General features: G+C 41.6%; 2 protein-coding genes across 4 annotated transcripts in view; both read right to left on the bottom strand.

Annotated features, from left to right (window-relative positions):
• Positions 1-10629, bottom strand: part of trappc9 (trafficking protein particle complex subunit 9) — a 370303-nt gene extending 359674 nt beyond the window's left edge. For both annotated transcript variants that reach the window (XM_041249230.1, XM_041249231.1), the window contains exons 1-2: positions 10324-10629; positions 8372-8973 (exon numbers count right to left, since the gene is read on the bottom strand). In XM_041249230.1, coding sequence (XP_041105164.1) covers positions 8372-8955 — 584 coding nt within the window. In that variant the 5' untranslated portion in view covers positions 8956-8973; positions 10324-10629. The remainder of the gene's footprint in view (positions 1-8371; positions 8974-10323) is intronic.
• Positions 10630-34262: 23633 nt separating this feature from the next.
• On the bottom strand, positions 34263-61464 carry LOC121313894 (prostate stem cell antigen-like). Of its 2 annotated transcripts, none has more exons than XM_041246679.1 (3): positions 61095-61464; positions 35110-35223; positions 34263-34807 (listed from the first exon to the last, which is right to left on the bottom strand). In XM_041246679.1, the coding sequence occupies exons 1-3, from the start codon at positions 61144-61146 to the stop codon at positions 34590-34592; spliced, it is 384 nt and encodes a 127-aa protein (XP_041102613.1). In that variant the 5' UTR covers positions 61147-61464; the 3' UTR covers positions 34263-34589. The 2 variants fall into 2 exon arrangements, with proteins under 2 accessions (XP_041102613.1, XP_041102612.1); XM_041246678.1 differs by lacking the exon at positions 61095-61464 and adding an exon at positions 45381-45724 and having other exon boundaries at positions 34267-34807.
• Positions 61465-72089: the final 10625 nt, after the last annotated feature.

The raw sequence follows: 72089 nt of genomic DNA, 5'->3' as shown, positions 1-72089 counted from the left end.
GTTAATAAAAATCAGAGATTTGGCTGCAAGTGGGACTGGGGTTTCAACCATAGGTCAAGTATTGCATGGTGAAGGTCTCAATGGTCACAGGCCAAGGAAAAAGCCACTCTTAGGAAAACGTCACAAGGACAATCGCTTAAAGTTTGCAAAACAGCATTTGAATGATGGATAGGAGTTCTGGTCAAAGGTTTTGTGGAGTGATGAAACCAAAATCGATTTATTTGGTCATGCTGATAGTCGTTACGTTTGGAGAAAATCTGGTGAGGCATACAAAGAAAAGAACACCATACCTACTGTCAAGCATGGAGGTGGCAACATCCTTCTGTGGGGCTGTTTTTCCTCTAATGGCACAGGATATGCAGTTCCAATACATGGTAAAATTGACTCCATTGCATACCAAAAGATACTGGCCAATCATTTGAAACCCTGCGCTACAAAACTTGGTTTAAAGCGCAACTGGACGATCCAACACAAAAGCGATCCAAAGCACACATCAAAATCTACTTCAGAATGGTTAAATAATAAAATCAAGGTTCTGGAATGGCCCAGTCACATTCCCGATCTAACTCTGATTGGGAATCTTTGGTATGAGTTGAAGAAGACTCTGCACAAGAAAAGTCCTCAGAATTTGAATGAACTGGAACAATTTTACATTGAAGAATGATACATTTTTTTTTTTTTTTTTTTTTTTTTTTTTGAAAATCACTAAAGAATCATGCCAAAAGCTCACTGACAAATATCATTATCGTTTAAAAGAGGTTATTATTGCTAGAGATGCCTCAGCTAGCTATTAATTTTGTTTTCCTTGTCAGGGTATGAATACTTTTGAATTACCATTTTTGGATTTTTAATTGCTGAAATAAATAAAATAGACATCTCTCTCTTGTAACTGTTTTTCCTCATCCACAAAAGCACAACTTTTGCTACAAAATATTTTTTGTTTAACAGAAATTTCTAGAAATTACACATTTCCATTGGGGTATGTAAACTTTTGACTACAACTGTATATATTTACACAGTAAAGAACCTTTTGCAGGCACTGGGGTATGTACTGTGAGCATTGTTCTGTACAACTGCAGTTCTACATAAAAGCCCCTAGATGGCCCCATTTCACACAGCTGTGTTAATGAAATCAAGAGCATTGACTGCAGGTGCAAAGGCAAATTTTCAGAGAGGAATAAAACTATTAAAAAGAATAATACTAAAAGTAAAAATGAAATGCCTTTGCCTCAAAATAGGGTGATGAACATATATTTCACTTTCTGGATCTGAAAACACGCATGTGCAGTAAGACTAGGGTTTTTTTTAGATTTTTTTTTTATATAATACAAAAATGAAATAAATTTTTAGTTGATTTTCAGTTGGTGATTTTCAGTTCACTGTTGTACTTCAGCTACTGCATAGTGGTCTATGAAGAATTCTACAATGTATTCAATGTAACAGCGTATGTAGGCAAACATTTCTCCCACAAATGTTCATTACTGCTAAATACTTACGATCTGCAGTTAGCAAAGACATGGAACTCCAGGTTTCTGTCTGCGGCTGGAGCAAGGTGACAACGGTCAGGGGTTTGAAGATTCATCAAGGGAGAATGAAATGCTTGACGGAGAAGGGACAAGGGCCTCGCATTGAGCAGTACTTCTTACGAAGTCAGTCAAGTCAGTTGAATGAAGCAAACCACGGTTTGCAAGATATCAGCAACCCTGTCATAGACGTGAGGAGGACTTGCGTGGATACAACTAGTGATGAACCTAATGATCCTTGCGAACCCCATCAGACGAACCAGCGTAAGAGAGTAAAGAACCTCAACGGGCACAAGCCAGGAGTTAAATGGCCAAGAGCTTGTGAGAAAACTGCGAGGTACAGAGTAAACACGGATCTCTGTTTTACTTTGGAAAGGTTAAATGGAACAGTTGAAAAGAAGCTGGATAAATTTGGGGACATCATCTACGCATATGGAAGTGAGAGGTTTGGAGTTGAAAAAAGGAAGGAAAAAGTACATACTATTCCTGGAAAGTCTAGACGGCAGCAGGAGATTGAACGCTTAGTTAGAGAAAGGAGGCAGTTGAGGAAGCAATGGAAAAAAAAGCAGAACGGTCAGAAGGGACTCAATCTGTTACAAAGGGTCATAAAAGATAAAATTCCAACACTGTGCAGAGCTGAGTGCCTACGGAAACGCTACAAAAAGAAAGAGCGTGCGAGAACTAACTTTTATAAAGATCCAATCAAAGCTGTAAAGAAGATATTCACCAGCGAGAAAAATGGCACACTAAAATCATCTAAGTTTGAGCTGGAGAGATATTTGGAGGAAACATATACAGATTCAAAAAGGCAGGAGCCTATGTCAATTCCTTCAGATATTCCACCTGTCAATCCACCCAAATACCAAATGGAGGACTGTGCACCTAAGTGGAAAGAAGTAGAGCAAGCTGTGAAAAACAAGGGCATCATCTTCTCCAGGGCCTAATGGAGTTCCGTACAGAGAGTACAAAAGTGCTTCTGGAGATCTACGAATCCTGTGGAAATTGATGAAAGTGGCATGGGAAAAACAGGTTGTACCAAGAGCATGGCACCGAGCAGGTGGAGTCTTTATACCAAAAGAAAAGGATTCTACAAGCATCGGTTAGTTTCGTCCTATTTCCCTATTAAATGTATAAGGCAAGATTTTCTTCAGCATTATTGCTCAGAGATTGTCAACCTACCTATTAAAGAACTGCTTCATTGACACTTCAATACAAAAAGCAGACATTCCAGGTTTCCCAGGATGCTTAGAACACATCAGCGTAATCTGGCAACAAATTCAAACAGCTATAAAGGAGAGGAAGGCGCTCCATGTGACATTCCTGGATTTGGCTAATGCATATGGTTCAGTGCCACCTGAACTTCTTTGGGCAGCGTTTGATTTTTTCAGCGTACCGATGACAATAACAAATTTAGTGAAAGCCTACTTTGGAGATTTGCAATTTCAATTTTTCAACTTCAGAATTCAGCACTACATGGCAATGCCTAGAAGTTGGAATAATGGCAGGATGTACCATTTCTCCACTGGCTTTTACCATGGCAATGGAAGTAATTATAAGGGCATCAAAATCGGTAGTGGGGGGAGAGCACTTGGTTTCTGGAATGCAACTACCACCAATTCAAGCATACATGGATGACATGACAACAATGAGTACAACAGTAGCCTACACTAATCGGTTATTAGGCAAATTAACCAACAACATTGAATGGGCATGAATGCAATTCAAGCCCACTAAATCAAGGACCATCTCTATAATTAAAGGTAAAGTAGTAGACAAAAGGTTCTACATTAATGGTGAGGCAATACCAACAGTGTCTGAGAAGCCAGTGAAAAGTCTAGGGAGGTGGTACGACAGGGATCTAAAGGACACAGTTTGTGTAGGAAAAGTTAGACAACAAGCAGTGGAAGGGTGGAAGAGCATAGACAGCAGCGCTTTACCAGGCAAACTGAAACTCTGGCGATTTCAGTTTGGTCTACTGCCAAGACTGCTGTGGCCAATAACTGTGTACGAGGTTTCCTTGACAACAGTTGAGAAGCTGGAAGCTTTAATCAGTTTATACGTCAGGAAATGGTTGGGAATTCCACACTGCCTCAGCAGAGTGGAACTTTATGGTAAAGGAATACTGCAGCTACCAATCTCTGCTTTAACCAAGGAGTTTAAGTGCACCAAAGTCCGACTGGAAATGACATTAGTAGATTCACGTGACAAATACGTAAGGGAGGCAGCACCTGTGTAGAAAACTGGAAGAAAATGGACGGCAAAGAAAGCTGTGGAAGATGCTAAGGCTGCCCTTCGAATCGGAGATATTATGGGGCAAGTTCAGCATGGAAAAGGAGGTTTTGGTCTCAGTTCAGCTCCTCCTACATGGCACAAGGCAACAACTCAAGATCGGCTGGCAAGCCCTATGGACAGTGAACAGAGCAGGATCAGTTTCCTCATCAGATCAGCATATGATGTTCTCCCATCACCACAGAACCTAAACCTCTGGGTGGGTGAGGATCCCTCATGTCCTTTGTGTTCATTACCTGCAACATTAAGGCACATTTTGACAGGATGTAAAGTGGGTCTTGGCCAAGGACGGTTTACTTGGCGGCAATAAGTTGCCACCAGTTCCATCAAAGCATTTACACACAAAAGACAATATTCCTCCCTCCAGGAGAGCAACCACCAAGAAAAGGTGTTAAAATCAAGCCTCGCTCAGAACAACAGGAAGCTGCCAGAAACTGTAAGATGCTGTCAGATGTTGGTCAACGGCTTATTATTCCACCTGAGATTGCCACCACTAACCTTCAACCAGACATTGTCTTGTGGTCTGGATCAGCATGCCTTGTTCATCTGGTAGTGTTAACAGTGCCATGGGAAGATGCTGTGGATGAGGCGTATGAGAGGAAGAAACTTCAGTATACTCAACTAGCTGCCGAAGCGGAAGAGCGAGGATGGAGAGTCCGAGTTTATCCAGTGGAGGTGGGTTGTCGAGGATTTGTGGCACACTCTACAACTCGGTTTCTCAGAGACGTCGGGTTCAGTGGCCAAGAGTTGCGTCGCACAGTGAAGAACTTATCTGAAGTAGTAGAAAGGAGCAGCAACTGGCTGTGGTTGAGACGGAAAGATTCTGGATGGGAATCTCAAGCACAATAGAAAGAAAACAATGCCGATGTGTGTAAGTAAGCTGGGCTGAGCTGAATGGGGGATGGATGGGATGGAGGGGGGTAATGCTTGGACGCCCCGCTTAGCAGAAGCTCTGCTTATGCACATGTATGGTTAACCGGAAATAAGGGTACAGCAGCTTAAGCATGGCCAATGCTAAAAATGTCTTTAAATCTAAATCATGACTTCCAGCCCAACACGAATCACTTGACATGAGGACAGTACAAAACAAAGGCAGGCGAAACAACTTTCACCCAAAGCAACAAAGGAGAAATGCTACTGCAAGTGTGCACACAGTCTGGAGACATAAAGAACACGTTACACCTGGCTCAATGGCTCTTTACTGAAAACTCAGCGCCTGTACGGTTAAACTGCATCCCATAAACACAGGCAGTTTTAAAAACAGCAAACGCAGAGGATTTGTCTCCTTTTTAAATTATTTTTTTTACCTGTAACAGATTCATCAAATTTGTACAGTACAGTCCTCTGGGTTTCAAATATGGTACTAGGTACTGTAGCTTACATTATATTGCATATGACTTCTTACTTTAAAAAGTCACTTATTAAAATCAAGTCATTAATGTATACCAATATTTAAAAGCTCATAGGTAAAGAAGGATAACAAGAGACACATGTCAAGAAGGGAGGTACCAGTAAAAGTAATTAGCGTGGTAAACACCTTTCTATTATTATTATTATTATTATTATTATTATTATTATTATTATTATTATTATTATTATTATTATTATTATCATGTCCCTACAGTACATATGCCTTTTTAAATAATTCAAAATACAAGATTAAGCAAAAGCAGGCACTTACAGTGACTCCATTAGGCAGTTGCATGTTAAGAGATAAATATCACACACATACTGTGTTGGGCAAGTAAGCCGGCAAAGCTCTGGCATACTGCAAATGATTTACTGAATTACTGACAGGTGCTGTGCTGTTTCAAGCTGAAGTCTGTGTTACTGAAGACACTTAACCTTCAAGTTATTCATACCCAAAAGCATTTCCACAGCCAGCATGACCTCCATGACTGGGTGCCAGGTCAGGCCATGTCAGTTCAACCAACGCAACCTTCCACCCACATCATCCAACATGCTCTTGTTTCTTTAATGCAAATAGAAATCAACAAAACACAGTCACCCCTTATCAGCTGAACACAAACGATGACACTGACTTTGCATATTGGAGTCTTTATCCACAAAGCACATAATGTGTGCCACCTGGTACACTGCAAGACTTTGCATTTAACAGCACCAGCACCCGAGTATTTTTTGCATTTTAACAAAAAGATTGGGATGTGAAAACGTACAAAAGCGAAATGTAATTGGTACCAGGAGGTGTCCGTCAAATCAAATTTTGTTTGGATAGTAAAACTATTGCTGTATACATGTGAATCTGTCATTCCAATACAGACTCCTGCAGTGGCTCTCCACCTGCAAAAGCACTGCCACCTGGAGTTCAGTGTGTCAGGTAAGCAGTGTTCAAATATCAATCAAGCTGAGATACTAACAACTGGACTGGGATCCACAGGGACCTGTGGGGTTTGGGAGGAAAATCTGCAGCATACAGTTCACCTCATAAAGCTATAGTGACCCCTACTGGTCATCCCTGGGATGGTCATTGTCTCCAAGGTTCAGTAGCATGGCAGGGCTAGAAATAAAACTTCCATTGCATAGCAGTTTGTCCATTCCTGAGTTTAATAAGACTCACCCGAGCTTGTTATCTATACAAGCTTGGCTAACCAAGCTTGTAGTAAAACCTGGAGTGGGTGAAACTGCTATGTAATTAAGAGTCTTACTTCCACCCCTGCATTGCAACAATCGTTGCTTCGATGGGTGAAGCCACGCAACATGCTTGAACGCGGGTTACAAAGAAGCTGCCCACTGATCTTCAGACGTTAGACAAATGGCATGATTGAACTGTGGCGGCCCTGATGCTTCTGCGACCTTGCTGTTTGAGCATGAAATACATTTCCTTTTAACAAAAAGAAATGTTAATGCTATAGGCTTTCAGTTATGAACCAAGAAACATACAATCACAGAGACATTAGAGGTTTCTTGCATGGCAGAAGGGCAAAAGCGAATGGACCACATTATGGATTTCACTACATTGTATACTGGCTACATCTCACCTTTTCACACCCAATAATAAACTCACAGGACAGTATGAAAGAAAGAAAAAAAGAAGACAAATAAAACAAGAGAAAACCAACACAAACATAAAAGCATAAACAATGAAAGGTGACATAGAAACATGCAGGTGATATTACATCTTCATCAATATTCATCACATACATGTATATTCAAGACATTTTAGTAAAGACAATAATCCTGCTGTTTTCATTTCACATCAACAAAAACCCTCAGTGTATGTAAACATGTAAGTGTGACACTGAACGGACGCCTTCCTGCCCTCCCTGCCCTGCTCACACACTGAACGGACACTTCCCTGCCCTCCCTACACACTGAATGGACGCCTCCCTGCCCTCCCTGCCCTGCTCACACTCTGAAGGGACACCTCCCTGCCCTGCTCACACACTGAACGGACGTCTCCCTGCCCTGCTCACACACTGAACGGACGCCTCCCTGCCCTGCTCACACACTTAACGGACGCCTCCCTGCTCTGCTCACACACTGAACGGACGCCTCCCTGCTCTGCTCACACACTGAACGGACGCCTTCCTGCCCTCCCTGCCCTGCTCACACACTGAACAGACGCCTTCCTGCCCTCCCTGCCCTGCTCACACACTGAACAGATGCCTTCCTGCCCTCCCTGCCCTGCTCACACACTGAACGGACACCTCCCTGCCCTCCTCTCACACTGAACGGACGCCTCCCTGCCCTGCTCACACACTGAACGGACGCCTCCCTGCCCTGCTCACACACTGAACGGACACCTCCCTGCCCTGCTCACACACTGAATGGACGCCTTCCTGCCCTCCCTGCCCTGCTCACACACCGAACGGACACCTTCCTGCCCTCCCTGCCCTGCTCACACACTGAACGGACACCTCCCTGCCCTGCTCTCACACTGAACAAACGCCTCCCTGCCCTACTCACACACTGAACGGACACCTTCCTGCCCTCCCTGCCCTGTTCACACACTGAACGGACGCCTCCCTGCCCTGCTCACACACTGAACAGACGCCTTCCTGCCCTCCCTGCCCTGCTCACACACTGAACAGACGCCTTCCTGCCCTCCCTGCCCTGCTCACACACTGGACAGACGCCTTCCTGCCCTCCCTGCCCTGCTCACACACTGAACGGACTAAATACTGTGTCTGTGGGGGTTGCAATATTTTGGATAGAGGTTTTGTGCAATAAATGAGGACTACAGATCAGTTTAACGTGTGAGCTCACTAACATAACTGTTGTCTTGAACGTGTAACAAAAAATTATCTAAATACAGCTTGAGTGACAGACATTATGCAATTAATTAAAAAATTATAATTGAAATCCAAATACCTGGCGAGTACAAAAAAAAAGCCTCATTATTAGATTTATCAGAAAGAAAACAGTTGTATACACAGAGGGTGTTTACAGCTGTCCACTTTGCTATGCTTTTGTGAATGCTTTTGTGAATGAATAAAACACTTACCACAAAGGTGAAGGGAGGCCCAGAAGCAAAGGGCAGCACCACACCACTCAGTATTTTAATAATAATACCTTTTAGCAACCAGAAAATAACTCACCTGCTATCAGTATCCAGCCCAACAAAATCCTTCTTCTCGAAGGGAATGCACAGCAGAGGGATCTTGTCCCCCGACTTGTCAGTAGCCCTGTCCAGGCGCTTGGACTCCAAAACGATGAAGAGTGATTCTATGAAGTCCTCCACTCTCCTCTCCACGTCCTCGCACTCCTCGTAGCTGGGGTAGAAGGCGACGTCAGTGCGGGCCTGTTCCGTGACCTCCCCTTGCAGCCCATACACCAGCAGCCGAGAATCGTACAGCGTGGTGCCGTACACCTCCTTGTGGTCGTGGAAGCGTTCGGAGGTCTGGGGCCACTCCTTGGCTGAGGTGCACTCAGTCACCGCGATCAGCCCCACCACTTTGCGGTGAGTCTGGAAGTCCCCCCAGTCGTTGTTCTCTGGCGGGTAGTGGTGTCGGTAGCGGATGAAGAGTACCCTCTGGGAATCACGGACGCTGATCTGGCTGACTGAAGCAATCCTCTTGTAGATCCGGAAGAACTGGTCCTCTGGGACGATCCCCACCGGCTGCACCACCACCAGAAGAGTCTGGTGATCATCTGCACACTGCATATAGTCAGGAACACTCATTCTCCACTGAACCACAATCTGGAGGAGTAAACAAAACACTTCACCAGGATACATCAAGGCTTATTAGTACAGCTTTTGAGGGCACAACTGTACTTTAAACTTCTTAAAAAGTTACATAATTGGGACAATGAAACAGAAACTTCTATACAAAGTGAACCTAATCAAAAAGAAGACATTTGTTGAGATAACAATGATACTTCAAACCAATACCAAGATGCTCTTTAACTATACAGATGCAGCAACCCTTTTCAGTTCAGCCCCCATTGCACTCCTATTGCTTTGGTTGACTTGTGGTTTTGTCATGGCTTGCTATCACATCAACCATTTTCTCAGCTTGATTATTTATTGATTGGTCTACCAGTCTCCTCTACTAGTAGATTTGGAGGAAAAATGTGCGTCTCTTGCACTATGCATGTTACCTCCTCTCGAGAATCTGTACTGCACAGAAGAAGTTGCCTCTTCATCCTTTTTAACCAAACAGTATGATCACAGCTGATCAATATTAATGCCCTCCCTTAATTGAGAATTGCAGATTCCCTGGCATGGCCTATTTGTTCTCTCAAGCCTTTGGAGTGTGATTGTAGTTTATGTTTTTATATTTTACTTTTATTGCTCGGTCTTGTTTTGATGGCTTTTTTTTATTGTTGTACTGTGAAACGTTTTGTCAAATGAAATAGCTCCCTATGAAAGGCCCTACATACAAATAATTTGATTGATTGATAATGTGTTTATTTATTTATTTGAAACTCACGATGTAGAAAATAAGCATTAAACACTGATTATGCAGCAGTCTTGTCTCAGTGTGTCTTTGGCTCTTTGATAAATCTTAGCCCCTGAAGGGACCGGAACAGTTGTATTAAAATACATTTGAGAGTGACTCCAGTATCACGAGGAGGAAACTAACAATTCATATCCAACCTGTCAGTACACGTTAAACCCTGATTCGAGCAAAATAAGAACATTACAATGATTTGCATTTGTGGGGCACCTATACTGGTTACATTAAAGTAAACGCTAAAAGCAAATCACGTGTCTTTGTCCGGTAACTACACAAAACTCCAGGTAAACTGAGAAGACACTGAAATAGCTGCCTTGCATGCATTATGTACTCAACACACTGCAATGCACGGAGTCTAGTCGACCCTCTTACCGTATGTGCTGCTTGTAGCGCTTGTATTTGTCATTATATTCGCAAGATACAAACATTTCTGACCACTCTGATTCAAATACAGTGACATGTTTTTTCAAGGGCTAAAGCTACCTGCCTAGTGCAATGTTATTACGTGTTAAAGGAAAGTTGCTGTCGGGGTAATTGTTTCAGTCTGTATGCCCTGCAATTTTAGTGAAGCGAAATATTATAAGACTTACATACAAACCCACTCCGTGTGTATTTCCACGTCAAGATTCTGACAGCTTAATGTTTTCCTTCGGACGCGCCAACTTCCTGCTTCCGATGCGCCAGCAACTCAAAAGCATAGGGGAGCATACGTTACTTTCAGTCCGCTCCTTCAAGCGTTTTATGAAATGATATACTGATTGCCGTTTTCTGTTACAGTGACTCGTGACATAATGCAGGATATTACATTGGTTAGCTTGTTTATTTTTTAAAACAAGACAACAGACACACACTGTTATAATCCACCCCTTGCCTAAATCAGTCTGACGTTGCTTGTATTTTGACGCGTCAGTTCCAACCCTTAACTCGGCGGCTCCATTTGTGTATACAGTGGGGGACGTCTAAATAATGACATGATACCAGCATTACATACTCGGTTAAAAAATGTCTTTTGAACCTATATTTGTACATTACACTTCACAGATCATAGTTTCTATTTGAAAAACAACAAAGATATTTATCAGGTATTTAAGGGTGAGGTGTTAGGTCACATTTTCCCCACATTCCAGACAGTATAATATTCCAAAATGCGTCACAAATCGACTCCAGCGTGCTCTTTCCCTGGGGGCGCGTTCGCGTTGTGACCCCCACAGAACAAGCTGAAGCGACATTTGCCCAAGAACCTGTGAACGGGAGCTCAGCGCAAGAACGGGTCGGGCAGGTCGTATTGTTTTTGGGGAGCAAAACAACACTAGTTATGCGCTGTTCAAATTGAATTAAAGTGACTTCATTTACATAAAACATGTTTCAAATCACAATGTAAGTGGTACTCCGAGGAAAGAAAATTATACCAATTTGTTCAACCAAAACAAGGCTTGTAACCAGGAGGTCCCCGGTTCAAATCCCAGCTCAGCCTCAGGCTCGTTGTGTGATCCATAGCAAGTCACTGAGCCTGCTTGTGCTCCGTCTCTGGGGTGAGACGTTGTTATAAGTAACTCCTCAGCTGATGCATAGTTCACAACACACCCTAGTCTCGCTTTGTGACGTGGTCCACTATGAAAGGCGCTATATAAAAATAAAGATTATTGTTATTTATTATATTATTCATTACTGTTTATATGAGGGGAACATTGCAAAAAAATGTTTTAAAAAAAACTGAGTTAGAGTGACTTTAGAGCAATCATTCAGGTTCCAAACATATTGCAAATTAATGACACCCTAACAAGGAAAACATGTGAAAAAATATCAGAAGGCATTTTTTATGTATTTTCTAACTATTTCAGAACTGCAAAATCAAGACAAAAGAAAGTGTACAAATGTGAACCAATAGCAATTGCAGAATATATATAACTATGTACATGCTATTCACAGATTTATGTGTAAGTATCCAGTGTCTGATACATTTCAGAGCACACGCCTATCACAAAACTATTCGCTAACAGGTGCGCCCCCCCCTTCTCGGTTTTAACAATTTAGACCATAAGATCAGTAGCACATTGTATTTAAAAAAAAGGGAATGGAGTTTGGTTTCAATGGAGCGGGATCATGAGGTTCTGCTGTATAAAGTGGATCAGGCTCGGATTCAACTCACCCGTCATTTTCATCCAACAGTAGTGCTGTAGGTACCGTAGCAAGGCAAATTGACCAATGAAAATCAACTACGTCAACGTCATTCATATGCTGCGTTACAAACTGTTATTTTTTATTATCATCGGAAGTGCATAAAAAAAAGAAAAGAAGACAGGATACTAAAAAACCATACTAGATTTTTTTTAAAACAGCATCAGAGCCAAAGACTGGAACTTTTACCCGCTGAGCAGAATGGAAAAAGGCCAAGATTAACAACAATGAACAGCTGCAGATTAAGCAGTTAAAATCCGTATGTTGTAATGTGTTCCAGTTATTGTGGTTCCAGTCTGTGCAGTTATCAATGAGGTTATGTGCAGCAATGCAAGTAGTTTTTGTTATTGCCTGTTGATACTGTATCCATAAAAAATAATAACTGCATTGATCCTGCATGATGGCAGATTTGGCAAATGTGTGATTCCTAAAGATTTTTTAGCAGTGATTCAGTGTAATAAATCTATAACAAATGTTATAGATGTAAAAAAACAAGTTAGGAAAACACAACAGCCGTTTAAAGTGGTAATATCAAACACAAAAGCACAAGTTAGGAGAAGCAATTGGGGCAGCCTTGTCAAGCATCAAGCAAATAGGCACAATTGAGAAGGTGCCGGGGCAAAACATTCACACAATTAATTAATTGTTGCTTCTAACTTGGCTTCTTTTTTTGATCGCTCCACTTTACATTGAAATGCTCATTCCCTTATCAGCTGTGCTGTAACCAGAATAAAGATGCTGAGACACATGTGCCAAGGAAAGTGCTCGACACAGGCTGAAGTGTTCTTGGTTATTCTTACAAGAACAGTGAGGAGTGAGATCGCGGAGCTAGGTCAACGATCAGCAGACACGAGAGCACTCCCCTGCACCGCACCACGCTTCCCAGGACCCGAGCACGCACACTGCCGTGCAGGGGGACGGACAAAGTCCAGTTTATTTGTTTTTGTTTTTGGGTTTGGAAGGCCCGCCGCGTACCTCCTAATACCATTGCTGGTAAAGGGGCAGTGTAGGGTCGCAAAATGAAGTGCAGAGATGATCAGAGACAATCGATCACACCGATCGTTGCATCAAAGGTCTATTGCAGTGGTCATTAAAATACAGAGCGCTCCGGAGAATAACAGTAACTTCATCAGTAACTAGTGTATTCTGCCGGGGTAAGGCACATACATGGGGTATATAGTTTCTACATAAAATTCCCTGCTCCTATCAGGATTTGGCACTCGGCAGACAATTCATCCATCCCTACTCCCTAAACTCATATACTCAACCAACAGAGGATAGCTGTGGGGCATGATTGCCCTCCATTGTGGTTGTTATGTTCACTTCAACCTGGAATTTATGACCTAGCAAGCAAGCAGGCATTGCCCTTCTTCTACCATCCCCCCACTGCCCCTGGACATCTGACCCAACCTAATGGTGTACTGAAACATTCCACCCTTCCCCCTTCCTTTCACAAATTCCTTACTAAACATTGTAAAATCACACCCAAATGATCTTTGGTTGATACTGCTGTCCTGTTCGGTTCCTTCAATCCCCCCTTATGGTCCATGACCATAGGTCAGATAGACCATAGGACTTGATCTTCGGGTCCCAGCCAGAGGTTGCTAGCACTTGTCAGGGACCTAATGTCTTAAATGCTCAAAGCATTTTGGTAGATGGGTGCAGGTCTCAGGGGTTGATGTTGTAGATGTCTGCGCTCTTGTTGGTGCGCATGTTCCTCCGCATTCTCCAGAACAGGATGAGTACAATAATCAGGCACACAAATGAGCCTAAGGATGCAATCCTACCCAAGATGTTCCACCACCCAAACCAGTCAGGTCCACCTTTACCAAACTCCCAATCTTTACCAGATGTCCGGGACAGATTTATTTTAGCCAAATCAGTAGCCATTTTAGCATGTACCTCAGCTAACACAGCTTCATGTTGAATTTCAGTTAGAGCCTCGGTTATTTTCTTAATTGTTTGATATACAAAAATGCACTAGCTTGCTGGTCCTGATACTTAATCAGCTGAGGGGGTGAGGGATGTATAACATGGCTGCCTAAAGTCACAGTATAATTTACATGTAAGCAATAACTAATATTAGTAGCACAGAGCCGGGTACCCCTTGATAGGTGATGCCGATCGGATGTCACACACCAATGGGTTTGGTTTAGTTGCACAATCTGCTCAAACCCCCGTAATGGGCGTACGACCGCCCTCAATGATAGATTAGTTGAATTCATGCAAGCATTACAAGTACATACAACAATTTTTTTTGACTTGGATACAACATTCAATATTAAACATACTACCATTAGCTACCCATCCTATATTATTAAGGGTATAGACATGGTTTCCCTCTGGCATCCCCAACGCTTGTACCCGACACAATGCCTGGCGTTGCATCGGTGTCCCTGAAAGGATCATAATTTGGTAATGTATGTCTGGAGTCTCGATTTGGGCGGGTGAGTACAGCGTCCCATATGTCAGCCGCCCATTCAATTCCGAGGCTTCCTTTTTTATTCTGTAAAGATGATCTGTTTGAGATGGGGAGCCTATTATTTAATAGATTTGTTATATCACGATTAACATGTGCCATCATGAGGGTCCCCATTCTATAACATCACTCTTCATGTTGTGTAACATTCACATCTGTCATTACGGCTGTAATTAAGTCCTTAAAAGCTTTCACCACTAATTTAATAGCAACAGCATTATAATGTACCCCTGTAGCTGTATTGATAAAGCTTTGAGCATTATACCAGTTTGTCCCATCATTCTGCTGTTTCTGAAACTCAGCATTCACATTATTCATGAGCTGCCCCAAACCAACCTGTTGCTTCAGATAGAATATCTCGCTTGCGCTATCAGTGGACTGGTAAGTACTCTGTTTTACGTATCGGGTGAGTTCATCTTTCATTTGGTCTGTGAATATCTTAATCAGAGATAAGAAATCAGAACAATGGGTCTGTAACGATTCTAATGAGTAATCACAATGCACTGTGACTCGGTGCCAGACCACCTCCTCAATGAACCCTGATGGTTCCCCCACCTCTATGAACCCATGTGGTGAAGGGGTGAAGGTCTGGGGACAGGGGAGGTGTCATTGCAGGGTGTAAAGACGTCATTACAGTATTGGTCAAGGGGATAAGGTCGTTCTGCCCCTATGTATGGAGGCACGACCTGTTTTTCCTCCTGGTTGCATGCGTTGTCCCCGGGGATTGATCTAAAGAGTCAAGACAAAACACTTTATGGTTATACATTCGACACAAAACATTTCATGGTTATGCCTTCGTTCCAGAGAATCCATATCCTCTCGCTCCTCTGTCCATCGAGGGGAGGCCTGAGACCTCCTTGACCTGTGGGTAGCAAATCCGTTCACATACAAGCTGAGCTACCCGATCGCCAGCTCTTATTTCAAAGGGCTCAGCCCCAGTATTTTGGGGATACCTACATTTCCAGTATAGTTGGCATCCACTATGCCAGCCCCTATGCATATGCCATGCTTAACTGCTAAGCCGGAACGAGGGACAAACCTGGCATAGCACTCAGGTGGTACTTTTATTTGTATATCTGTCAAAACGAGGCTTTGACTTCCTGAAGGCACCAGGTAGTCATACGCGCTGTATAAATCAAGGCCAGCTGCCATCGGCAAAGCCCTAGTGGGCAAGTACCCCACAGGGGTCAATTTGACCACTTGGAGGACATCTGCTTCTGTGGTTAGACACTCCACCTTTTGTGGGGGTGGCTCATGTGTCAATCGTTTTTGGTAGAGCTTTGTCTGGGTTTTGTGTACCCACTGCCTTTGGTTTTGTTTTAGGATACATACACAGTGTATAGTGTGTTTTCACTGTGATTTGGAGATGAAAATCCCTAGCTGGACTGGGTATGCCTAGTGCAGGGGCCTCATTGATCTTTTGTTTCAGGTCGTTGAACCCCTGCTCTGCTTTCTCAGTCCACTCAATAGCTTCATATTTCTCGGGTGTGTCTTTTAGTAGTGAGTACATGGGTCCTGCTGCTATAGCATAGTCCTCTATGTATTCCCTGACGTAATTAATGGTACCCAAAAACTGTCTTAACTCAGTAACAGTTTGAGGCTTGGGTATCAAGGTGAGGGCCAGTTTCCTATCTGGGCTCATAGTCTTGCTGTTATAGCTGAGAATATGTCCCAGGTACGTTACCTCTTGTTGTAAGAGCTGAGCCTTCTTTGGGTTGACCTTGAACCCTTGGACTTTTAGGAGCAGCAAGGTGGCCCTCAGCAGTTCCTTCGCTTCTGTAAGAGAGGTACTACACAACAACAAGTCATCCACATATTGCAAAATAGTGCCATGCGAGTTGTCTTTCAAGGGTCTCAGAGCCTTGGCAAGACACTGGTGGAACACTACTGGGATACTAATATGATACCCCTGTGGCATGCGAGTCCAGGTGTATTGGACCCTGTGGCAGAGCAAAGCTCTGCCCTTTTTAAATTGGCAGGGATGGGGTTAATTTCCCCTACCTGCCTGGGTTTATTATGTTTAGGTGGCTGGGGTTGATTAGTTGATTAAATGATTGACTTAATTAACGATCAATCAGCGCCCAGCCACCTGACATAAAAGGAGGCCTCTGCTTCTCATTTGGGAGGAGGGAGCTGAGGAAGCAGGTTGGTTTTGTTTGGTTGTCTAAATTTTTCTAAATCCAGTGAAGGCATTGCCCAGCCTGGAAATCTTTATTTTTGTAAGTTTTGCTTTTTTTGTTTGGTTATTTGTGTTTAAACATCATTATTTTTGCCCTTGTGCCTTCTTATTTTGTGTTTATTTATAATAAAAGTATATATTTTTTGAACTGCAGTCTGTCTCTGGGCCTCTATCCACTCGCCAGCCTGCCACAGACCCCTTGCACCGTGAAAGCAAACTTCCATTGATCTGCAGGCCTTATCGATAGGCTCCAGAATCTGTTGCTTATATCAAGGACTGAGAACCAGCTGGCCTCAGCTGGTACTTCAGTCAATATCGTGTGGGTGTTAGCTACTATCTCTATCCATCTTGGGCAGGGCTTGGTTCAAGCATTGGTAGTCGATTGTAAGCCTCCACTTGCCCTCTCCCTTAGGGACTGGCCAGATTAAAGCTGTTGGTGGGGAAGTTACACTCGACTACAATCCCTTGCATTAGTAAATCAGTAATAATGCCCTTTACTGCTGTCACTGCTTCAGGCTTGACAGGGTACTGCCGTTGTGGAAGATGGGCATCTCCTTCAATTGTGATAAACACGCCCACTGCCTTACCGCAGTCTTTGCTGTGCAGAGCCCACACTTCTGGGTACTGCTCAGTCAAGTCCTGGAGTGTGAGAGGGAAAGATGAGACATGCATTACATCTAACCCTAAAATGTTTTGCTCATGCGTTTTAACATGATACATGTCGACTAACGCGGATTTTGAGCCAATTACAAATTCCACGGGTTCAGTTCTAAATGCTATTTACGTACCTCCATTGACTACTACAAACTCTTTTGTTACCGTGATTGGCAGATTCCAGCCCCAGTATCAATTAACATTTTACATGGGTGGCCTCTTACCTCCCCCCTTTGCTCCTACCGAGACCATCGCAAGTCACTCCCCTATCTGTGCCTGCAGCCGTTGCAACATTCTTACATATTCACTGTAATCTCCTTGCAGTTCCTCTGCCGTTTCAGACTTTCCTGTAGCCACTGCCACTTTCCACCAAATCATCTTTAAGTATAAATACGGCCACAATTAAAGCATTGCTTAAAATTGTATTCATTCCAAACTTGGTGTGATTTCGCAGCTGTGAGCTGTGCCTTCAACATCTACTATTAACACTTCTCTGCTGCTGGACAACTGCCCAGGCACCTTATCTGCATATTGCCTGCTCTCTGGCAACACGCCCAGAATCTTATCTTACCCTGCTTCTTTGAGCTAAACTTTTAGCTTCCAGTCCTATTGCATCGCCGTTGGGATCCATATTTTATTTTAATCCACTCTCTTATATCAACTCCTGAACTAAAGCTTTCCGTTCTCAAACTGTGACAGATTCTGTCCCTCTTCACAGTCTGAGCTGCACTCGGCTATTTCGTGAACACAGTTTATGTGTTCCCACCCATACTTATGGTGTACCACAGGGATCAGTATTAGGTCCTCTGCTATTCCTAATCTACATTAATGATTTAGATTCTGGTATAGTAAGCAAACTTGTTAAATTTGCAGACGACACAAAAGTAGGAGGAGTGGCAAACACTGTTGGAGCAGCAAAGGTCATTCAAAATGATCTAGACAAGATTCAGAACTGGGCAGACACATGGCAAATGACATTTAATAGAGAAAAGTGTAAGGTACTGCACGCAGGAAATAAAAATGTACATTATAAATATCATATGGGAGTGTCACAGAGACGGCCGAAGTGGGCGGCGTCAGAACCAGGAAAGGTAAGGCAATACACAAAACACAGGACGGATGAAATGAAGTGATGAAGACGCCTGTTGGCGCCGGTTTAATACAAAATAAAAGGTTTACACAAACACGAAAAACACAGGACACGGCACTCTACGCCAAAATAAATAGACAAACGAAAACAGACTAAACTTAACACAACGGTGCACGGACAGACACTGACAAACACGGTGAGCAGATACTTTGTTGTTATTATTATTATTACTACTTTACTTATTTCCTCCGTCTCCAATCCCGTTCTCCGCTCACCGAACACCCAACCCCAGTATGTGACGTGCATCTATATATACTATTGTGCTGGGATTCAATTACCAATTAATTATTCACTTGAATCCCAGCACGTGAATTAATAAAGTGCAATTCCCCGTGCTCACATATTACTACATTTTACTTGCACGTGAAGTGCTGTGCAATCCTCGTGCCTAAATACACATATACATTTTAAACACTCGTGTTACACAGACCCGTTTATATCCCGTGTACCAATGTCTATACACCAACATTTAAACACACCACACGCAACACATAACAGATAATATACACAGGGGCGGGCGCTTTGTTACATATACCCCCTCCTGTGCAAAGCACACATGGCCTCAATGGCCACCTCCCCCCTTAAAAGCCCAAAAGTCCCGCCCAAAGTCCTTGGCCAGGACCAGAGGCTTCCAGGGGCCCACAGGTCGTAATGCTGTCAGCAGGGTAGCATTCTCCTGCCAGGGTAGTCCTAGCAGCGGAAAGGCTGCTTGGGGTGTGGTCTCCTGACCTTCCCCCTCCTTCGGCGCCGGCAGCTCCCCTTGGTGGGGCTTCAACCACCGTTCTTCCTGCAGGGAAGAAACTGCAGAGGGAGCAGGTCTCCGGACCTCCCCCACGATCTCCGGCGGCGAAACTGCTGCTGGGGTTGGCGGTCTCCAGACCTCCTCCCCCTTCTCCGGCAGCGAAACTGCTGCTGGGGTTGGCGGTCTCCAGACCTCCTCCCCCTTCTCGTGGCCGGCAGCTCCCCTTCGTGGGGTTCCGGCCACAGTACTTCCGGCTGCGATGCGGAGCGGCGGGCAACCCCGGGCGATGCAGAGCGGCGGGCAACCCCAGGCGATGCAGAGCGGCGGGCAACCCCAGGCGATGCAGAGCGGCGGGCAACCCCAGGCGATGCAGAGCGGCGGGCAACCCCAGGCGATGCAGAGCGGCGGGCAACCCCAGGCGATGCAGAGCGGCGGGCAACCCCAGGCGATGCAGAGGCATCCTTGGGCGAAGCGAGGCTGGCATCCTTGGGCGAAGCGAGGCTGGCATCCTTGGGCGAAGCGAGGCTGGCATCCTTGGGCGAAGCGAGGCTGGCATCCTTGGGCGAAGCGAGGCTGGCATCCTTGGGCGAAGCGAGGCTGGCAGTCAGGACAAGCTGGGGTGCGGGTGTTGGCCCTCTTTTCGGCCACTGCAGCCGGGAGGTTCTTCCCCGTGCTTCCCTCAGCAGCCTATGCAAGGGCTGCTGAGGACCGCCAGCATCTAGTCCTGGCCCTTGTGGTGCAGGGAGAGGCAGCTCCTGCTCCTCTCCCCCTGATGGAGGTGGAGGCAGAGGAAGCTCCAGCTCCTCTCCTCGTGATGGTGGGGGAAGTGATACCAGCAGGCATTCACCCTCTGCTGGTGGGGGAAGTGATACCAGCAGGCATTCACCCTCTGCTGGTGGACAGGGACCCAGCAGGCATTCACCCTCTGCTGGTGGGGGAAGTGATACCAGCAGGCATTCACCCTCTGCTGGTGGGGGAAGTGATACCAGCAGGCATTCACCCTCTGCTGGTGGAGGTGGCAGACAGAGGCAGCTCCTGCTGCTCTGCTCCTGCCGGTGGAGGTGGCGGAGGCAGAGGCAGCTCCTGCTGCTCTGCCCCTGCCGGTGGAGGAGGCAGAGGCAGCTCCTGCTGCTCTCCCCCTGTTCCTGCCGGTGGAGGAGGCAGAGGCAGCTCCTGCTGCTCTCCCCCTGCCGGTGGAGGAGGCAGAGGAGGCAGCTCCTGCTGCTCTCCCCCTGCCGGTGGAGGAGGCAGAGGCAGAGGCAGCTCCTGCTGCTCTCCCCCTGCCGGTGGAGGTGGCGGAGGCAGAGGCAGCTCCTGCTGCTCTGCGCCTGCCGGTGGAGGTGGCGGAGGCAGAGGCAGCTCCTGCTGCTCTGCGCCTGCCCATGGAGGTGGGAGCGGCGTGTAGTCTCCTGGTGGTGGAGGTGGGAGCGGTGTGTAGTCTCCCCTTGATACAGGGGACTGGTGCGGCTCTCCCTCACTTGCAGGGGACTGGTGCGGCTCTTCCTCCCTTGCAGGAGACTGGTGCGGCTGTGGAGACAGCGGTGGGACCTCTGCCTTCCTCTTCTGTGGCAGTTCCTCCTCTCCCTCCTGGTAGGGGCAGCGGAAGGGACAATTGGCAAAGAGATGGTCCTGGTTGCAGAGGAGGCACCCCGGCAAGGACTGGTTACATCGCCGGGGATGTCTGGCCCTTAGGCGGCACTCCTCCTCCCTGTCCCTCACCTCTTTATCCTCTTTCCTGCTTCTCCCCATTTCTTTCTTTTTTTTTTTTTTTTTTTGTAATCCAAAGACGCCCCCCCCTTTTTTTTTTTTTTTTTTTTCTCCCACACAAAAAAAAAAACCTCTCCTGGTCTGACGCTTGGAGGCGCTGTTAAATCCCACGCAGGACACCACGTGTCACAGAGACGGCCGAAGTGGGCGGCGTCAGAACCAGGAAAGGTAATGCAATACACAAAACACAGGACGGATGAAATGAAGTGATGAAGACGCCTGTTGGCGCCGGTTTAATACAAAATAAAAGGTTTAACAAACACGAAAAACACAGGACACGGCACTCTACGCCAAAATAAATAGACAAACGAAAACAGACTAAACTTAACAAAACGGTGCACGGACAGACACTGACAAACACGGTGAGCAGATACTTTGTTGTTATTATTATTACTACTTATTATTTCCTCCGTCTCCAATCCCGTTCTCCGCTCACCGAACACCCAACCCCAGTATGTGACAACGTGCATCTATATATACTATTGTGCTGGGATTCAATTACCAATTAATTATTCACTTGAATCCCAGCACGTGAATTAATAAAGTGCAATTCCCCGTGCTCACATATTACTACATTTTACTTGCACGTGAAGTGCTGTGCAATCCTCGTGCCTAAATACACATATACATTTTTAAACACTCGTGTTACACAGACCCGTTTATATCCCGTGTACCAATGTCTATACACCAACATTTAAACACACCACACGCAACACATAACAGATAATATACACAGGGGCGGGCACTTTGTTACAGGGAGATATTGAAATTGGAGAAGGAATCTATGAAAAAGACCTAGGAGTTTTTGTTGACTCAGAAATGTCTTCATCTAGACAATGTGGGGAAGCTATAAAAAAGGCTAACAAGATGCTCGGATACATTGTGAAAAGTGTTGAATTTAAATCAAGGGAAGTAATGTTAAAACTGTACAATGCACTAGTAAGACCTCATCTTGAATATTGTGTTCAGTTCTGGTCACCTCGCTATAAAAAAGATATTGCTGCTCTAGAAAGAGTGCAAAGAAGAGCGACCAGAATTATTCCGGGCTTAAAAGGCATGTCATATGCAGACAGGCTAAAAGAATTGAATCTGTCTTGAACAAAGACGACTACGTGGCGACCTAATTCAAGCATTCAAAATTCTAAAAGGTATTGACAGTGTCGACCCAAGGGACCTTTTCAGCCTGAAAAAAGAAACAAGGACCAGGGGTCACAAATGGAGTTTAGAAAAAGGGGCATTCAGAACAGAAAATAGGAGACACTTTTTTACACAGAGAATTGTGAGGGTCTGGAATCAACTCCCCAGTAATGTTGTTGAAGCTGACACCCTGGGATCCTTCAAGAAGCTGCTTGATGAGATTTTGGGATCAATAAGCTACTAACAACCAAACGAGCAAGATGGGCCGAATGGCCTCCTGTCGTTTGTAAACTTTCTTATGTTCTTATGTTCTTATGTTCTTATGTAAAGGTCACATAGTGTTAAACATCTGCCATTTCTAAAATGTTGCTTTATCTTTTGTTTAAACAAAACCAATCTAACCCAAGCAATTTATTAATAAAATTATCATACTAAACTGACTTCTTACCAATATAATTTTCCAATATGACAAGTTACTCCACTTTGTGGATTTTATTAATGGTTTGTTTTCCTTGGCACCTTAAATTTACACATTGTGGGTGCGCTCATGGACTTTAACTAGGGTTTTATGCCAATACCCTCATCCGCCCCACTTTGTGACGGTTTATGTAACATGTTTTTCCTATTAACAGGTTGTCCTAACTCACAAATAGGTCAACATGTAATAGCCAACAGACAAATATATATTACATACATATGTAACACCCAGTTCAGAGACTCCACATTATGCTCAACTGTTGCTACTTAAAATATGACTATAGTCTTACGTGTATGGTATAATCTTCACAACCATACAGCTTGCTAGCATGGTCGGCCACCAACACAATACAACATAAACACAATACAACTGTCCTTTACAACACACACACTAGTATCTGTCGCGAAAATATTTGTAATGTTCTCTTCTATATCCCTTATTTCGTTTCAGGTTTAGTCCCTGACTTATACTATCATTGTGTTATACATGATTTATTAATGTCTCAGTTACCACATTAATCTAGTTATCATCATCTCTCCTGTTAGAAGCTCCGTAAAAAATTAATTGTGACCAACATAAACAAAACATCTTGTATATGTGCAAATAAAACCAGTTAATACTAGTAACCTTGGTGCTTCATTAAACCAAATGTTCTCCATTCAAGAAAACGCTATCTCCCTGTTTAGTTCAGTACAAATTAAACAATCATCAATATGCAAACTCTTGAAAATAAAACATTGATTTAATTCTGGATTTAAGAAAACAAATATTATTCTACCTGTCATTCTCTGGCTTTCCACTCTAAATAACCCCAATCTATTTCGTCCTTTTCTTCTCCCCTTGATTTTACATCAAGAAAGGGTTCTGCATGCTTACTCTTAGCCAAAGCCCTTTTGGCACTGTACCAAGTCCTTTGTTCCTTTTTGAAACCACTCAGTCTGCTTGTGGTCTGGGCTATCTGGTTGCCAACCTTTTTTTTTTTTTTTTAGTGCTTTCTCCCTGCTGTCTGCCCATTTTTCAGCCAAGTACTCTCGCACTCCTGGCTGAGGCTTTGAGCTTGTCATTTTAACTACTGTCCTATGACACTAACACCACCCCAATGTATCTCGCCAACAAAAATGTTTTTAGATTTACACCCTCTGAGCTGTATCGTCTGATCACGCTTCCTAGATACACTCTGCTGTACTGGTCACCGACCACTAATGTAATGCGGACGCCACCCCACTACTAGAATGCTACCAACTACTAATGTAGTGGGGACACCACCCCGCTACTAGAAGGATTTTACCTGACAGCCTAACTATGCAGTGACGGCGCCCTCAGACACACACTCACCTGCCTAGTTACAACCAGATGAACACAACCAATGCCTTTTTACTCATTACACCTATGCAACTTCACAACCCACAGGTTTTTGGATTCCAGTTCACCCGCTATGCACTCAAACGGTATCGCTTACCCCAGACATCTAATCACAAGTCCGCACACCAACAGAAGCGCAACAAACATCCTGGAATCCTGCTGACTATGCCAATTTGTTGGGTCGCAAAATGAAGTGCAGAGATGATCAGAGACAATCGATCACACCGATAACTTATTTTTCTTTCATATTCAATGTGACTGACGTGGCACTATTAATTATGATTTATATATATGATTGATGTATCTACTATAGATACTAATGAGAGCAAAACAAATACAAAAGAAAACAAGGGAACCGCAGATCTTTTCAGGAAAGCTGGGAGACCTTGTATAAAAGGATTTAATATTTTTAAACGCTGCAATAACAGTTCTGCTTGTGAAGCATCCACACTATAATTTGACAGAACAGGTGATTTATTTGCACTGTGCCAAATCTTATTTTCCCATTGGTGCTTGAGCCCCGGAGCACTCACGGAATCGTCGCCTGTGCCCCTATTATCAGTGATTAAAGCCTGGTTTTCAAACAAACTGATTATTGCTTACCAATACTGTATTTGTATAAGAAAAGCTGACGATAATGTAAACACCAATCTACAGACAGGGAGTCCCAAGCTTTAATCATGTTACTGTTATAGACAATAACTTTATTATGAATGTTGTGTTATTATGTTTTAAGCAACATACTACAATAGTGTTCATTATTGTAATTGTTTATTAATTTAAAAATGTTTAGTAAAACGTGACCTATAACAATAAACTTCGCATCCTGCTTAGAGGGAGAACACAAACGTGAAACACCACGCAAGGGGCATTGCAAGGGAAATATATTATATATATATCATTTTTTTTTTAGTGTACTTTAAAAAACTTTGACTCTATATACTTTTAACGAAATATATATATATATTGTTCCACATATATATATATATCACACTATATATATATATATACAACACATATATATATATATTATATATATATATATATATATATATATATATATATATATATATATATATATACTATATAAAAAAAAACGAATACTGTGCCTATAGAAAGTCTACACCCCCCTTTCAAAATGTTCACATTTTATTGCCTTAGTCTGGAATTAAAATGCATTATTATTTTTTTTTTCATTTATCTACACATCCTACTGTACTGTTGTAAAATAAAGTGCAGAGATGTCAAAGACAATCAATCGCCACCGATTGTTGCATCAAAGGTTTATTGCAGTGGTCATCAAACAACAGAGCGCTCCGGAGAATAATGGTCACTTTATCAGTAACCAGTGTATTCTGCCGGGGCAAAGCATGTACATGGGTTATATAGTTTCTACATAAAATCCCTTGCTCCTATCAGGATTTGACACGCCTAACCCTAACCCCCCCCCCCCACCAATGCGTTTGTTATGTTCATTTCAGAAACCAGTTAAGATTAAGCAAGCATTTTATGGTTAAGCAAACATAGCACTTCTCCTTCTACCCTTCCTCTGTCCCCGGTCATCTGACTCTGAACCTAAGGGTGTGATGGAGCATTCTGTCCTTTCTTTCACCTTTCACAAGTTCTTCATATTGCAAAACTGCACCCCAATGATTGTTGGTTGATCCTGTTATCCTGTTTGGTTCGTTCACTACCCCACAACTTCCAAGTGAAAAAAATATTCTAGAATTTTGTAGCAAATTAATTAAAAATAAAAACTGAAATAACTTGGTTGGATAAGTGTCCACCCCTCTTGTAACAGCAATCCTAAATTAGCTCAGGTGTAACCAATCGCCTTCAAAATCACACACCAAGTTAAGTGGCCTCCACCTGTGTTAAATTGTAGTGATTCACATGATTTCAGGATAAATTCAGCAGTTCCTGTATGTACCCTCTGCTGGGTAGTGCATTTCAAAGCAAAGACTCAACCATGAGCACCAAGGTGCTTTCAAAAGAACTCCGGGACAAAGTTGTTGAAAGGCACAGATCAGGGGATGGATATAAAAATATATCAGCCTTGAATATCCCTTGGAGTAAGGTCAAAATGATTATTAAGAAGTGGAAGGTGTATGATACCACCAAGACCCTGACTAGATGAGACCGTCCCTCCAAACTGGATGACCGAGCAAGAAGGAGACTGATCAGAGAGGCTACCAAGAGGACAATGGCAACTTTGCAAGAGCTACAGGCTTTTATGGGCAAGACTGGTCAAAGTGTGTATATGACAACAATATCCGAAGCACTCCACAAATCTGGCCTGTATGGTAGGGTGACAAGAAGAAAGCCATTACTCAAGAAAGCCCACCTTGAATCCCGTCTGAAGTATGTAAAAAAAACTCAGGAGATTCTGTAGCCATGTGGCAAAAAGTTTTGTGGTCTGACGAAACTAAAATGGAACTTTTTGGCCTAAATGCAAAGCGTTATATTTGGTGCAAACCCAACAAAGCACATCACCCAAAGAACACCATCCCTACTGTGAAGCATGGTGAAGTGTAATGCTGGCTCCAGGGATCTGCTTATTTTGCCTCCCTAGTGCATCAGCACACACAACGGCTGCGATGCTGGCTCCAGGGATCAACCACAGTGCAGTCTCCCCAGCGCATCAGCATGACAACCGTTTGGATTGAGCTAAGTACGGTACATCTCTGGGGTCTTCAAGTGGGCACCTTCTGTCCTCTGTGTTTTGTCGACTAGCCCAAAACACCTCGAGGGCTCAACAATGATTCTGGAGTCCCAGCATCACCCCCTCCGTCCACCACTCAGCTCAGCCCAGCTTACTTAAGTGTACTTTCTTTCTATTGTGCTTGAGATCCCCATCCAGAATCTTTCCGTCTCAACCACAGCCAGTTGCTGCTCCTTTCTGCTGCTTCAGATAAGTTCTTCACTGTGTGACGCAACTCTTGGCCGCTGAACCCGACATCTCTGAGAAACCAAGTTGTAGAGTGTGCCACAAATCCTTAACGACCCACCTCCACTGGATAAACTCGGACTCTCGATCCTTGCTGTTCCGCTTCAGCAGCTATTATTCAGCTTCAGCAGCAGATATTATTATGAGTGGTGAGCGTAATTGTCACTGCTTTGCTCCGCTCACATTCTCTGAATACAGACGCTCGCCATTAAAACATATTGTCTTTAACACACGATTTGCACATCACAGGAGAATAGAAGTGAGTAAACTCTATATCCATTATTTGAGAAGTGGGTGAGCGATATTGTCCAAATTCAAAGTGGGTAAATGCATTTACCTGCATATACCCTTGACTACACCATTGAGTAACTCCAAAGAAAAGTTTAAAGTACCTGGTATTGCGAAGCAGTTTCCCATCCAAGTACCAAGCAGGCCTGAAAATTATTATTTTATTCCTTACCAGACACCCTTATCCAGGCCAATTTATAATTGTTACATTTTTTTTTTTTTACATACAATTACTTATTTATACATTTGGGTTTTTTACTGGATCAATCTGTGTAAAGCAGCAGCGTATCCCCCATGTGGGATGGAACTCACAACCTTCCAATCAAGAGCACAGTGCTGTAACCACTACTCCACATATGATATAAGTGAAAAAGGACTAATGTCTCGTTGTATAACAAACTCTTTTTTTTTTTTTTTTACATGAAACATACTTTATGGATATAGGTATACAAATGTCAATTGCTCTGGCTAAAAGCATCAGCCAAATCAATTAATATGACATATTTTTTCTGGCTTGCCAACTTGTTTCTAACTTGTACGAGGAACTAGCGTTCCTCTCGGTAAATAACTTAGAGATTCACTTAACTGTTTAAATTGTGTACTACAGATGTATCAAGGCATGCCATGAGGTTTTGTTGTTTGTCTATTTTATCACCCCCCCCCCCACCCATTATTATACAAGACTTTATAATCTACAAAAAACATTGTACATTAAAATATTAAACACATTTACACAATCATCTCCACTCAGCCTTGTGGGACTCTATGAAGTGTAACTGTTATAGTGTTATATGTGCAGTAAACTGCAAATGAAATGTGATTATTTTTGGGGTATATCAAGCAATTTTTCACTGGAACTCAAACCCTCGTTAATACCTCTTTCCTGCACTCCGGGCTGCACGAGCATGGTACATGTTTGTTGTCCATCTTTTTCAGAAAAGGTACAGAAACAAACTGTAACACTTGCGTCGCCATCTTGACAGGAAATCTCTATCCCACAATACCTCTGGTTACAATCATGAACCGTGCCACAAACCCGGTTCACTGGTTCAGTGGACCCATGACTGCTAGGACCAGTGACCTCGTCACGAAAACACACAACTAGACGACCTGATGACCGAGTCATAGTGTGAAAACGCACCCTAGGACTACTGATTTTCCACAACTGCGGAATTAGGTATATTGTGTATATAGATTAATTCTGCATTTACATTAAAGGGGGCGTTATTTAAATTACAATCAAGTGATACTCAACAGTACACCTGTGTGGCGACGAGTGAGTCACCACGTCTTTTTTACCAGTGTTTCATATTTGATCCTGGTTATTGTAATGCCAGTAAAACACTATACTTTCTTTGTGGAGTACTGTAAACAGGATTACTCTCACGTGACATTGCTGCACTGTTACTAAACTGCTTAATGGGAATGGGTAAAAGCCAGAGAAAGACAAAAATGCCAGGACAAGGCAGGAAAACTGCTCAGATTTGCATAAATCATACATCAAATTATTACTCCCTCCCAGAGCATCGCATACCAACTGGAATTATTATTTATTGTAATGCCAGCAATAAGCTAAATGGGTCTTTTAAAAACACCTTCATTTGTAGACTTAACTACATTGTCAGTGGAAGACTGTAAATATGATTCTCACAGCAGTGCTGGACATTTGTGCTGCTAGTGCCAGTAAAACGTACACTCTTAAGGGCTGTTCACACCGGACAAGGCGCGCATGCCGCCTCTTTGCGTGTCACTCTGCAGTCCACAGACCCCTGTTCACACCGAACAGTGGTAGGGGAAAGTCAGGGGGTGGTCTGTTGTTACGTTACTGCTGCACGTACAAGCAACAAACAGTAAATGCCAGCGGGAAGGGGAGACTGTTTTTATACAGAAGACACAAAGCTTAGTAAAAATATATATATATATTTTTTTAAAAGGGGGTGTCTGTTAACGGATCTAAATCTGGTGGTTGCCCAGTTCATTCTGTTAGCTGGAATGTGAAGGGCTTAACCCACCCCGTCAAACGTAAGAACGTTTTAACCCATCTCCAGCAGCTGGGGGTGGGAATTGTATACCTGCAGGAGACCCATTTAAGAACCTCAGACCAGTTTCGCATTTGTATCCAATTGTAGACCGCCCCTCAACTAACGCATGTCCCCCCTCAAAATCAGTAATAATTCCTACTTTCTTAGAGGCTTACAAAGTTTCTGATGTATGGAGTTTTATGTTTCCTACCTCTAGAGAATTTTTTTTTTTTCTCCGGTACACCACACTTTTTCCCGGATCGACATCTTTTTTATAGACAATAAAGCACTTCCCCCCCTTCGTTCCTGTGCCTACCAAAGTATAGTGATTTCGACTAAGCCCCCTATGTTATGGAACTGATGTTTTTTTGAGAAAGCTCCATCTCGAGCTCCCTGGCGTTTTGACTCATTGTTACTGTCACATGAGGACTTTATTAATTTTCTTTCCAACCATATTACTCTGTTTCTTGATACCAATACAACTCCAGGAAGTACATCTGCTACTCTGTGGGAGATAGTAAAAGCATCTTCATGGCCAAATTATCTCTTATATTCTAAAAGCAAAAAGCAGCATACCCCCTGTGTCACAAAACTAACTGACCTTATTCTGCAGACTGATCAGCAATATGCAGCCTCCCCAACCACTGATCTTTACGGAAAACGACTCGCTCTGCAATCAAAATTTAGTCTCCTGTCTTCAGAGCAGGCTGAACAGGTCTGTGGCAGGATGGTCGCAGTGCGCAGGTGCGTGGTGATGTCACGGACCAGGAAGAAGCAAGACAATACATAGAAGTAAGTTTTTGGTGAAGCTGACACCAAAACAGGACATAGCACTTGCGGCCAAAATAAATAGACAAACAAAACGTACTAACAGACAAAACAAGTGGACGAACACAAGTTCCGCGCTGACCCTCCAGCACGCCTTAGCAATTGCTATTTCTCTCTAACGTTATTTTAATGCTCCTCTCCACACCCGTTCTCCACTCACGAACGCAGTTGCTGTACCGAGACTCGATTGCTAATCAATCATTCAGTTGGAGTCTCGTGAATCAATCGAGTGAAATTCCCGTGCTCACATACTATTACATTTTACCTGCACGTGAAGTGCTGTGCAGTCTTCATGCCTAAATACAAATATACATTTTAAACCCACTCGTGTTACACAGACCTGTTTATATCCTGTGTACCCATGACTATACACCAACATTAGCACACAACATACAACACAAATAAATAGCACAGGGGTGGGACACTTTGCCACAAGGTCTTAACTAAATCCTGATACAATATTTATGAGCATGGGGATAAAGCCAGTAAACTTTTGGCAGCTCCGTCAGTCTGCAGCTTTTCGCACCATCAGTAAAATTCGTACTGATTCAGGCACACTTACCATAGACCAACAGGAGATGAACAATCAGTTTAACAATTTTTACTCCTGTCTTTACTGATCTGAATCTCCTAAAGATGAGATTCTAATTAATACTTTTTTTTTGAAAATGTAACCATTCCCAAAGTAGATCCACAGTCTAAGGCTATCTTAGAAGACCCATGCACCATTGATGAAATTGCTTCTGCCTTGAGGGCTATGGAAAGTGGGAAATCACCGGGCCCAGAGTTTTATAAAAAATTCAGTTCTCAACTCTCCCCTTTATTGAGTTCGATGTTTGCTGAATCTTTTTCCAATTCAAAATAACCCCCCCACCCTGTATAGAGCTTCAATATCATTATTCATAACGAATAATAAAGATCACCGCGACTGCAGCTCTTATCGGCCCATTTCCCTTTTTGTTTTGTTTTTGTACAGGGTAGACAGTCACATTTTAATCTCAGGTGCCTCTTTAATATTTTATACAGCCCTTCAAATTCACAGTTACCCGAGATCCTTCTCTCGCTTGATGCAGAAAAGGCCTTTTATCGTGTTGAATGGGATTATCTCTTTATGACCTTACATAAATTTGGCTTTGTCCCCAACATTATTAACTGGATAAAATTATTATATGCATCTCCTCTCTCCTCGATACGCACCAGTAACATACAATCAGAATATTTATCATCCTTATCTGCTCTTTTATGTGCCCCACTTCCACTTTGTATAACTACATTTAGTAAGAACCTACTCGTTTGTCATTCTCTACGGATCTGGGCACAGTTCAGACAGCACTTTGGGTTCCAGTCCTTCTCGATTTCAGCTCCCATAGATACAAACCACCTATTTCCCCCTTCGGTGCAAGACATTGCTTTCCGTATTTGGCGTGCTAATGGCATTTCGAATATTAAGGATTTATATATTGATAATAATTTTGCATCATTTGAACAACTCTCTTAAATTTGGTTTGCCTCAAACACATTTCTTTAGATATTTGCAAATTCGTAATTTCGTACGCTGTTGCAGTTTCCCTCCCTGCCCCCTGCATCACCTGTTGATTCAATTTTAGTGCTAAATCCCTCATCGAAAGGTATTCTATCTACTATCTATAGTCTGATTCTATCCTTTGTTTGTCCTTCACTGAATTTGTTGAAAACTTTATGGGAGCAGGACATTGGGTCTGACATTCCAGATGACATCTGGGAATCTATTCAGTCCAGAATTCATTCTTCATCAATCTGTGCTCACCATGAGTTAATCCAATTTAAAGTTTTACACAGACTTCACTTTTCCAAAACTAAATTAGCCAAAATCTACCCTAATTTGGACCCTACCTGCGACAGATGCTCCTGCAGCTGCACCTGCTTGTCTCTTCCATATGTTTTGGTGCTGTCCCAGGTTGTTTCCTTTCTGGTCCTCCATTTTTGAAAATCTCACAGATATTTAATACACCCATCAAACCTTTGCCACTTACTGCACTCTTTGGAGTTGTACCTGAAAGAACTGCTCTGTCTAAAATGCAGTCTGACACTTTGGCCTTCGCAACGTTACTAGCTGGACGTCAAATCTTATATTGCTGGAAGCAGGCTGCCCCCCAATGTTTGTCCATTGGATTAAGGATCTAATGCATATGCTCCAGTTGGAGAAAATTAAATTCACAACCCGTGGATCTAGTGAGAAATTTTACTCTGCCTGGCAGCCCTTCCTACCCCACCCCGCTCAGCTTCCCTCCCCTGACCGCCTGCACTGCCTTCAGAATGCAAGGTGTGACATATCTTCTACTGTCGCTTTCCTCTTTCTCTTGTTTTCCTACTTTTAGTGTTTTTTTTATTATTATTAATCATTAAATATTATTTAATACCTTTTAATTTCAATTGTATTTTGATTTGTGTTTTTTTATGATTATATATTGTGCATTTCCTTCTGTGCATATGATTTAGTGTATTTGTGAAAACTTCAAAATGAATAAACAGTATTAAAAAAAAATAATAATAATGGCCCCTCTCCTGTAACTTCCACTCTGCCTCTGCTGACTTATTAGGTTAAACATGGTTACCTGGAGCAGTGGTTTTCAACCTGTGGCATGCGTGCCAGTGCTGGCTCATGACAGGCTTGCACCTGTACGCACTGGCAGTTGTTCTTTATGATGATATGATTCCTCAATCACAATACTCCCTCAATCACACCATCATAATCACCAATCTGTTTGTACCACTGAACCACAGCAAAATGAGAAATTATGATGCAGTGACAAAAATGGGTGCAGATGCAACAACATTTTTTTTTTTAAAGCATCAGGAACATAAATGCTGCCTCTCCCTTTAAAAGCAAGTGTCACTATTTCTGAATGCGATAAGACATTAGTCTGTATATTGTAACAACGAGGCAGACGAACATGGTGGTGGTGGTGGTTGTGGAGGGGGGGTGGGGGGGGTGCCACTTGCTGTGAACATTGTCTCACACGCACAGCCAGCCTAGGTTATTAAGATCAGGGTCCCCTTTGCACGGACAACAGGACTGCAGCATGTCACACACATGCATTTTCAGAGGAGCCACCCCATGGGAATTGATGGACTGTGTGGGTGCACCGAGATAATAGGTGATGGGACAGGAATGCATGTCGTGCTGGCGTGTTTCACTGCACTTCTGTGCCTCCGTGCCTCCATTCCGTTTCTCACCCGCCTGGCTGCCTGCTTCAGTGTAGGAACAACACATAACAATACCACATATTGTGTCAGAGTGGGATGCGCTGAAGAGGGGATGTAGCTTCCGAGTTGTGGACGTCCCAGACATGGTGAGAGAAGACCGGTGATTTACTAGGGGGGACAAGAGCCAGAAGTGTTGCGGTTGCTAAGAACGCCTTGAAGTGGAGCTTGAGTGCCACCACCATGATTCTTTTTTGGGGGGGAACAAGGGCAAGCGTATGCCATGACAACGCTTGACCTGGTGTATGGTATGGAGGTTGCAGCTTCCAACCACCCTTATGCTTTTTGTTTTTGTCGAATGGGCCCCTACGGGTTCCATTCTGAGCCAGGCGTAAGCCCTGCACATGGGACTATGTAGTTTATTGTATGTTTTTGGGTTAATTGTTAATAGATTGATTTAATTGTTTAGCTGCTGTGGCGCTCCACCGGAGACGTTTACTTGTCTGCGTGGAGCAGCAGCTGAAAGCAATCTGCTCTTCCAGCAGGCGGGTGGGCTTGTCTCAACGGAGCGTCAGTATAAAAGCAGGGTGAACGCTCTGATCGGGGCTGCTGCAAGGCCTGCCGTTTTCACTGCACCTCTGATTTATAGTTTGTTGTACTGTGTTTTATTTTTTGTGTTTTTACAGTCTTGTACCGTCCTCTGTACACTACCATTGCTGGTGGCGTCATATGACATTATTGTTTTTTTTTTGTTTTGTGTGCTAATAAATACAGAGCATCGTGCTGGAATGTTTTGCACTTCTGTGTCTCCATGCCTCCATTCTGGCTGTCATCTGCCTGTCTGCCTGCTTCAGTGTGGGAAAAACGTGTAGCCATGCCACAGAAAATAAAATTTTTTCACAGGGAAGTACCTACAACAATAATGGTTAACGCAGGCAGGCGTATCGTGCAGGGCGGAGGGCGGGTGCGAATACCGCTGTACCAAAGAGCTGGCTCCTTTGCAAGGAGCGTATTTCGGGCTTATGTCTTTGTATGTGATTACGTCACCTACCAGCCCTGCTGCTGCCTTCCCCCGTGCATGCTACAATATTACAGAAATTCAATTGAATTTATTTTCATTTCACTGTGTAGTTCATATTTATTAGAGAAGGGCAGAACCTTCAGTGTATCTAATTGCTAAAACACCCACGGGACACCAATATCAGGTGCCACCTTCATATACTATAACACTTATCGTTATAAAATCAGAGCTAGAGATACATGGTAACAAAGGGAAACAACAGAGAAACACACCCACACAACACATAACAGAGCTTCATAGTCAAAGGTATTTATAGTACCGTGAAGAACACTTCAACATGTAAGAGAAAAACTGCACACATGACTCTTCTCAAGAACAATGAAGAGTAGCGCTGGGTGCTGCTGCCCTTACGCTGTGATAGTAGTGCTGTGTGCTGCTGCTCTTACACTGTGATCTTGCTGACCAGGAAAAGCAGAGCTGCTGAAGCCCCCAGAAGCAGCACATTGAGCCTGGCAGTGGTGGAGCCGTTCACGTTGCACAGATCCGTATTGCAGCACGTTTCTATACGTTCGTCGCGCACCCCAACACTAACATTGGAGGATATAACAATGTTGCAGGCACTGTTTGTGACACACGCTTTTGTGATGGTAGTAACTCCATCTGCAAACAGAGACAAACAACAGGTTATCATTATTAAACATAAGCGGAATTAGTTTCAGCATGGTCAAAAACATATAAATAGACACTAAGATCACTCAAATAGCATAACTATGAATTTCTGTGCCAAAAATAGACATGAGCAGAGAAAATTGTTTTTTTCTTGTTGATTGGACCAATGAGACTATACATGCACATTTTCATGCTTGTATCATCATTCGAACAATAATCTGTTATCCGCGCTGCTATACAGTTTTGTGACTAGGCAGAGAGGTAAATGCATGCTTGCTGTTGTCTTTACTCACTCGTTCTGATGACGGTGGTCTTGCAGGTGTCTCCAGCAGAGCAGTTCTCGGTATTCATGTTGCAGGCATTGTTGGAGAGAGCAGCATTACATTGGTAACACAACAGCGCTTCCACTGAAGAGAAACAATACAGCTTGTTATCTTGATAATCCTCATTTGAGAAAAATTTTTACAACACAGCAATATTGTTGTTATTATTATATCTTTTTTCTACTATATAAACTCAAGACAGTCCCAGCGACTCCCTCCTCTAATTTCATTTGGAAAATGTAGCTGCAATATGGCACCATGGCCAATATCGTACACCCAGTGGCACTGGAACAATTTTTAAAGTGGGGATGGTGGAAGCCATACAAAGCCTGTCGCACCCCCAGCACCCCTAGTTCCAGCACCCTTGCCTATACCTCCACAATAGGTGACACAAGTTTCAATTGTGTGGGACAGGTTTAATAAGTACTGTTCCATATTATAGGTGACATGAGTTTCAATTGCTGTACTTTACACTTTTCTCTATTAAATGTCATTTGCCATGTGTCTGCTCAGTTCTGAATGCTGTCTAGATCATTTTGAATGACCTTTGCTGCTGCAGCGGTGTTTGCCACTCCTCCTGCTTTTGTGTCGTCTGCAAATTTAACAAGTTTGCTTACTATATCAGAATCTAGTCATGAGTGTAGAGCAGAGGAGCTAATACTGATCCCTGTGGTACTCCACTGGTTACCACACTCCATTGTGAGGTTTCTCCTCTAATCAGTACTTTCTGTTTTCTGTATGCTAGCCACTCTCTAATCCATGTGCATGCATTTCCTTGAATCCCTACCTGGTAACACAGCACTAACTAACTGACTTAGCACTAGCGAATGGTAATATTATTATTATTTGTATTATTAACAGTATATACAAAACAATAAGGCATCTTACAACAATAGTAGTATGACAGTATATTCATGGGTCAAGGAATTTTAGTATGTCTGTATCATTTTTTTAAACAAAGCAGTTCAAGTAAAACTGTAAAAATTAAAGTTTTTCAGCACATACTGATTGACATATTTTCAATGTGTTGATATACAGAGGTAAGTCACGCTATTTTCCCATCTGGAAAATAGCCCACCCCGACTATTTTTCATAGATTATTGTGATGAACACAATGACACACCTCTCTCTCTAATTGCGTGCTTAATTGCTTACATCTATACTAAATACACGCAGGAGATTCTGGGCTGCATTCAAGGTAGTCTGACTCTTGTGGGGGGGGGAGGGAGCGAGACTGAATGCTGATGATCTGTGAGCGAGAGGCTCAAAATTGTAAGAAGCTGAACCTGAGCGAGAGGTTCAAATAAAGCTCAACTACATGCAAGTAGAGTGAGATGCTCACATATTCTTAGACTGTGCCAAACCAAGAATAAAGATCGCTGTATTACTTTTGATGAGCTTAATCTCAAACTTATTGCTGTGCCGGTGTCTGTGTTATACGTGGAGCTGAGGAACGTCTGAGCGAGAGAGGCAGAGCCATATGGATGTCAGAGGGCAGGATTGGGGTACGCCTTCGGTTAAGGAAGACTTTGGGATCAAGCATATTTGAATTGATTGCATTGCGGGGTGGGATTTTGTACTGTGAGGGGATCTTTTTTAATTGCTTAGTTAATTACTGATATTTGGAACTATTAACTATATGACTATTGTAATTTGCACTATTTAAAACCCTATAGCTATATTGCACAATATCCTATACTGTTTCAATAGGCCTCACATCCATTGGCTACATGTTTGAAGATTCACTTGCAGTTTTATGTGTGTATTTTCAGATGATTAAGGGTGCATTCATGTCGCCCAGACTTTTGAGAGTCCTATGTCAGCTGACACTGGTCTGCGCATACCCTATCCAAGTTCGGCAAACTGAGTGACCTCAGCTGAAACAACAGAGGTCACGCATCCACTAAGCGAAAAATCTAGTATCCGGCACAGACTCTAGGTGGTGCGCTGGAGCAGACCCGTCTTCAAAACAATAGACAATTATATATATACACACACACACTGCCTTGCATAAGTGATCCAACCCCTAACCAATTCTCTCATATTACTGAATTACAAATGGTACGTTGAAATTTCGTTCTGTTCGATATTTTATTTTAAAACACTTAAACTCAAAATCAATTATTGTAAGTTGACATTGGTTTTATGTTGGGAAATATTTTTAAGAAAAATAAAAAACTGAAATATCTTTCTTGCATAAGTATTCAACCCCCACACATTAATGTTTGGTAGAGCCACCTTGCAATAACAGCTTTAAGTCTTTTGGGGTAAGTATGTACCAGCTTTGCACACAGTGTCGGAGTGATTTTGGCCCATTCTTCTTGGCAGATTTGCTCCAGGTTGTTCAGGTTGGTTGGACGACGCCTGTGGCCTGCAATTTTCAAATAGTGCCACAGAATCTCAATGGGATTGAGATCAGGACTTTGACTGGGCCACTGTAGGACATTCACCTTTTTGTTCTTGAGCCACTCCAATGTTGCTTTGGCCTTGTGCTTGGGATCATTGTCCTGCTGAAAGGTAAATTTCCTCCCAAGCTTCAGTTTTTTAGCAGACTGAAGCAGATTCTCTTGCAGTATTTTCCTGTATTTTGCTCCATCCATTCTTCTTTCAATTGTAACAAGATGCCCAGTCCCTGCTGATGAGAAGCATCCCCACAGCATGATGCTGCCACCACCATACTTCACTGTAGGGATGGTGTGTCTTGAGGCACGGGCAGTGTTAGGTTTGCGCCACACATAGCGCTTTGAGTTTTGGCCAAAAAGCTCTATCTTGGTCTCATCTGACCACATCGCAGCTGGGTCACTCTCATGCTTTCTGGCAAACTCCAGACGTGCTTTCAGATGGTACTTTTTGAGTAACTGCTTCTTTCTTGACACCCTCCCATACAGACCAGTGTTATGCAGAGCTCTTGATATGGTTGACTGGTGCACCATTACTCCACTCCCAGCCACTGAACTCTGTAGCTCCTTCAAAGTGATTGTTGGCCTCTCTGTGGCTTCTCTCACAAGTCTCCTTCTTGTTTGAGCGCTGAGTTTTGAGGGACGGCCTTTTCTTGGCAGTGCCTGGGTGGTGTGATGCAGCTTCCACTTCCTGATTATTGATCCAGCTGTGCTCACTGGGATATCCAAACACTTGGATATTATTTTGTTCCCTTTCCCTAATCTATGCATTTGTATTACTTTATCTCTAACTTCTGTAGAATGCTCTTTGGTCTTCATTTTCCTTCAAATTCACAGCCTTACCAATGATCCTTCAACAGTGGGGGTTTTATCCACAAAATGTGACAGCAACTTTAATGGTTCACAGGTGGAGGCCAATGGTAAGGTAATTGTGTCCTCGTTAGGGCAATTTCTTTCATCGGTGCAAACTGGGAGCTTCCACAGCACAGGGGTTGAATACTTATGCAAGCAAGATATTTCAGTTTTTTATTTTTCTTAAAAATATTTCCCAACATAAAACCAATGTCACCTTACAATAATTGATTCTGAGTTTCAGTGTTTAAAAATAAAATATCAAACAGAACGAAATTTCAATGTACCATTTGTAATTCAGTAATATGAGAGAATTGGTCAGGGGTCTGAATACTTTTGCAAGGCACTGTGTGTGTGTGTGTGTATATATATATATATATATATATATATATATATATATATATATATATATATATATATATATATATAAAATCACATACAGTGCCGTGAAAAAGTATTTGCCTTCTGTCTGATTTTCTGCATTTTTTCACATTAAATTTGGTCAGATCTTTTTGTGGGTTGTAACAGTATATAAAGGGAGTCTGAGATAAAAAATGACACCAAAGTTTGGTGCTTCTTTCATGTGTTTGGTGTGCAAGGTAATCAAACATGCAATCTTCAGGTGTGAAAAAGTTATTGCCCCCCTGTGACGGAAAGATGAGTTCTGGTGATGAATCTTCCTCCCAACCTGTGAGGGCGCTAAAGAACGGGAGGAGAAGTATCTGGAAGGGCTGGCCTGACAGTTCGTTTCCGGGTCAGGGAAGTGGGTCAGCCTGGAGGGAAGCGCGACTCTGTTGTAAGACCGTATTGATTTGAGAGGTAAACGAGAGGCAGCTGCAAGTAATAAGGCAGCTGCAACCGTTTATCTCGATATCATGCGGGATTACATATAGGGGCCAGGGTAACGCTGATCTTCTCCTTCGTTTGGGTTAACGCTTGGAGAGAGAAGGATCGAGAGAGGAGCTCTCGTTGTAAAGAGGAATTGCGTGTTGTGTTTGTTTTGTAATTGTCTGCGTTTTGCACCACCAGACAGTTAACTCACCTGTCCGGAGCTGTCGACCAGGGTCAGCACAATCCGGATCACCACTGCACGGAACCGTCACGAAATACAGTGTCTTCACCCACCACAAGCACGTCTGCACTCACCCAGGACTGGTGACCGTGTGTTCGTTTTGTTCGGGACTGTGTCCTATTATTGCTATCCCCGTGCTTTACACATCGTTGTGTATAGCCGGGGATTTATTATTTAACGGTCACCAGACCTGGATTATAAATAAAAGCACCTTTTCACTGGAAACTGTTGTCTGCCTGTCACTCCTGCATCGCATCACCGCTATACCTGTTCCCCTCCACTAGCCACTTTGCCACACCCCCTAATTAACTCAACCCAATTAAAGGGATAATTAGGGTCAGCTGTTTGAATACTTTGGTTAACAATCAGGCCTGTTTTGGGCCAGCCCTGTCCAATATAAATCTGACTAACTTTGGCCCTTATCATCAGAATGAAGTTCTCAGCACACAGGTTCTAGAGGCACATCATGCCACGATTAAAAGAAATTCCTGAAGACCTCTGGAAAAAAGTTGTTGATGCCTATCAGTCTAGAAAGGGTTACAAAGCCACTTGTAAGGCTCTGGGGCTCCAACAAACCACAGTCAGAGCCATACTGTCCAAATGGAGAAAGTTTGGGACAGTAGTAAATCTTCCCAAGAGTGGCCGTCCTGCCAAAATCTCTCCAAGAGCAAGGCGTAAACTCATTCAGGAAGTCACAAAGAACCCTAGAACAACATCTAGGGATCTGCAGGCCTCTCTCGCCTCGGCTAACGTCAGTGTTCATGACTCCACTATCAGAAAGACACTGGGCAAAAATGGGTTTCATGGCAGAGCAGCAAGGCGGAAACCACTGCTCACTAAGAACATAAATGCACGTCTCAAGTTTGCCAAAAAGCAGCTGGATGATCCTCAAGAGTTCTGGAACAATGTTCTATGGACAGATGAGTCAAAAGTGGAACTTTTTGGCCAACATGGGCCCCGTTATGTCTGGCGAAAATTAAACACTGCATTCCACAATAAGAACCTCATACCAACGGTTAAGCATGGTTGTGGTAGTGTCATGATTTGGGGACGCTTTGCTGCATCAAGACCTGGACGACTTGCCATCTACAGGAGAATGTCAGGCCATCCGTCCGTGAGCTGAAGCTGAAGCGCAGCTGGGTCATGCAGCAAGACAATGATCCGAAACAAACAAGCAAGTCTACATCAAGGACAAGAACAAGAAATTTCAAGTTTTGGAATGGCCTAGTCAAAGTCCAGACCTAAACCCCATTGAGATGTTGTGGCAGGACCTGAAACGAGCACCTTATGCTCGAAAACTCACAAATGTCATTGAGTTGAAGCAGTTCTGCATGAAGGAGTGGGCCAAAATTCCTCCACGGCGCTGTGAGAGACTGATCAATAACTACAGGAAGCGTTTGGTTGCAGTTATTGCTGCTAAAGGTGGCGTAACCAGTTATTGAGTCTAAGGGGGCAATTACTTTTTCACACGGAGGCATTGGGTGTTGCATAATAAATAAATGAAATAAATATCAAAATGTTGTGTTATTTTTTCACTCAGGGTCCCTTTTATCTAATATTACATTTTGGTTGAAGATCTGATAACATTCAGTGTCAGAAATATGCAAAAAAGCAGAAAATCAGAAAGGGCAAATACTTTTTCACAGCACTGTACATACACACACGTATAGTGTTCGTGAATCTGTTAATGTATAAAATGCATATTTGAAAATATACTTCGTATGTTTATTTTCTTTTTGGGCTGTGGCTTTTTGATTTGTCATTATAACACTCTGGGATCATAAAGGGTCCAATTGCTTAATAACTCTTCTGCTATCAGAATTCAGAAGATTCAAAGTCAACTGACGTCACATGTTTGCTCCGTCTGCTCTGCTGCTGCCTGGGAAATCTCCCAAAACTGTCCAAGCGCCGTCTGCATAGACCAGTGACGTCAGGCGCAGACCCCATCTGCAATCTAGCTGGCAAAGAAGTATCATGAACGCACCCTAAGTTAAATGATTTGCTTTACTGTGTGCACTCATAGATAATTTTATGCATTTGTAGATGTTAAAACTTCATGCTGATTTGAACTCGGCTCTCGCCAAGATAAGCACCTACTAAGACATAGCTTTACAGTAAACTAATGTGATCCATCTGCATCTCCATCCATTTGCATTGCTTTCCCTCTAATGTAGATATCCTTCTGCCTGGTGTTGCTGGCTGAAGTGTAATGCTGGCTCCAGGGATCAGCTTATTTTGCCTCCCCAGTGCATCAGCACACACAATGGCTGCCATGCTGGCTCCAGGGATCAAACACAGTGTGGTCTCCCCAGCGCATCAGCATGACAGCCATCTGGATTGAGCTAAGTGGGGTACATCTCTGGGGTCTTCAAGTAGGCACCTTCCATCCTCTGTGTTTTGTCGACTAGCCCACAATACCTCAAGAGGGCTAGACAGTGATTCTGGTGTCCCAGCATCACCCCCCTCTATCCCCCACTCAAGTCAGCCCAGCTTACTTATGTGTACATCAGCGTTGCTTTCTTTCTATTGTGCTTGAGATCCCTATCCAGAATCTTTCTGTCTCAACCACAGCCAGTTGCTTCTCCTTTCTGCTGCTTCAGATAAGTTCTTCACCGTGTGATGCAACTCTTGGCCACTGAACCCGACATCTCTGAGAAACCGGGTTGTAGAGTGTGCCACAAATCCTCGACAACCCACCTCCACTGGGTAAACCCGGTACCTCCATCCTCGCTGTTCCGCTTCAGCAGCTAGTTGAGCATACCGAAGTTTCTTCCTCTCATACGCCTCATCCACAGCATCTTCCCATGGTACTGTTAACTCTACCAGATGAACAAGGCGTGCTGATCCAGACCACAAGACAATGTCTGGTCGAAGGTTAGTGGTGGCAAGCTCAGGTGGAAAAATAAGCCGTTGATCAACATCTGCCAGCATTTTCCAGTCTCTAGTGGCTCCAGTTGTCCTGGACGAGGCTTGGTTTTAACATCTTTGGCGGTCGGTTTGGCGGTTGCTCTCCTGGACAGAGGAATATTGTCTTTTGTGTGTAATGCTTTGATGGAACTGGTGGCAACTTACTGGTCAGGTTACGCTTGTCTTCCAATGCTAAGGCCAAACATCGCAGTACCTGGTCATGGCACCAAGTAAACCACCCATGGCTAAGACCCACCTTACATCCTGTCAAAACATGCCTTAATGTTGCAAGTGATGAACACAAAGGACATGAGGGATCCTCACCCACCTAGAGGTTTAGGTTCTGTGGTGATGGGAGAATATCATATGCTGATCTAATGAGGAAACTGATCCTGCTCTGTTCCATTGTCCATAGGTCTTGCCAGCCGATCTTGCGTTGTTCCACACTCTCCCGTCTCACCCATTCTCCCTGCTTGTCCTGGGAAACAGCCTTTACACACCTCATCCTCTCCTCCTGCTTTTGCACCTCGTACCAGCTTCCTCCATTGAGCCGGGGTTGCCTTGTGCCATGTAGGAGAAGCTGAATTGAGACCAAGACCCCCTCTTCCATGCTGAACTTGCCCCATAATATCACTGATTCGAAGGGCAGCCTTAGCAATTGATGTCTATGCATCCTCGTTGATCCTGATTAGGTAACACGCCAAATTGCTAATAGTGATTATTGTTGATTTTGTTTCTAAGCATACAAGCATTTGTATATGACAGTTTAAAAAGTGTATTTTCTCCACTGAATAAATAAGGGGTTATTTTTATATCGGTCCTATTTCCTGTTTTTTCTTTTAGTGTATACAACTTATAGCAATCCATTCTCTCCTGACCTTACCGGGTAATCAAAGGTGGTGGCAGTTACCCGCTACTCTTTGTAAATCCAGTTAGCACACTACCCTATCTAGGAAAGGTTTTATTACTTTATTTTATTTAAAATGGTGCGGAGGGGACGGATGGGTTATCCTATGAAAAATGTTCATCTCCGTGACCAAACAAGTGAAGCCACTCGCCAGAATCATCGTCATAGTCCTATGAAATACAGCCCCCGACACATTCCTTTTGAAATGTTCCTCTATTATTATACTTACTGTTAGACTTTTTACGGTCTTACCAAATACTGTAGATAACTAAAAGATGCGGGTCTGATGGCCGTTTCTACATGAAGCCTGTTAAAGCTGAAGCATTTGTTTGCAGACTGTTTCCATGCTTTATCTCCTGTGTGTCTTAGCCTGCTGTGCCTCCAGATGTCGAAATGCTTTTTAAATATCACTGCAGCCATGTGGAAACTATTTTAAAGACAGTAGGTTTACCTTTGGTGTTATAGTAAACAAACAAGACACAATAGTGGTAAACAATGTCACCGATATTCTTATCTTTGGTTTCCTGCAACTAAATAAATCACAGTGGCTATTTTCAATTATTTGTCCATAAAGTTCGTTATTAGCAGCAGCAGAGCAAAAGCAATAGTTGATTTGACTTTTTAACACAACTGCAAACTAAAAGGCACATAAAAAAAGAGATGGGTTAGGTGAGATGCGGTAGTGAAATACTTAAACCCTGCATATCACATTCTGACGTGTTTCCAAATTAGCGATTCATTTTAGACTACATTTCGCCGCAACAATGCTCGTTTTGTTGCATCTTCGGATAATTCTGTATTACGAAATGCATCAAGTAGCCTAGGGTGGTGGTATACCAACATCTGTACAAACATATACATATGCATTTCTCGTGTGTTGCTTAATCAGTTTGAAAAAAAAAAAAAAAACGTGACATTTCCCCTACAAAATAATCGTAAATATCTTAATCATAACTGCAGAAAAGTTCGTTTCAACAGCACTGTGGCAGGAAATGGCTTTACAGTGACGTCAGCCCAGAAGAAGGAGTTGAGCAGAGAAGGGTACAGTGCAGTGGCAAAATTAAATTAAATATTTAAACAAGCGAAAATAAAAGATTTAAACAAAAATAAATCACGAACACAATAATAACAAATATGATCCTGGTCAGGCTGGGCAATTGCCTTCACTGATCCTAGATATTTTTAAATTTATTTTCTTCTCGCTCTCCTCCGTACACCCCAACAAACTAATCACTTCATTAATTCGGGAGACGGCCACCTTCTGCACAGGTTTTATAATGTGGATGAGTCTTCCCATCCACGCTGCAAAACAATAACAAAACTAAAACACAGCTACGCCGTCATAAATAACATACAAACAAAACAATACTGCGGTTCACCGTCATCTATAAACAAAATAAAACACAATACAATAAACAAATACAAAATAACACGGGCGGAGGGGTAGACCCCGTTCTAAAAATAAACAATACGATTAAACAGCAGTCTTTCCTACCGCCCTGTTACAGGCACAAACGAATACTATATGACACAACGATTGTGCTGTTTGTAGGGGGGCCTTCACAGAGTTGATTTTATATCATAGTTAATGTAAAGAAACACTATCAAATCTTCAAATCAGCTTTCACTTGAACATGGGAGAAAGAACACCTCTTTCAGTAGCACTATTAAATGAAGTTTAGTACAGGAGTCTCAAGCTGCTGTACTGTGCTCACATTGTTTTTTTCTGTTAACTTTGTTCCTTCTCCCCTTAAATTGTAAAAAGCACTAAATGCACACACAGTACTGTACTTGAATGCACACATTTTAAGAACAAAAGGTTTTACGTGCAATCTTCGGGGTATCAATATACAGCCTTTCGATTCCATCTATTGTGTTTAGATTTTTTTTTTTTTTTTTTTTTTTTTTTTTTTTATATATACAAGTAGGTTAAAGCCAAAGCATAGTGGGGAAAAAAAAAAGAAAGCCCAGACAAGCTGGGAAAACCACAGATAAATGGTAAAGAAGAAATGTGCATATTAATAAAGCTTGTGTGTCTTCTGTTTCAAACTGTATACAAACTCCATGTAGTGCTGCAGAAATGATCTTTTTAAATTAAACCTACCTGCATGGCTACTAATGAAAGCAAGAAGCAGCAACGCCAGAGAGGTCTTCATGGTGGGTCTGTAGGAGTGTCCGTCAGTCTCAGTTTGTCTTGCAAAGGAAGGGTGTGCTCTTAAATACTATTGTTTTCTGATTCCAAGTAATTGACTTCAGAAATTCAATGGCCTTATCTCTAATTAATAGTGTTTTGTTTTAGTTCTTGTTGCTTGGCTGTAATCTTGGCCACGCCTCAATGGTGACATGGTCTCCTTGATGTGATTCAAACACAAGAAAAAAGATTATTATTGACATTCTGGAAACAAATTAACAAAAAAAACTCCTGTGGTTTCCATCACGCTGTTAAAAATGACGTTGAAGGAAAAGGAATTACCACATTAGCTGCTGTTGTTGTACAACAGTGCTCTCAGAGGAAGAACAAGAGAGCTGGAATATAAATGGAAGTGGTCCTTTCAGTTGCTAACTGCACAGTAATCTGCATCATTATATTTATACATGAAAGATAGCGTGTGACCTTGTTTCGCTAATGTTTGTATAACAGGGGTCATGGCCAAACCAACAAGTCCTACTTCGACTTGTGCTTTTGCAAGTTATAGATCAGTTATCATTAATTAGGCAAGAATGAGAGGAGAAAATTGAGTGGAAAAGGAGTTTAAAAACCTTTACCTCTTTGTCAGCATTTTTTAGATTGGATTGCCTGTCAGTTTTAAGATTTCTGAACTTTCTATGCTCTGCATTTTTTAAAATATATTTCTATATATATATATATATATATATATATATATATATATATATATATATATATATATATATATATATATATATATTCTTCATTTGTAACATGACCATATTAACAATAATACAAAATAACATATAATTGGTATTTCTGAAATACATTGATAAACAAACAATATTATTGATGTCAAATATATGTTGATATAGCGCAGAAGAGAGTAATTTGAGCTACAGTGAGATTGAAAACTGAGCACCGAAAAACACATTCAGTTTTGTAACTTTCAACACATGCCCTTGTAATGATATCATTTATGACCCTTCTTTCATCTACTTTCTTATGTCTATTCTAGTAACACAGACAAACCTGCAGAAAGACATTCCTTATGAGATTCACCCATCCTCCGTGCAAGTAGAGGGCCCTTTCTTATATTCCTCAGGTGAAATATCACCCTAACTACTCAGTTTGCTTGCTGTAGAATAATTAGTTCTGATATAAACATTAATACACTTTACTAATGACTTAATATGTACAGGTCTTAGACCTGGATCTAGTAAAATGCACTCTGTTGGTAACTGTACACTATATTGAACATGTCTTAAAATTAATTCATTTCCATTAATTCTGAGGAATTACCAGGAACATTTATTCCTGTGCTGCCTTTTAATTTAAATTGAATATCTTAGTGGCCAAAATAAAATGTGCATATAATGTGGAAAAGATTCATTTTCTTGTGGATAATGGGGATATTTTATACTCAGTGGGGACTGTAAGGGATATGATCATATATTTATATAGTATTTAAATAAAAATTAGAAAGGCTGTCACAAATCTTCCATTAAACTTCCTCAGTAAGAGCATTCCTTTCTTCCTGATACATTTCGAACGAAAAGCTGTTTATTTGTATAGCTTATTTGCATTATTGCGTGGATTAAAGTTCTGCAAGTTCAACCCTTTTCTTTGCTCAGGTGTGGTTGTTAAGAACTATGTTACGTCAATAAAGATATGTTTCATAGGTGTGTTTGGGGGAAGTAATAGTTCAACTGTAAAACAGAGTTTAAAAGTAACATCTACGGATTTGCGGATTTAAGTTTCCCAGCCATCAGAAGTAGTCAGTACCTGGAGGCTCTATAACACAGTTACAAGTATCATGGAGGTCCTATAACACAAGTATCATGGAGGTCCTATAACATAAGGATCATGGAGTTCCTATAACACAGTTACAAGTATCATGGAGGTCCTATAACACAAGTATCATGGAGGTCCTATAACATAAGGATCATGGAGTTCCTATAACACAGTTACAAGTATCATGGAGGTCCTATAACACAAGTATCATGGAGTTCCTATAACACAAGTATCATGGAGTTCCTATAACATAAGGATCATTGAGAACCTATAACACAGTTACAACAAGTATAACACAAGTATCATGGAGGTCCTATAACACAAGTATCATGGAGGTCCTATAACATAAGGATCATGGAGTTCCTATAACACAGTTACAAGTATCATGGAGGTCCTATAACACAAGTATCATGGAGGTCCTATAACACAAGGATCATGGAGTTCCTATAACACAGTTACAAGTATCATGGAGGTCCTATAACACAAGTATCATGGAGGTCCTATAACACAAGGATCATGGAGTTCCTATAACACAGTTACAAATATCATGGAGGTTCTATAACACAGTTACAAGTCTCATGGAGGTTCTATAACACAAGGATCATGGAGGTCCTATAACAGTGTGGTGGATTGTCCCGCGCCTTTGTTTATTATTGTACCCATTGCTCCCGCCTCCGCAGGGAGAGTACCCGCTGCTCCCGCGTCCGCAGGGAGAGTACCCGCTGCTCCCGCCTCCGCAGGGAGAGTACCCGCTGCTCCTGCCTCCACAGTGACTCGCTGCTCCCGCCTCCGCAGGGAAAAGTACCCGCTGCTCCCGCCTCCGCAGGGAGAGTATGCTCCCGCCTCCGCAGGGAGAGTACCCGCTGCTCCCGCCTCCGCAGGGAGAGTACCCGCTGCTCCCGCCTCCGCAGGGAGAGTACCCGCTGCTCCCGCCTCCGCAGGGAGAGTACCCGCTGCTCCCGCCTCCGCAGGGAGAGTACCCGCTGCTCCTGCCTCCACAGTGACTCGCTGCTCCCGCCTCCGCAGGGAGAGTACCCGCTGCTCCCGCCTCCGCAGGGAGAGTACCCGCTGCTCCCGCCTCCGCAGGGAGAGTACCCGCAGCTCCTGCCTCCACAGTGACTCGCTGCTCCCGCCTCCGCAGGGAGAGTACCCGCTGCTCCCGCCTCCGTCGCCAGAGAGAGTACCCGCTGCTCCCGCCTCCGCAGGGAGAGTACCCGCTGCTCTTGCCTCCACCGCCAGAGGGAGAGTACCCGCTGCTCCACCTGGAGCTACCACCTGAGAGTCCACTGCTGCCGTCGCCTCACAAGGGTCCGCGCTTGCTGTTGCCTGCCCTATTCTGCTATGCCTAGAGCTGCAAAGCCTGCATCACTTGGGGAGGTCAGTTCGCCGCCGCCCGGGGATGCCTACATGTCTCCACCTAGGGATGCCTGCACATCATCTCCCAGGGATTTGTGGTATCCACCAGCAGCAGTTTCGCTGCCAGAAATTCTGTGGCCATAGCCCAAGAAAAGGGAGCAGACGGATACAGAGAAGGTGGGGGGGAGGTCAGGAGACCACCTCTACCACAGCCCTGACCAACACCTCTGTGCCACAGCCCGGCGCCTGGGGGTTGGATCCTTCAACCTGGGCTCCCAGACACCCAAGCTGAATGTCTGGACCTATGATCGCTGTGCCTCCCAGGTACCCCAGATACCCCAGACGTTGCTGCACAGTCGCCTGGGCTCGCACCGCTGCCTGGGGCTGCAGCCGAGTAGTCGTCTGCCTGTGCTCCCAATGCCTCATCCACTGCACCCGGTCCTGTCGCTGGGTCTGGGTAACGCCATAAAGGCACTGGACTGTGGACCAGCCCTCCCTCGAGGATAGGAGGACAATAAGGCCTGCTGAGAAATATTGTTGTATGTATTGTGTGTGGCTGAAATCACAAGTGATTGTATTGTACAATAAAATGTATGGTGATTTATTGATGTATTGTTGTAGTGATATGATTTGAAAAGAAATGTACTGTTGTGGGTTTATTTTAAAAAAAATTGTTGTTTAGTAGCGTGGATTGGGTCAAAGCCCATGGTCACGTGTATATAATCGGGTGTTTTTCTGTGTTCAGGGTGGGTGTTTGAGAGGAGGAACGAGACCAAGAGAGAGCAAGGTAAAATTAAACTGAAATAAACTAAAACAATTGCTACGTGTGTAGAAGCACTGCGGCTGTTTTTGTATGCACTTTTATTTAGATTTTGTTGAATTGTTTTATTTTGAATAAAAATGCACCGCAGCGCAGCAACCTGCAAGTACCTGCCTGTCTGTCAGCTTCCTGGCCTGGGTACGTTACTACAAAGCTGTCCTGTCACAAGGCCCTATAACACTCTTAAATAGGGGTGAGACGACACACCAAGGTGATGCTATGATGTGTATCATGATACACAAGCCACGATACGATTCATATCACGATACACGGGCCATGATACGATTTGCATCACGATACACAAGCCACGATACGATTCATGTCGTGATACACAAGCCCGATACGATTCGTATCATGATACACAAGCCACGGTGCGATTTGTATCGCGATACACAGGCCGTGGTGCGATTCATATTGTGCCACGCAAGGTCACAATACGATTCGTTTCGCGATGAACAAGGCCACGATTTTCAAGTTAAGATTAAGTACATAATTTTATTTTGTATACTATTCTATACTGTGCTGTTTTTAAATATGCTTAGAAATAATTTAAATTATTAGATTTAAATTAATGACAAATTGTTAAATAAGTAATTTTCATCAGGATTAACACATTTCTTTAAAGAAAGTAACCTATTCAACCAAATCAAAGTTTAAGAACCATTCAACCAAATAAAAACATTATTAGGGTGCACTGAAAGGGGAACAAATCTAAAATAAAACTTATTACCAGCAACAAATAAATGCGATATATTTTGTCATCTATAATAAATAGCTTTACATGAAACACACGTTCCTTCCGCAAAAAAAGTCGAGTCAGATACACTTAAATTCTTATAGCCTATCCTCCCTCGTGACAGGCTTTGCTTGTGTAATATATATATATATATATATATATATATATATATATATATATATATATATAACCATTTACACCAGTGTATAAGGAAACATTAAAAGAAGAGCAATACATTAAAATTGATAAAACGGAAAAGAAAAAAAAACCTATAGCTATCTATTTATATGAAATAAAAAGCTCTCTCATAAAAGGAGACAAATAAATATTAAGCATCTGAATACAAAAACAAGTATCTTTAGAACAATTAGCCATACCAGCGAGTTTTTAGACACAGCTCGCTTCCTCACATCTCTCTGTAGTACAGTGTCAGTATTTCCTGCTTGCTAGCAATGGAATACAGAATAAACATCGTTTCCTCTACTTACCCTTTAAATTCCAGAAGCGTCTGGCTGGCTCATTGCACAATGGGATATGTCTTGGATCAAGGGGAGTTTACATTCAGACAACCAAGACTTTTTCTTTCATGATTTACAGTTTAATAAATGTGGAATAACATTTTTTCACAGGGAAATACGTACAACAATATTATAGAAATTCACTTGAATTTATTTCGATTTCATTGTGAAGTTCATATTTATTAGAGAAGGGTAGAACCTTTGGTGTACCTAATTGCTAAAACACCCACGGGACCCCAATATCAGGCGCCTCCATATACTCTAACACTTATCGTTATAAAATCAGCGATAGAGATACATGGTAACAAAGCGACACAACAGAGAAACTCAACCACACAACACATAACAGTCCTTCACAGTCTAAGGTATTTAACTGCACACATGACTCTTCCAAAGGGCAATGAAAAGTAGCGCTGTGATCTTGCTGACCAGGAAAAGCAGAACTGCTGAACCCCCCCGAAGCAGCACATCGAGCCGGGCAGTGGTGGAGCCGTTCGTTGCACAGGTCTGTGGTGCAACACGTCACTGCTCTTCCTCCCAGCACACCAACACTAACATTGGAGGCTGCAGCACTGCGCAGATACTTTTTGCGGTACATAGTTTTGTGATGGTATGAACTCCAACTGCAGACAAAGAGAGACAAAAAAGTACTTGCCTAACGTAAGGTCTAAAAAAAGTGTAGCGCGAGTGCATAAATGCAAGCGAGTTCACTTTTTAGTTGGTTTATTTATTAAACTGACTGCATGCAAGCTGTGCTGTGCACTTCCCTGTGTGTTCCTAGTAGAACTCTATACAATAGACACACAGGGAAATAACGGGTTTGATTTTCTTATGGCAGATTAGTCACACAAGAAGTAACGAAAACAAATACCGTTCATGTAACGTTAGCTAAGAGTACTGGGTAATAATAATATTATACAGTATTGGCACCCAGATTGACTGGTGAAAGCAACATAGAAAGAGTTTACGGAGAGATATTCTGTCTGAGAGCAGGAAAGGGGCACACAATTCTCTTTGGCTCCAGTCTTTTTTGTGTTGTCTCCCAAACGTATACTATTGCTGCAACCATTTTGATGCCCACATAGTATAGATTAACACAGATTAGCATTGACAGTAAATTAAAGCAAAAACTGGTCCATAAGTAAATTGGGGCACTGAAATCTAATTAAGTATTTTCAATTTTTCATTTTTTACAGTTTTAAAAAATGTACCGTAATTAGGTTGATTTAAATGAACTTGTGTGCACCACAGGCACAGCGAACAACACACAAGTGTAAATCCAATACAGGCTTTGAGTAAGAGCCCTTTTTTATTGACGTGTATTGTTAACTTTAAAAACACGTTGTACAAGTAACATTTAAAAAAAAATCCACTCCAACAAAACAAATTATGATAATTTGTTACTCTGTATTAGCCATCAAACGGTAAATAAATAAATTCATAAATAAAAATACTAGAACAGAGAACTAACTGACTTACTTGCAACTCTAGAGTGAGTTTTTTATTTCTCAGCCTTTTAGCTGAGGATGTTCCAGTTTTAAAAGTCCTTTTTGACATTCTGAAAGGCTGTTACTGTATTAATGAGGTAACTTTGCTTAGTTTTTTTTCTCCCTTTTATTAGGTTTTTATTAACAATACAAATTTACAAAAAGAGGCAGTATTGAGATGTATAAAATAAGTGTAGGATTGATTCTTTTTCTTTGAGACAGAAGGAGCAGCAAGAAGACATATCCGAAAAGAATTTACAAATCCACAAATTACATGGATAAAAACCTATTAATAATTTTAAAATTAAGTTCTTTAACTTTGTTTGGTATCAGAAGTCTGTTTGGAGAATTTTGGATAATAAGGATTTCCGTTTATTGGGAGTTGTCAGGATACAGCTGTATCAGATATTAAAACTTTTCTAATATGGTAATTACTACATTTATAATTTGTAATATTAACACCTTTTATGGAGAGTGTGGGAATAGCCCTAATTATAGGATTTATATAGTATATGTGATTTAATAAGAAAAACTAATTTAGCCAGAATGCCGTTTATCACTATGAAGAAATTTAATTATTATACTGGATTTGCTAATTAATTTGTTGTATATACAAAGATCACCTCTGTCATTTAGCAGATCAGATATGAATATTATCTCCCTGTCTAGTCAATCTCTTATCTACAAGGATCTATTCCTAGATAACACAAGTTGATCATTCCAAATTATACAGCTATGTGGAGAAAAGTTATGTTTGAAAGCAGTCTTCCATGAGTTGAGCGCTTGTTTGATAGACAATTGATTACAGTTGTAATTGCAAGATAGTAAATAATTAAGATTAGCACATTCTTTCAGATTTTTATTAGGAATCCAGAACCAATGAGATGTATTCATAGATGCACATTTCTTATGCAGTTAAGCTTAAAGATAGTATTAATTGTCTGGAAGTCCAGTGCATTGAAACCACCCTCTGAAAAGCATCTGGTTCTAGTATTTAGTTTCATATTTACATGTGCTTGTGTCACTGTCCAGAGATAGAGCAGGGTAAACTAACCTAGAAATACCTTAAGCTTTGGAAAGTAGAACCCTGCTAGAAAGAGTGAAGTCTCTTTGAGACCAACAGTTAAAAGCAATTTTAGCTTTCTGTATTTCGATGTTAAAATTCGTAGAAATTCTTTCAGCAGGTGATTCACATACATCGATGCCCAGATATTTTACAGCGTCCTTAACTGCAGTGCCATTAAGAGAAGTCTTGCTTGATTTATGCACTGAAATAATTTCACATGTCTTACAATTGAGCGTAAGACCAGAGGCCTTAGCAAAAAGATTCAGACTTTTTAATGTAATAGAAACCTGTAGCTTATTTTTAAAGAAATATTCTTCTGCTAATTGGCTGATAACTAATGTGTTGTCACTAATTTTGATGCGTTCAATTTCTGAACAGTTTATAACTTAAAAATTCAGTAATTCAGCTGCCAAAAGAAATAAAAAAGGGAAATGGGGCAGTCTTGTCTAATGCCTCTGTGGATTTCAAATCTGGGGAAGTGCTACATAGTAAAGAGACACTACTGTTAATTCCATTATATAAAGTGTTAACTGTATGTATACATTTTTTACCAAAACCAAAGTGAACCAACGCTTTAGAAATAAATGAGTGCTCAACTGTATCAAAAGCCTTGTAGAAGTCAAGAAAGAGAATAATTGCATCTTTTTCAGTGAATTCTAGGTAATCTAAAATATCTAGCACTGAACAAATATTATTTGAAATATGTCTGCCATATAGAAAGCCTGACTGGGTACTGGATATTATCTTACTCAAGGAGTGCTTAAGTCTATTAGCATACACGGTAGCCAGTAATTTGTAATCGGAATTGAGCAATGTTACAGGACACCAATTATCTAAATATTGAAGATCTTTGCTTTGTTTTGGAGTCTGTGTAGTAAGACCCTGCTTCATTGAACCAGCTACACCTCCTAATTCTATACATTCATTTAGAGCATTGAATAATAAGACCCTGCTTCATTGACCCAGCTACACCTCCTAATTCTATACATTCATTTAGAGCATTGAATAATAAGACCCTGCTTCATTGAACCAGCTAAACCTCCTAATTCTATACATTCATTTAGAGCATTGAATAATAAGACCCTGCTTCATTGAACCAGCTAAACCTCCTAATTCTATACATTCATTTAGAGCATTGAATAATAAGACCCTGCTTCATTGAACCAGCTAAACCTCCTAATTCTATACATTCATTTAGAGCATTGAATAATAAGACCCTGCTTCATTGAACCAGCTAAACCTCCTAATTCTATACATTCATTTAGAACATTGAATAATAAGACCCTGCTTCATTGACCCAGCTACACCTCCTAATTCTATACATTCATTTAGAGCATTGAATAATAAGACCCTGCTTCATTGAACCAGCTAAACCTCGTAATTCTATACACTCATTTAGAGCATTGAATAATAAGACCATGCTTCATTGAACCAGCTACACCTCCTAATTCTATACATTCATTTAGAGCATTGAATAATAAGACCCTGCTTCATTGAACCAGCTAAACCTCCTAATTCTATACATTCATTTAGAGCATTGAATAATAAGACCCTGCTTCATTGAACCAGCTAAACCTCCTAATTCTATACATTCATTTAGAACATTGAATAATAAGACCCTGCTTCATTGACCCAGCTACACCTCCTAATTCTATACATTCATTTAGAGCATTGAATAATAAGACCCTGCTTCATTGAACCAGCTAAACCTCGTAATTCTATACACTCATTTAGAGCATTGAATAATAAGACCCTGCTTCATTGAACCAGCTACACCTCCTAATTCTATACACTCATTTAGAGCATTGAATAATAAGACCATGCTTCATTGAACCAGCTACACCTCCTAATTCTATACATTCATTTAGAGCATTGAATAATAAGACCCTGCTTCATTGAACCAGCTACACCTCCTAATTCTATACATTCATTTAGAGCATTGAATAATAAGACCCTGCTTCATTGAACCAGCTAAACCTCCTAATTCTATACATTCATTTAGAGCATTGAATAATAAGACCCTGCTTCATTGAACCAGCTACACCTCCTAATTCTATACACTCATTTAGAGCATTGAATAATAAGACCATGCTTCATTGAACCAGCTACACCTCCTAATTCTATACATTCATTTAGAGCATTGAATAATAAGACCCTGCTTCATTGAACCAGCTACACCTCCTAATTCTATACACTCATTTAGAGCATTGAATAATAAGACCATGCTTCATTGAACCAGCTACACCTCCTAATTCTATACATTCATTTAGAGCATTGAATAATAAGACCCTGCTTCATTGAACCAGCTACACCTCCTAATTCTATACATTCATTTAGAGCATTGAATAATAAGACCCTGCTTCATTGAACCAGCTAAACCTCCTAATTCTATACATTCATTTAGAGCATTGAATAATAAGACCCTGCTTCATTGAACCAGCTAAACCTCCTAATTCTATACATTCATTTAGAGCATTGGATAATAAGACCCTGCTTCATTGACCCAGCTACACCTCCTAATTCTATACATTCATTTAGAGCATTGAATAATAAGACCCTGCTTCATTGAACCAGCTACACCTCCTAATTCTATACATTCATTTAGAGCATTGAATAATAAGACCCTGCTTCATTGAACCAGCTACACCTCCTAATTCTATACATTCATTTAGAGCATTGGATAATAAGACCCTGCTTCATTGAACCAGCTACACCTCCTAATTCTATACATTCATTTAGAGCATTGGATAATAAGACCCTGCTTCATTGAACCAGCTAAACCTCCTAATTCTATACATTCATTTAGAGCATTGGATAATAAGACCCTGCTTCATTGAAGGGTGCACATGCTCATACATGCTTTACCCCGGTAGAGCTAGTTACTGATGAAGTGACTGTTGTTCTCTGGAGCGCTCTGTTGTTTGATGACCACTGCAATAAACCTTTGATGCAACGATCAGTGTGATTGATTGTCTCTGATCATTTTTGAGCTTCATTAAGTGACCCTACAATATAACTGATCTTGGAAATAAAAAGAATCTACCTTATTAAATAAATCATCACAATCAGATGTATTAAAGGCAGTAGAATAAAATTTTTGATAAAATTCATAAATAAATGTTGATATAAGTTTACTTTCAGAAGTATAGTTATCATTAATATAAAGTGAAGAAATGTGCTTCTTTTTTACCATGTTTTTTTTCAAGGTTAAAGAAATTCAAATTAAAAATGATCAAATTCAACATTTTTAAATTCCAATTATTTAGCCCCAAATCTAACAAAAGCACCTCTTGCTTTTTCCCGGTAGAACTCATTTCATTTTTTTTTTGTAAGGAGTAAAGAGCTTCTTTATCATCATTACTGGGATCAGGAGATTGTAAAATATTACTGACTTTTTATAATGTCAGCATATACCTTTTATTTATTTATTTATTTCAATTATCCATACCAAATTTAATAGACTTTTTTCAGCATTCATATTTAGAAAGTTTCAATTTGGATATAGCAGAAAGCTCTTGTTTAAGGTTTATATGTGCAGCTGTGTCTTTTATATCATTTCGAAAAGATTCCTCATTTAGAAAAGAATAATTTTATTTCCAGAACCCAGGATTGTTTTTTCTTATATAGATTTTGCCTCGCAAAGGATCAAATCAATATCCTGGATTAGTTTCCCAATAGTTTCAGCTTTCTTGCAGAGGGCAGCGGGTTTTCCTTGAGGACTTCTCTGTACTTTGTTCCATTCATTTCCCCTTCTATGCTGACAAGTGCCCCAGTCCCTGCCGATGGGAAACATCCCTATAACATAATGCTGCCACCACCATGCTTCACAATAGGAATGGTGTTCTTTGGGTGATGCACTGTGTTGGGTTTGTGCCAAATATAATGCTTTGCATTTAGGCCAAAAAGTTCAATTTTAGTTTTGTCAGACCACAAAACTTTTTGCCACATGGCTACAGAATCTCCTGAGTGTTTTTTTTTTTTGCATACTTCAAACAGGATTCAAGTTGGGCTTTCTTGAGTAATGGCTTCCTTCTTGTCACCCTACCACACAGGCCAGATTTGTGGAGTGCTTGGGATATTGTTGTCACATGCTCATTTTGACCAGTCTTGGACATAAAAGCCTGTAGCTCTTGTAAAGTTGCCATTGGCCTCTTGGTGGCCTCTCTGATCAGTCTCCTTCTTGCTCGGTCATGCAGTTTGGAGGGATGGCCTGATCTAGGCAGGGTCTTGGTGGTGCCATACACCTTCCACCTCTTAATAATCGTCTTGACCGTGCTCCAAGGCCTTTGATATTGTTTTATACCCATCCCCTGATCTATGCCTTTTAACAACTTTGTCCCAGAGTTCTTTTGAAAGCACCTTGGTGCTCATGGATGAGTCTTTGCCTTGAAATGCACTACCCAGCAGAGGGAACCTACAGGAACTTTTGAATTTATCCTGAAATCATGTGAATCACTACAATTTAACACAGCTGGAGGCCACTTAACTTGGTGTGTAATTTTGAAGGTGATTGGTTACACCTCAGCTAATTTAGGATTGCTATTACAAGGGGAGTGGTTACTTAACCATCCAAGCTATTTCAGTTTTTATTTTTTATTAATTTTCTACAAATTTCTAATTTTTTTTTTCACTTGGAAGTTGTGGGGTAGGATGTGTAGATAAATGAAAAAAAATAATATTTTAATGCATTTTAATTCCAGGCTATAAGGCAGCAAAAGGTGAAAATTTGGAAAGGGGATGTAGACTTTCTATAGGTACTGTATTTGCATCCTGAGCCATTCTAGAAACCCTCGATTTAACACTGATGTGTGACTCGAGGTTATTATAATATATGAATATATATATATATGTAACTATATATATATATATATATATATATATATATATATATATATATATATATATACACACAGTATGTCGATCTTGTAATGAAAAACAGCACTCTTAAAATATAATATGCTCTACTGACTCAGATTTTGAACTGTGATAGCAACATTCATTACAATTTGCAATGGAAACTATATGACCCGGGGTAGACTGGCATACTGTACAACAGAAACAGAATTATAGGGGTAGGCAAAAAAAACATTGCTAACCTTAGTTAATTGTTTTAAAGAGGATCACAAACTGACCTTAATCAACTTTTAAACAGTGTTGTGACTTGGGCCCCCATATCTCAAAAGACAGAGTGGTAAATGCATGCTTGCTGTTGTCTTTACTCCTGCAATGTGATGACTGTGGTTCAGCAGTGCAGTTCTCGGTATTCATGTTGCAGGCATCGTTGAAGAGAGAAGCAGTACATTGGTAACACAACAGCTCTTCAACTGCAAATGAAAAACAATTCTCATTTTTAAAAAATATCATTTTTTAAAAGGTTACCAGAGTCGTCCTGGGAAAAGTGAGTTTTCAACCTTAGTTTTTATGTCCCGGTCAGAAACAGTAAAATTGTTAAATGGTCCCGGTTTTTCTATATTGTATTCATCATATCTTTTATAAGTACAGAACAGTAGCAGTCTACTCACCAAGTTGACAGCACAGTCATATATTATACAAAAATAAAATAAAGAAACTTATGGATTACATCTCGACCCTATTGTGTTTTGATATATATATATATATATATATATATATATATATATATATATATATATATATATATATAGACTCAATGAGATATGCTTTAAATAAAAGAGTATCCTACTTGACAGTATATAGAACAGAGTACCTGAATAAATAGATCTTAAAGAACAAAAGCTCCCCACGCAATTTTTGACATTTACATTTACAGAATCCTTAGACAGGTAAAACCCTAACCCTTAGACCAGTAAAGCCCTAACCCTTAGACTGGTAAAACCCTAACCCTCAGACTGCTAAAACCCTACCCCTTAGACTGCTAAAACCCTAACCCTTAGACTGGTAAAACCCTAACCCTTAGACTGGTAAAACCCTACACCTTAGAATGGTAAAACCCTACCACTTAGACTGGTAAAACCCTACCCCTTAGACTGCTAAAACCCTAACACTTAGACTGATAAAACCCTACCCCTTAGACTGCTAAAACCCTAACCCTTAGACTGGTAAAACCCTACCCCTTAGACTGCAAAACCCTAACCCTTAGACTGGTAAAACCCTATTAGACTGGTAAAACACCCCTTAGACTGGTAAAACCTTACCCCTTAGAAAAACCCTAACCCTTAGACTGGTAAAACCCTAACCCTTAGACTGGTAAAACCCTAACCCTTAGACTGGTAAAACCCTAACCCTTAGACTGGTAAAACCCTACCCCTTAGACTGGTAAAACCCTAACCCTTAGACTGGTAAAACCCTAACCCTTAGACTGGTAAAACCCTACCCCTTAGACTGGTAAAACCCTAACCCTTAGACTGATAAAACCCTAACCCTTAGACTGGTAAAACCCTAACCCTTAGACTGCTAAAACCCTAACCCTTAGACTGGTAAAACCCTAACCCTTAGACTGGTAAAACCCTAACCCTTAGACTGGTAAAACCCTAACCCTTAGACTGGTAAAACCCTAACCCTTAGACTAATAAAACCCTAACCCTTAGACTGATAAAACTTATATCAAACAGACAAATTACCTATCCAATAGGCCTTTATCAATGATCAGGTAGGGTGCTTGTTATGTTATGGTAAAAAGAAAATAGTCTAGCAGGCTAAATCATGTTCTCTCGGCGAGTGTTGTATATTTTCACTAAAACAACACCCGCATAGTAACGTACACGAGAAAAAACAAGCCATTTTAAATGCAGTTAAAAGTGGATTATGTCAGTATAATGTTTAAAAATATATTTTAGTGGTATTGCATAATGTTTAATACAGGGGTTTCAAATCCTTGGACTGCATTCCTTTCTACCTGTGTACCATACTGCTCTCTCCTCTAATTGGACATTTAATACATAATCAGTTATTGAAGCATCACTTTAGAGCCCTTCAATTCCATCACTAGTGTCTGAAATCCAGGCAAAGCTAAAAAAAATGAAGTAGCACAGTGAGCAGGTGGAGCATGGTAAAGAGGAAATGTGCATAGCAGGTGAAGCATGGTAAAGAGGAAATGTGCATAGCAGGTGGAGCATGGTAAAGAGGAAATGTGCATAGCAGGTGAAGCATGGTAAAGAGGAAATGTGCATAGCAGGTGAAGCATGGTAAAGAGGAAATGTGCATAGCAGGTGAAGCATGGTAAAGAGGAAATGTGCATAGCAGGTGAAGCATGGTAAAGAGGAAATGTGCATAGCAGGTGAAGCATGGTAAAGAGGAAATGTGCATAGCAGGTGAAGCATGGTAAAGAGGAAATGTGCATAGCAGGTGGTAAGCATGGGTGAAAGAGGAAATGTGCATAGCAGGTGAAGCATGGTAAAGAGGAAATGTGCAGGTGAAGCATGGTAAAGAGGAGCAGGTGAAGCATGGTAAAGAGGAAATGTGCATAGCAGGTGAAGCATGGTAAAGAGGAAATGTGCATAGCAGGTGGAGCATGGTAAAGAGGAAATGTGCATAGCAGGTGAAGCATGGTAAAGAGGAAATGTGCATAGCAGGTGAAGCATGGTAAAGAGGAAATGTGCATAGCAGGTGAGGAGCATGGTAAAGAGGAAATGTGCATAGCAGGTGAAGCATGGTAAAGAGGAAATGTGCATAGCAGGTGAAGCATGGTAAAGAGGAAATGTGCATAGCAGGTGAAGCATGGTAAAGAGGAAATGTGCATAGCAGGTGAAGCATGGTAAAGAGGAAATGTGCATAGCAGGTGAAGCATGGTAAAGAGGAAATGTGCACAGTAAAGCTTGTGTGTCTTCTGTTTCAAACTGAAAACTATACAAACACCATGTAGTGCTGTAGAAATGATCTTATTAAATTAAACCTACCTGCACGGCTACTAATGAAAGCGAGAAGCAGCAACGCCAGAGAGGTCTTCATGGTGGGTCTGTAGGAGTGTCCATCAGTCTCAGTTTGTCTTGCAAAGGAAGGGTGTGCTCTTAAATACTATTGTTTTCTGATTCCAAGTAATTGACTAAAGAAATTCAATGGCCTTATCTCTAATTAATAGTGTTTTGTTTTAGTTCTTGTTGCTTGGCTGTAATCTTGGCCACGCCTCAATGGTGACATGGTCTCCTTGATGTGATTCAAACACAAGAAAAAAGATTATTATTGACAACATTCTGGAAACAAATTAACAAAAAAAACTCCTGTGGTTTCCATCACGCTGTTAAAAATGACGTTGAAGGAAAAGGAATTACCACATTAGCTGCTGTTGTTGTACAACAGTGCTCTCAGAGGAAGAACAAGAGAGCTGGAATATAAATGGAAGTGGTCCTTTCAGTTGCTAACTGCACAGTAATCTGCATCATTATATTTATACATGAAAGATAGCGTGTGACCTTGTTTCGCTAATGTTTGTCTAACAGGAGTCACGGCCAAACCAACAAATCCTAGGGCTTTTGCAAGTTATAGATCAGTGATCATTAATTAAGCAAGAATGAGAGAGAAAGTTGAGTGGAAAAGGAGTTTTAAAAGTCCTTAACCTCTTAGTCTGCATTTTTTTTTAGATCAGATTGCCTGTTAGTTTTATGATTTCTGAACTTTCTATGCTCAGTTATTCGGTTATACAATTATTCGGTTGCAAAACCAAACATTTTTTGAATAATATATTTCTGTTTTGTCTATTTTTATTGAGATATTTAAAATATACAGTGCCCCCTTTCAAAATTTTCACCTTTTGTTGCCTTATAGCCTGGAATTAAAATACATTAATTTTTTTTTTTTTCATTTATCTAAACATCCTACCCCACAACTTCCAAGTAAAACAAATATTCTAGAAATTTGTAGAAAAGTAATTAAAAATAAAAACTGAAATAGCTTGGTTGGATAAGTGTCCACTCCCCTTATAATAGTAATCCTAAATTAGCTCAATTACTCAAGAGAGCCCACCTTGAATCCAGTTTGAAGTATGCAAAAAAAAAAACACTCAGGAGATTCTGTAGCCATGTGGCAAAAAGTTTTGTGGTCTGACAAAACTAAAATTGAACTTTTTGGCCTAAATGCAAAGCGTTATATTTGGTGGAAACCCAACACATCGCATCACCCAAATAACACCATCCCTACTGTGAAGCATGGTGGTGGCAGCATCATGTTATGGGGATGTTTCTCATCGGCAGGGGATGGAATGGGTATAAAAAAAATATCAAAGACCTTGAATATCCCTTGGAGCACGGTCAAGACGATTATTAAGAGGTGGAAGGTGTATGGCACCACCAAGACCCTGCCTAGATCAGGCCATCCCTCCAAACTGCATGACTGATTAAGAAGGAGACTGATCAGAGAGCATACCAAGAGGCCAATGGCAACTTTGCAAGAGCTACAGGCTTTTATGGCCAAGACTGGTCAAAATGTGCACGTGACAACAATATCACAAGTACTCTACAAATCTGGCCGGTATGGTAGGGTGGCAAGAAGGAAGCCATTACTCAAGAAATCCCACCTTGAATCCTGTTTGAAGTATGTAAAAAAAAAAAACACTCAGGAGATTCTGTAGCCATGTGGCAAAAAGTTTTGTGGTCTGACAAAACTAAAATTGAACTTTTTGACCTAAATGCAAAGCGATATATTTGGTGCAAACCCAACACAGTGCATCACCCAAAGAACACCACCCCTATTGTGAAGAATGGTAGCATCATGTTATGAGGATATTTATCATTGGCTGGGACTTGGGCACTTGTCAGGAAAGAAGGGAAAATGAATGGAACAAAGTACAGAGAAGTCCTTGAGGAAAACCTGCTGCCCTCTGCAAGAAAGCTGAAACTGGGACAGAAGTTCACCTTTCAGCATGACAATGACCCAAAGCACACAGCCAAAGCTACACTGGAGTGGCTAAGGAACAAAAAGGTAAATGTCCTTGAGCGGCCCAGTCAGAGCCCCGACCTAAAACCAGTCTAAAATTTGTGGCATAACTTGAAGATTGCTAAGTTGCAAAGTTGGTAGAGACCTATCCCAACAGACTCACAGCTGTAATTGTTGCCAAAGGTGCTTCCACCAAGTATTAACTCAGGGGGGTGGAGACTTATCCAATTATGATCTTAAGTTTTTTATTTTTTTTTTTTTTTTCTCAATAAAAACCTTTTTCCCCTTAACAGTGTGGAGTATGGTGTGTAGATAAGTGGAAAAAAATCCTAATTTAAATGTATGAAAAAAGTTCAAGATGGTGTAGACTTTCTACAGGCACTGTATCTAATTTGTGGATGACCATATTCATAATAATAATAATAATAATAATAATAATAATAATAATAATAATAATAATAATAATAATGAACATACAATGAATGTTTCTAAAATAACAATACATCGGATTTCTAAGTCTGACACAACAATTTTTTCCAACAGTTTCCAATAGTTAAGAACATCACCCTTACTTATTATTTAATATTTACAGGTCTTAGATCTGGAGCTAGTAAAATACACTCTATTGGTAACTGTATGCCATATTGAATATATCTTAAATGTAATTAATTTCCTTTAATTCTGAGGAATTACCAGGATCATTTATCCCTGTGCTGCCTTTTAATTTAAATGGAATATCTTAGTGGCCAAAATAAAATGTGACTATAATGTGGAAAAGGTTAATTTTCTTGTGGATAATGGGGATATTTTATATTCAGGGCGGACTGTAAGGGATATGAGCGTATATTTATATAGTATTTAAATAAAAATTAGAAAGGCTGTCACAAATTTTCCATTAAACTTCCTCAGTGAGAAAGCTTGTTTATATACAGCATTCCATTCTTGCTGATACATTTCCAATGAAAAGCCATTTATTTGTATAGCTTATTTACACTGTCGTGTGGTTTAAAGTTCTGAAAGGTCAACCCTTTGGGGTTGTGTGTGTTTTTTTGTGCCATCCACTACCTTTATACCTTTTCTTTCCCCAAATGTGGTTGTTAAGAACTATGTTACGTCAATAAAGGAATGTTTCATAGGTGTGTTTGTGGTAAGTAATACTTCAACTGTAAAACAGAGCTAAAAGTAACATCTACGGATTTGCGGATTTAAGTTTCCCAGCCATCAGAAGTAGTCAGTACCTGGAGGCTCTATAACACAGTTACAAGTATCATGGAGGTTCTATAACACACAAGTATCATGGAGGTCTGTGACAGAAATACAATGATTCTTGGTTGTAAATCTCCTGACCTGTGAGGGCGCTAAGCAGCAAGAACAGAGTTCCTTGGATGGGCTGGTCTGACAGTTCTTTCCCAGGGTTCAAGGGAAGTCGGCCAGCCAAGAAGGGGGTGAGACTTAGTTGCAATGACGCTTTGACCTGGAAGGGAAACGACATGGCAGCCGCAGATTGGAGAGGTGGTTGCACTTGTTTGCCAAGGGGTCATGTGTGACATCATAAAAGGGGACAGCACTGCTCTACTGGCACAAATATAACCTGTATCACCCACCACGAGCACAGCTGCACTCACCCAGGACTGGGGACCGTGTCTGTATAAAATGTGGGGCAGACACGTGTGGTTTTATTGCTGTTTGGGTCTGCAAACCCGTTATTGTTTATTGTTATTGTTATTGGTCACGACCTGGATACAAAAATAAAATAACCCTTTCCAAACCAGATTATAAGCCTCTGTTTGTTGATTACCACACTGCATCACTACTGCACCTGTTTCCACTCAGCTACGTTGTCACAAGGTTCTGTAACACAGTTACAAGTATCATAGATGTCTCTTAACCTGAGAATAGTTGAGCTAGAGCAATGATTCTAGTAATAGCAACTGTATAAGATTCAAACCCGATTTTAGTCCCAACAGTTCAATAAGCACCTTGATTCAGGCTCACGCATAACTTCCCATAGTATGATCAATTCATTATTAAATACAAAGGGAATTTTCTGCATATCCTTGGGCAGGATAGAATATTCATAAACCTACAACAAAATGAATTTATTTTCAAGGTAACTCTTTATTAAAGGTAATAAATATGCATCTGGAATTGTAGGGCTATTGAAGCATCCTTGATATCGTACAATACAAAATAAACCCATTCAGAACAGTTAGTGGTAGTGGATTGGACAAAAGTGCCCAACTTTCTATAGTGACTTTCATCACACCACCTCACAGTACAGGTGTAGGCTTATGCTTCGGTCTCTTATAATTACACATTGATTCTGTTTTTGTCATTATCAATGACATATAATTAAGACTCAAATGACTCATAATTGAAACGTAACAAGATCACATTTATCCAACGCACACATTTACATGTATTAAACTTTCTGTTCCATTGAGATATGCAAGACTGTCACTGGCATCAAACAGCAGATTTAAGGCAATAGCCAAGTTGTCTGTCTAATGAGTCCTTCAGGTGGTGGATAGGTGATCTGGAGGTGTTGGAATTGTCTCTGGGTTTCTCATAACTACACAATATATCCCACCGGTTAAATATACGCCAGTACATACATACATATATACATATATATATTTTATAGGTTTTTAACCTATACAGCATCATTTACTTATGGCTAAAAAGAAAAAAAAAGATTTTAGATAACAGCCTCTTCTGCACCAGTATTTTTAGATTTAATTATGTATGTATTTATTTTGTGTTTTGTACTGATTCCATAAAGTCCTTCGTAAGCTACATTTTAATTTGACCAGAAATAAAACTTGATGGTTTGCCTGGAATTCTACGCATTGTGCATTTACTGTAACTAAACACAAATAGTATCTATGACAACGAGGGTCTTTGTACCTCTGCTGTTTGTTTCCAAACACATGCTTCTCTTGGAGACAGCCATACCGAAATGTTGCACAGCTGGCTCTTTTGAGCAAAAATATTATTATTATTATTATTATTATTATTATTATTATTATTATTATTATTATTATTATTGTTGTTGTTGTTGTTGTTGTTGTTGTTGTTGTTGTTATCAGACAGTTCAAGTTTATGAGATTGATTTCAGGGGACAGCCTCAGGGACCCAACAATACCAAGCCTAAGATTCATTTTCCTTCCAGTGATGATGAAATACATTTGAATCTGTTCTCTGCGTTTGTTGAATTACAGATAGGCATATCTACAAAGCCTACACTGACTTGATCTTTCTCTTCATCAAAGTACCTTGCAAGGACAGCGCACTCTTTTTCACACACAGTGTCATTACTACCATTTATCATTAGACTGTATGGCCTTTTCTCTGACAGAATATGATGAAACAGGTTTTGGGAACACTTTGGTTCAAGTACTTTATTTACAATGGAAGATGTTTTTGTGAAAGAACAGGCATAATGCTTTGCTGTCTCACTGTCTGGAAACATTTTGCAAAAAAAAACTATCTCCATGCTGAGCCGCTGAAAATAGCAGGTTGTGCTCAACTAAAAATCCTGTAAACAGCACCTCAGCATCGACAACCTTCTACACGATTTGTCCTGAAGAACTGAGAGATGTTGTGGCATGCAAATAATACATTTTAAACTTTACAAAAGATGCATGTCCTAAGATAATAAAGTAATTTATTGAAATGAACTATTCACAGTATAATTGTGTAAAAAGAGACTTCCAAACTGGTACAGTAAAGTAAGATAAATTTACTTACAAATTATAGATGTCATCAGGAATTTCAATGAAATACCTTTATTTTATCATTATTTTCCATTATATACAAAATTTAAAATACTCTAATCCTGCTGTTTAACAAAAAGTAAAACATTACAGCATTACAAACATTACAAATAAACAGTGAAGAATTATAATCCAGAGAATCTTAAATTATATCAGTTTATTTATTTTTAGGTCTATTACATTAACACTTGTTTCTCCCCTTTCAGGGATGATGGTGCTGGAAACATCCAGGAGCTCAATGTTTTGTGACTTGAGCACATGTTGGTGTTTTGCTCTAATGGTCATAACACACACACAGCTGTGTTTGCAATTTTGAATTAGTTTGATGACATGAAGCATGTAGCTGTACATCACAACTGCAACGTCTACTTCTAGCGAAGCAAGTTAAGACACTGACAATTTGTACGTGTTGCTAGTACGATATTTGAGATAAACTTGTTGAAACCATGTCTCCTACAGTCGGTTATCACTGCCGTGGGCGATCGAGAAATCTGAATTGCACACTGTGCACCTGGCATAACTGGGCTTGTTTTTACTGAAATAATACAAGGTAATGCCTTTGTATAATCTGATGAGAACAGTGTGAAATATTTTCTTTCTTTTTTTTTTGTATTGTTTAAACAATGTGGTTCACCCTCGGATTCAGCTGTGTCCTTTGATGCCATTATGTACAACTGTGATTAATGTCCCACCTAAAACCGCTGCTGTCATGATTACCTTATATGTTTGATGGACAGGTTACTGACCAATCAACTCAAAGTACCTTGTACCTACCCACCAACCAACCGAACAGTGTAACTCTGGAGCCTGGATTCTCCAGCCGTGCAGTCATGCGTGCGCAGCTTTAAATAGACGTTATCATTATACTGCCGAAGGCAAGCTCATTCATCTGAACACTCCCTTCACATGATCACATCGTACCTTATCATAATACAGCCCTCATTCATCTGAACACCCCTTCACATGATCACATCATACCTTATCGTAATACAGCCCTCGTTCATCTGAACACCCCCTTCACATGATCACATCGTACCTTATCATAATACAGCCCTCATTCATCTGAACACCCCTTCACATGATCACATCGTACCTTATCATAATACAGCCCTCATTCATCTGAACACCCCTTCACATGATCACATCGTACCTTATCGTAATACAGCCCTCGTTCATCTGAACACCCCCACATTCACATGATCACATCGTACCTTATCATAATACAGCCCTCATTCATCTGAACACCCCTTCACATGATCACATCGTACCTTATCATAATACAGCCCTCATTCATCTGAACACCCCTTCACATGATCACATCGTACCTTATCGTAATACAGCCCTCATTCATCTGAACACCCCTTCACATGATCACATCGTACCTTATCATAATACAGCCCTCATTCATCTGAACACCCCTATCACATGATCACATCGTACCTTATCATAATACAGCCCTCATTCATCTGAACACCCCTATCACATGATCACATCGTACCTTATCGTAATACAGCCCTCGTTCATCTGAACACCCCAATCACATGATCACATCGTACCTTATCGTAATACAGCCCTCATTCATCTGAACACCCCTTCACATGATCACATCGTACCTTATCGTAATACAGCCCTCGTTCATCTGAACACCCCCTTCACATGATCACATCGTACCTTATCATAATACAGCCCTCATTCATCTGAACACCCCTTCACATGATCACATCGTACCTTATCGTAATACAGCCCTCATTCATCTGAACACCCCAATCACATGATCACATCGTACCTTATCATAATACAGCCCTCGTTCATCTGAACACCCCTTCACATGATCACATCGTACCTTATCATAATACAGCCCTCGTTCATCTGAACACCCCTTCACATGATCACATCGTACCTTATCGTAATACAGCCCTCGTTCATCTGAACACCCCCATCACATGATCACACCATAGCTTATCATAGTACAGCCCTTGTTCATCTGAACACCCCCATCACATGATCACACCATAGCTTATCATAGTACAGCCCTTGTTCATCTGAACACCCCCTTCACATGATCACATCGTACCTTATCATAATACAGCCCTCATTCATCTGAACACCCCCATCACATGATCACACATTAGCTTATCGTAATACAGCCGATGGAAACGATTACTAATAATAAACGTAATGAAGCGAAAATTTAACAGAACATATTGTAAAGTTTTTGGGTTCCGGCTTATGGACTCAGACAGAGGCAGTGATTGTAGTGAACGGGTGGAGGTCAGCCCATATTTATTTTGAATAAGGATAGAGCAGTAGGCAGAAGTATGTGGGCGAAAGGGTCAAGACACGCAGACACACACACACATCCACCCCCACATAAACACACACGGCACTCCACAGCCGTAGTTCCTCGGGCTGGTCACTCGGACTCCAGTCCGGCTCCATCCCTCTGTCAGTCGCTCCCTTGTCCCGACAGGTTGTCCATTCTCTCCCCTCCTTTCCTCTCACTTCTCTCAGCAAGGTTCCCAGGGGGGGCTATGGCACATCTGTAATCGGGGCCTGTACCACGGTTGACAGTAGTAAAGGTGGGTGGTTCTCTCGCTCTCTTATTATCTCCTCACTCCTATCAGTTAGGCTGTCGTCTCTCTCCCCCTTGTGTCATTCTTGCAGCTCTTATATGCTGGCCTGCCCCCTCACGCTTCTCAGATCCGGTTGGAGGAGACCTCTAGGCAGCCTTTGCCCTCCACCCAATCAGCGTCCTCTCCAACTGCTTCCTGCCTGCCTCCAGTCGCCTATAGCCCAGAGCAAATCAGAGACCATACTTGACTCAGGTTTAGGGTTAGGTTATTGTTATGAAATAAATTTTGTTTTTGTACCTAAATTTATCACCCTTATCATGTGATCAGGCTGTAGCGTATAATGAAGACGTCTATTGCGAGATGCACACGCAGCACTACCCTACGAGAGCTACCCTGTGTGAGCTACCCTGTGTGAGCCTTCATTCTGCAACAATACTCCTCTTGCAAAGTGTATTATGAAATCAAATATGATTCCCTCTCACTTTAGCTGTTTTGTAAATATATATATATATATATATATATATATATATATATATATATATATATATATATATATGAAAAGGGGGTGTTATATTTCCATAGCCCATTTTACCAGGTAGATATTGTCTTTATTAAAACGCGACCACTAGGAGTTTGAAATTTGCAACCTGGAATCTTTAAAGTGCAGTTCCGAGTTCCACCTGTTCCAGATTTTGCTTCAGTCCTCTCCTTCATGCAGTGCAAATTAATTTTCAGCACCCAATGCATCCTTAAAAACCACTCATTGTATAAAGAAATAAAATGATGATTTTGCACGGGACTAAAAAGCAGGTGTCCTCAGAGTTTGTCAAAAGCAGAGGACTTCTGTTTTCATCAAAAAAAGTTAATAAATTCAAAATGAAATGCAATGTTATGGCCAGAGAAGGCACTGCTGTGCATGATTTGTAAACTGAACTGGTGTAGTGTTGTTGTTGTTCAGGTACGCTCTAAAAGGTGGATAAACGCATGGATGAACAACTTCCACTAAGAAAGCAGGGAAACGTCCATTCAAACCTGGTACGTTATGCTTTCTGACAATGCATGGGTAACCGTATCACATTCTGACGACATGTCTGTCGGTTTCAATGGCCAGGCTGGGCTCTCTGGCTGCCCTGGGCTTCTTGTGTCGGTCAGTTTCGATGGCAGGCTATGCTCCCCGGCTGCCCAGGGCTTCTTGTGTCGGTCAGTTTCGATGGCAGGCTGTGCTCCCCGGCTGCCCAGGGCTTCTTGTGTCGGTCAGTTTCGATGGCAGGCTGTGCTCCCCGGCTGCCCAGGGCTTCTTGTGTTGGTCAGTTTCGATGGCAGGCTGTGCTCCCCGGCTGCCCAGGGCTTCTTGTGTCGGTCAGTTTCGATGGCAGGCTGTGCTCCCCGGCTGCCCAGGGCTTCTTGTGTTGGTCAGTTTCGATGGCAGGCTGTGCTCCCCGGCTGCCCAGGGCTTCTTGTGTCGGTCAGTTTCGATGGCAGGCTGTGCTCCCCGGCTGCCCAGAGCTTCTTGTGTTGGTCAGTTGCGATGGCAGGCTGTGCTCCCCGGCTGCCCAGGGCTTCTTGTGTCGGTCAGTTTCGATGGCAGGCTGTGCTCCCCGGCTGCCCAGGGCTTCTTGTGTCGGTCAGTTTCGATGGCAGGCTGTGCTCCCCGGCTGCCCAGGGCTTCTTGTGTCGGTCAGTTTCGATGGCAGGCTGTGCTCCCCGGCTGCCCAAGGCTTCTTGTGTCGGTCAGTTTCGATGGCAGGCTGTGCTCCCCGGCTGCCCAGGGCTTCTTGTGTCGGTCAGTTTCGATGGCAGGCTGTGCTCCCCGGCTGCCCAGGGCTTCTTGTGTCGGTCAGTTTCGATGGCAGGCTGTGCTACCCGGCTGCCCAGAGCTTCTTGTGTCGACACAGAGTCTGTACTTGGTTAACTTTTGTCTTTCTTTAGTGTTTTTAATTTTAATGAAATAATCTGCAAGTGGAATTTTCTGTTTAGGGCCCGAGAACATTCTAATTTGTTTTGTGATATAATATCAATTTCAATGTATTTATTTTTCAGATGTGTGTCACTTTGTTTCCAGGTTGTTGTTGTTGTGTTGTGCACAGTGTCCCTTGCTGCGTGGCAATACTAGTTGCCACACAATGCCACTACTAGCTGGCCCTGGGGTCTATCTCTGGGGAGAGCTTGTTGCTCATCAGGGCTTTATAATGGTTTGATTCAGATGGGCTCAGAATTTGGCTCCTCTCTTCTGGATGGGGATTATTCTGATTGGGGCGTTTCTGTGAGATTTGAATACATTTGTGAAGAATTCCATGTGGAGTGTCACTGTTGGGCATTTTTCCCAGTTTTTTGGGTGGTTGAGGATTGGTCCTCAGATTTCACTACCATACAGTAGAATTGGTTGAATTATAGTAAAGATTTTTAACCAAATTTTTCTTGGAGTTTTGATTTTTAAATGGTGTTGAATGCCCTGCGTTCTTTATCTTAGAATGCTTTTCTAGCCAGGTTAAATGTGTTTGATGCACTAATTGTGAGCCCCAGGTATGTATAACTGGAGCCGTGCTCCAGGGTGTTACTCCCCAGGGTGAAGTGAGCCCCAGGTATGTACAACTGGATCCGTGCTCCAGGGTGTTACTCCCCAGGGTGAAGCGAGCCCCAGGTATGTACAACTGGAGCCGTGCTCCAGGGTGTT

Source organism: Polyodon spathula, chromosome 4, assembly GCF_017654505.1.
Source record: "Polyodon spathula isolate WHYD16114869_AA chromosome 4, ASM1765450v1, whole genome shotgun sequence".
NCBI lineage: Eukaryota > Metazoa > Chordata > Actinopteri > Acipenseriformes > Polyodontidae > Polyodon > Polyodon spathula.
The sequence above is the reverse complement of the archived record's forward strand: the minus strand, read 5'-3'. Positions and strand labels throughout refer to the sequence as shown.

Bases quoted from the DNA above. Each gene is read 5' to 3' on its own strand.
- LOC121313894 (XM_041246679.1), bottom strand. From the start codon at position 61,146: ATGAAGACCTCTCTGGCGTTGCTGCTTCTCGCTTTCATTAGTAGCCGT. The intron at 35,224-61,094 runs GTAGGTTTAATT...GTTTCTCTTCAG, and splicing joins TTTCATTAGTAGCCGTGCAG to TGGAAGCGCTGTTGTGTTAC. The intron at 34,808-35,109 runs GTGAGTAAAGAC...CTCTGTTTGCAG, and splicing joins GACCACCGTCATCAGAACGA to ATGGAGTTACTACCATCACA.